Source organism: Tachyglossus aculeatus, chromosome 8 (assembly GCF_015852505.1).
Source record: "Tachyglossus aculeatus isolate mTacAcu1 chromosome 8, mTacAcu1.pri, whole genome shotgun sequence".
Taxonomy (NCBI): domain Eukaryota; kingdom Metazoa; phylum Chordata; class Mammalia; order Monotremata; family Tachyglossidae; genus Tachyglossus; species Tachyglossus aculeatus.
This window is the reverse complement of record NC_052073.1, coordinates 35,706,828-35,777,972: the sequence shown is the minus strand read 5'-3', so window position 1 is coordinate 35,777,972 and position 71,145 is coordinate 35,706,828. Positions and strand designations below refer to the sequence as shown.

General features: G+C 49.4%; 3 protein-coding genes across 4 annotated transcripts in view; all 3 read right to left on the bottom strand.

Annotated features, from left to right (window-relative positions):
* TCF15 (transcription factor 15) overlaps positions 1-576 on the bottom strand; it is an 11,936-nt gene extending 11,360 nt beyond the window's left edge. The window contains exon 1 of the mRNA XM_038750476.1: positions 77-576. Within this exon, the coding sequence (XP_038606404.1) occupies positions 77-574 (498 nt within the window). The 5' untranslated portion in view covers positions 575-576. The remainder of the gene's footprint in view (positions 1-76) is intronic.
* Positions 577-14,627: 14,051 nt separating this feature from the next.
* On the bottom strand, positions 14,628-34,271 carry SRXN1 (sulfiredoxin 1). Of its 2 annotated transcripts, XR_005452147.1 has the most exons (3): positions 33,664-34,271; positions 29,614-29,875; positions 14,628-14,661 (listed from the first exon to the last, which is right to left on the bottom strand). XR_005452147.1 is itself a non-coding variant. In XM_038750570.1 (2 exons), exons 1-2 carry the CDS (start codon positions 33,898-33,900, stop codon positions 29,672-29,674), a joined length of 441 nt encoding a protein of 146 aa, XP_038606498.1. In that variant the 5' UTR covers positions 33,901-34,271; the 3' UTR covers positions 29,568-29,671. The 2 variants fall into 2 exon arrangements, 1 of the variants encoding a protein (XP_038606498.1); XM_038750570.1 differs by lacking the exon at positions 14,628-14,661 and having other exon boundaries at positions 29,568-29,875.
* Positions 34,272-38,047: 3,776 nt separating this feature from the next.
* SLC52A3 (solute carrier family 52 member 3) lies at positions 38,048-42,481 on the bottom strand. Its single transcript, XM_038750459.1, has 4 exons — positions 42,329-42,481; positions 40,864-41,886; positions 40,210-40,333; positions 38,048-38,273 (listed from the first exon to the last, which is right to left on the bottom strand). Exons 2-4 carry the CDS (start codon positions 41,841-41,843, stop codon positions 38,067-38,069), a joined length of 1,311 nt encoding a protein of 436 aa, XP_038606387.1. The 5' UTR covers positions 41,844-41,886; positions 42,329-42,481; the 3' UTR covers positions 38,048-38,066.
* Between the last annotated feature and the right edge of the window lie 28,664 nt (positions 42,482-71,145).

Sequence of the window (71,145 nt, the reverse complement as noted above, 5' to 3'; positions counted from 1 at the left end):
GGGACCTCAGAGAGGGAGAGACGGAATGTGTGTGTGTGTGTGTGTTTAGGGTTTGGGGGGGCCGGGGGTGTCTCACGGCTCTGCGCTGGTCGCTGAGGCAGAAGGTGCAGATGGCGCGGGGCCCGCGGAGGGCGCGCCCGCAGGGGGGCGCCGGTCCCGGCCCGGCCCCGGGGCGGTCCTGGCGGGCGCCGTGGAGGAGGAGGACGTTGGCGAGGTGGGCGATGTAGCCGGCGGCCAGGCGCAGCGTCTCCACCTTGGACAGGCGGCGGTCCTCGGGCTCGGTGGGGATGAGCATGCGCAGGGCCGAGAACGCCGTGTTGACGCTCTGGGTCCGGTCCCGCTCGCGCGCGTTGGCCGCCTGCCGCTGCTGATGCTGCTGCTGCGGGGGGAACGGCGGCGGCGGAGGAGGAGGAGGAGGAGGCTGAGGAAGCTGAGGGGGCGGCGGCGGCGGCCTCCCCTCCGACCCGTCGCTCTCGCTGCGGGGGTCCCCGTCGTCGTCGGCGTCGCTGGGCGGGCTGAGGGCGCGGCGGAAGGCCACGTGCGCCGACGCCGGCCGCAGCACGGCGAACGCCATGTGGGCGCCACCGCCCGCGCCCGCCGCGCTCTGAAGGAGCCGCCGCCCCGCACGCCCCTTTTATAGGCCGCGCCTCCCCGAAGGGAGGGGCGGGGCCCGGACTGACCAATGGCGGCGCGGCGGGCGCCCCGATCCGGCCAATGGGAGGGCGCCGCTCCGCCTCGCGCCGCCGGGCGCTAGCAAAGCTCGGAGCGCGGATTCTAGAACGCGGAGCAGGGCTGGGCCTAAAGCCCGGACTGACCAATGGCGGCGCGGCGGGCGCCCCGATCCGGCCAATGGGAGGGCGACGCTCCGCCTCGCGCCGCCGGGCGCTGGCACAGCCCGGAGCGCGGATTCAGGACCGCGGAGCAGGGCTGGGCGCAAAGCCCGGAGCGACCAATGGCGGCGCGGCGGGCGCCCCGATCCGGCCAATGGGAGGGCGCCGCTCCGCCTCGCGCCGCCGGGCGCTGGCAAAGCCCGGAGCCCGGATCGCGGATCGCGGAGCGCGAGGCAGGGCTGGGCGCAAAGCCCGGAGCGCGGCACCCGCAGCCCGTCCGCCTCCTCTCCTTTCCTCTCATTCATTCAATCGTATTTATTAATAGAACAGTGCTTTACATATAGTAAGTGCTTAATAATCAATCAATCAATAATAATCATCATCATCATCATCAATCGTATTTATTGAGCGCCTACTATGTGCAGAGCACTGTACTAAGCGCTTGGGAAGTACAAATTGGCAACATATAGACACAGTCCCTACCCAATAATAATAATAATAATAATAATGGCATTTATTAAGCACTTACTATGTGCAAAGCACTGTTCTAAGCGCTGAGCACTGTTCTAAGCGCCTAATACATGTCATCATCATTATTATTATTAATAATAAATACGATTGAATAATAATAATAATAATAATGGCATTTATTAAGCGCTTACTATATGCAAAGCCCTGTTCTAAGCGCTGGGGGGGAAACAAGGTGATCAGGTTGTCCCGCGTGGGGCTCACAGTCCTCATCCCCATTTTACAGATGAGGGAACTGAGGCTCCGAAAAGTGAAGCGACTTGCCCAAGGTCACACAGCAGACATGTGGCGGAGTCGGGATTCGAACCCATGACTTCTGACTTCAAAGCCCATGCTCTTTCCACTGAGCCACGCTGTATTAGGGGCTTAGCACAGTGCCCAGCGCTTAGAACAGTGCTTTGCATATAGTAAGCGCTTAATTATCAATCAATCAATCAATCAATCGTATTTATTGAGCGCTTACTGTGTGCAGGGCACTGGACTAAGCGCTTGGGAAGTCCAAGTCGGCAACATCTAGAGACGGTCCCTACCCAGCAGTGGGCTCACAGTCTAAAAGGGGGAGACGGAGAACAAAACCAAACATACTAACAAAATAAAATAAATAGAATAGATAGGTACAAGTAAAATAAATAAATCAATAAATAGAGTATTAAATATGGACAAACATATATACCCGCAGCCCATCCGCCTCCTCTCCTTTCCTCTCATTCATTCAATCGTATTTATTAATAATAATAATAATAATAATGGCATGTATTAAGCCCTTAGAACAGTGCTTTGCATATAGTAAGTGCTTAATAAATGCCATTACTATTATTATGTGCAAAGCAATCAATCAACCGTATTTATTGAGCGCTTACTGTGTGCAGAGCACTGGACTAAGCGCTTGGGAAGTCCAAGTTGGCAACATCTAGAGACGGGCCCTACCCAACAGTGGGCTCACAGTCTAAAAGGGGGAGACAGAGAACAAAACCAAACAGACTAACAAAATAAAATAAATAGAATAGATGTGTACAAGTAAAATAAATAAATCAATAAATAGAGTAATAAATATGTACAGACATATATACATATATACCCGCAGCCCATCCGCCTCCTCTCCTTTCCTCCCATTCATTCAATCGTATTTATTATTAATAATAATAATAATAATGGCATGTATTAAGCCCTTAGAACAGTGCTTTGCATATAGTAAGTACTTAATAAATGCCATTACTATTATTATGTGCAAAGCAATCAATCAACCGTATTTATTGAGCGCTTACTGTGTGCAGAGCACTGGACTAAGCGCTTGGGAAGTCCAAGTTGGCAACATCTAGAGACGGGCCCTACCCAACAGTGGGCTCACAGTCTAAAAGGGGAAGACAGAGAACAAAACCAGACTAACAAAATAAAATAAATAGAATAGATGTGTACAAGTAAAATAAATAAATCAATAAATAGAGTAATAAATATGTACAGACATATATACATATATACCCGCAGCCCATCCGCCTCCTCTCCTTTCCTCTCATTCATTCAATCGTATTTATTATTAATAATAATAATAATAATAATAATGATGATGGCATGTATTAGGTGCTTAGAACAGTGCCCAGCGCTTAGAACAGTGCTTTGCATATAGTAAGCGCTTAATAATCAATCAATCAATTGTATTTATTGAGCGCTTACTGTGTGCAGAGCACTGGACTAAGCGCTTGGGAAGTACAAGTTGGCAACATAGAGAGACGGTCCCTACCCAACTGTGGGCTCAGGGCTCCCAGTCTTCATCCCCATTTGACAGAGGAGGGAACTGAGGCCCAGAGAATAATAATAATAATAATGACATTTATTAAGCGCTTACTATGTGCCAAGCACTGTTCTAAGCTCTGGGGGAGATATACAAGGTGATCAGGTTGTCCCCCGTGGGGCTCACAGCCTTCATCCCCATTTTCCAGATGAGGGAACTGAGGCCCAGAGAAGTGAAGTGACTTGCCCAAAGTCACACAGCAGACATGTGGCGGAGGCGGGATTAGAACCCACGACCTCCGACTCCCAAGCCTGGGCTCTATCCGCTGAGCCACGTTTCTTTATTCACGTGTCTTTTTGCTTATCTTTCTTTTTCATTTCTGTTTCTTTTTACTGTATTTTTCTTTTTATCTTTTTAATTTCTGTCTTTTTACTTCATTTTTCCTTTTAATTCTTTCTTTTTAATTTGTTTCATTTTACTTTATATTGCTTTTCAATTTTTTCTCTTTATTTTATTTTTCTTTTTATGTTTATTTTTACTCTATTTTTCTTTTTATCTTTTTAATTTCTGCTTCTTTACACTGTATTTTTCTGTTTAATTTACTTTTCTTGTTAATTTAGGTTTTTTACTTTATATTGCTTTTTATTTTTTATTTTTACTTTCTTTTTTCTTTCTAATTTGTTTCTTTTAACTCTAGTTTTCTTTTTGTTTTTAATTTATCTTTCTGTTTCATTTATGTTTCCTTTCACTTTATTTTTCTGTTTGTTTCTTTTCACTTTTCTTATTAATTTAGCTTTCTTTTTAATTTAGTTTAATTTCTACTTTATTTTTCTTAATTTTTTCTTTTTACTTCTTTCTTTTTAATTTAGCTTTCTTTTTAATTTAGTTTACTTTCTACTTTATTTTTCTTAATTTTTTCTTTTTACTTTCTTTTTAATTTAGTTTACATTCTACTTTATTTCTCTAAATTTTTTCTTTTTACTTCTTTTTAATTTAGCTTTCTTTTTAATTTAGTTTACTTTCTACTTTATTTTTCTTAATTTTTTCTTTTTACTTCTTTCTTTTTAATTTAGCTTTCTTTTAATTTAGTTTACTTTCTACTTTATTTCTATAAATTTTTTCTTTTTACTTCTTTCTTTTTAATTTAGCTTTCTTTTTAATTTAGTTTACATTCTACTTTATTTCTCTAAATTTTTTCTTTTTACTTCTTTTTAATTTAGCTTTCTTTTTAATTTAGTTTACTTTCTACTTTATTTTTTCTTAATTTTTTCTTTTTACTTCTTTCTTTTTAATTTAGCTTTCTTTTAATTTAGTTTACTTTCTACTTTATTTCTATAAATTTTTTCTTTTTACTTCTTTCTTTTTAATTTAGCTTTCTTTTTAATTTAGTTTACTTTCAACTTTATTTTTCTTATTTTTTTTACTTCATTTCCTTTTAATTTAGTTTACTTTCCACTTTTCTTAATTTTTTCTTTTTACTTCATTCCTTTTTAATTTAGTTTACTTTCTACTTTATTTTTCTTAATTTTTTCTTTTTACTTCATTTCTTAATTTTTTTCTTTTCACTCTATTTTTCTTTTCTCTTTACCTTTATTATCTTTCTTTTCACTTTATTTTGTTTGTTTCTTTTCACTTTATTTTTCTTTTTAAATGTTTTCTTTTTATTTTTCTTTTTAATTCGTTTCTTTTTATTTTATTTTTAGTTTGTTTCTTTTTACTTTATTTTTCTCCAAGTTTTTTCTTCTTAATTTGTTTCCTTTTACTTTACATTTCTTTTTAACTTTATTTTTCTTTTCCTGTCACCTTTCCTTTTAATTTATCTTTCTTTTTAATGTATTTTTCTTTTCAATTTTTTCCTTTTTAATTGATGCTTCTTTTTCCTTTTTCTTTTTCCTTTATTTTTCAAATGTATCTTTCTTTTTAATTTCCGCTTCTCTTTCATTTATTTTTCTTTTAATAACAATGATAGTAATTATGGTATTTGTGAAGCACTTAGTATGTGCCAGGCGCCGTACTAAGCGCTGGGATGGAGACGAGCAAATGTCCTTGTCCCACATTCGGGCTCACGGTCTCCATCCCCATTTGACAGAGGAGGGAACTGAGGCCCAGAGAAGTGAAGGGACTGGCCCAAGGTCACACAGCAGAGAAGGGGCAGAGGTGGGATTAGAACCCAGGACTTCCTAACTCCCAGGCCCGGGCTCCTTCCGCAAGGCCGCGTCGCTTCTCCTCCTCACCAAAGGGCTGAAAATTCAGAGTTTCCCCAGCTGTAAAATGGGTCTGAGAACCTTGGGCGAGTCACTTCACTTCTCTGTGCCTCAGTTCCCTCATCTGTCAAATGGGGATGAAGACTGGGAGCCCCCCGTGGGACAGCCTGATCGCCTTGTAACCTCCCCAGCGCTTCAAACAGTGCTTTGCACATACTAAGCGCTTAATACATGCCATCATTATTAGAGAAGCAGCGTGGCTCAGTGGAAAGAGCCCGGGCTTTGGAGTCAGGGGTCGTGGGTTCAAATCCCGCTCCGCCACTTATCCGCTGTGTGACTTTGGGCAACTCACTTCGCTTCTCTGGGCCTCAGTTCCCTCATCTGTCAAATGGGGATGAAGACTGCGAGCCCCCCGTGGGACAACCTGGTATTTGTTAAGCGCTTACTATATGCAAAGCACTGTTCTAAGCGCTGGGCGGTTACAAGGTGATCAGGTTGTCCCCCGTGGGGCTCACCATCTTCATCCCCATTTTCCAGATGAGGGAACTGAGGCCCAGAGAAGTGAAGTGGCTTGCCCAAAGTCACACAGCTGACAATTGGCGGAGCACACAGTAAGCGCTCAATAAATGTGATTCAATGAATGAATATTTCTTGAGCACCTCACTGGGTGCAAAGCACTGTACTGAACGCTTGGGAGAAAGCCCAGTGGAGTTAATGGGCCTGAGGCCTGCCCTCAAAGACTTTCCTGTCTAGCTGGAGAGGCAGGCAGCTCAATATATATACAATTCATTCATTCAATCGTATTTATTGAGCGCTTACTGTGTGCAGGGCACTGTACTAAGCGCTTGGGAAGTCCAAGTTGGCAACATCTAGAGACGGTCCCTACCCAACAGCGGGCTCACGGTCTAGAAGAGGGAGGTCCATTGGTTGCTGAATTGGACGCTCCAAGCGCTTAGTCCAGCGCCTAGAGAAGCAGCGTGGCTCAGTGGAAAAGAGCACAGGCTTTGGAGTCCGAGGTCATGGGTTCAAATCCCGGCTCTGCCAATTGTCAGCTGGGTGACTTTGGGCAAGTTACTTCACTTCTCTGGGCCTCAGTTACCCCATCTGGAAAACGGGAATGAAGACCGTGAGCCCCACATGGGACAACCTGATCACCTTGTAACCTCCCCAGCGCTTCGAACAGTGCTTTACACATAGTAAGCGCTTAATAAATGCCAGTATTATTATTAATAATAATAATAAATAAGATTGATTGAATGACTATATTGTTTATTATTCTAGGACAATCTATGAAATCCGTGCGTAACTCCGAGGAGCCTTGTGGGGAGGTTAAGGGGGGAGATGAATCCAAGAAGGCTACCTAGGAGAGGCACCATCTTGCTCGTCCTCTAGACTGTCAGCTCCCTGTGGGCAGGGAGTCCGTCCTGTTGTTCTAGTGGACGCTCCCAAGCGCTTAGGACAGTGCTTTGCACACAATAAGCGCTGGATAAGTGTTCCTTTTCCCTTCTCCCTCCCTTCTCTTTCTTCCCTCTTCCTCCCCCTTCCCTTCTCTTTCTTCCCTTCGATCCCTCCCTTTTACTCTCCCTCTTTCTCCTTCTCTCCTTCCTCTTTCCTTTCTCCTTTCAGTCTCCCTCCTTTCCCCCTTCTCTCTTTTTTCTCCCTTCTCTCCTATCTTTCTCCGCTCCTCTTTCCTTTCTCCCTTTCCCTCTTCCCTCTCTCCCCTCCTTTTCCCTCTCCCTCCCTTCTCTTTCTTCCCTTCCCCTCTCCTTCCCCTTTTTCCCCTCCTCTTTCTTCTTTTCCCCTTTTCCCCCCTTTCCCTCCCCTTTCCCTTTCTCCCCATCTCTCCCTCTTTCTTCTCTCCCTTTCTCCCCATCTCTCTCCTTTTCTCTCTTCCTTTCTCCTCGCTCTTCTCTCCCTTTTTCTTTCTGTCTTCTCCCCTTCTCTCCCTTTCTCCCCCTTTCCACCCTTTTCTCCACTTCCCTCCCTCCCCTGCTCTCCCTCTTCTTCCCATCATTTTCTCCACTTCTCTCCCTCCCCTGCTCTCCCTCCTCTTCTTCCCATCATTTTCTCCACTTCTCTCCCTCCCCTGCTCTCCCTCCTCTCTTCTTCCCATCATTTTCTCCACTTCTCTCCCTCCCCTGCTCTCCCTCCTCTCTTCTTCCCATCATTTTCTCCACTCCTCTCCCTCCCCTGCTCTCCCTCCCCTCTTCTTCCCATCATTTTCTCCACTTCTCTCCCTCCCTTGCTCTCCCTCCTCTCTTCGTCCCACCATTTTCTCCACTTCTCTCCCTCCCCTGCTCTCCCTCCTCTCTTCTTCCCATCATTTTCTCCACTTCTCTCCCTCCCCTGCTCTCCCTCCTCTTCTTCCCATCATTTTCTCTACTTCTCTCCCTCCCCTGCTCTCCCTCCTCTGCCCATCATTTTCACCACTTCTCTCCCTCCCCTGCTCTCCCTCCTCTTCCCATCATTTTCTCCACTTCTCTCCCTCCCCTGCTCTCCCTCCTCTCTTCTTTCCATCATTTTCTCCACTTCTCTCCCTCCACTGCTCTCCCTCCTCTTCTTCCCATCATTTTCTCCACTTCTCTCCCTCCCCTGCTCTCCCTCCCCTCTTCTTCCCATCATTTTCTCCACTTCTTTCCCTCCCCTGCTCTCCCTCCTCTCTTGTTTCCATCATTTTTTCCACTTCTCTCCCTCCTCTCTTCTTCCCATCATTTTCTCCACTTCTCTCCCTCCTTTTTCTCCCCTTCTTTCCATCCCTTTCTCCCCTTGTCTCTCCCCCTTTCTCCAATTCTTCTTTCCCTCCTTTTCTACTCTTCTCTCCCTCCCTCTCTTCCTTCCTGCCCTCCTCCCTTTCCCCATGTCTCTGTCTCTCTTTCTTCTGGTCCTGGTTTCCTCCTCCTGATCCCCTGAGAAGGGCCAGGGGGAAGACCCTCTCCACCCTCCTCCCCTAAAACCCCCAAACCTCCAGACCCCCCACCTCCCATCGCCCCCTCTATAACTAGACACCCAGCAGGAGCTAAACCTCTTTCCTCTCTCGACCCTCTTCTGCAGGGGTGGCCAAAGATAAATCCTTAACCAGAAGAGATCCCCCCCCCACCGCCCCAATCAATCAACCCATCAATACTATTTACTGAGCTCACAGCACTGGACTAAGCACTTGGGAGAGTCCAGTAGAAGAACAAACAGACCCATTCTCTGCCCACAACGGGCTGAGAGTCTAGAGGGGGAGACAGACATGAAGAGAAAGAAATATACAGAATTTGTACCGATTTATTACTCTATTTGGCTTGTACATATTTAATATTCTATTTATTTTGTTAATGATGTGCGTACAAGCGCTTAGTACAGTGCTCTGCACCCAGTAAGTGCTCAATAAATACGATTGAATGAATATAGCTTTAATTCTATTTGTTCCGACGAATTTGACACCTGTCTACGTTTTGTTTTGTCATTCATTCACTCAATCGTGTTTATTGAGCACTCACTGTGTGCAGAGCACTGTACTAAGTGCGTTTGTCGTCTGTCTCCCCCTTCTAGACTGTGAGGCCGTCGTCGGGTAGGGACCGTCTCTATCTGCTGCCGACTTGGACTTCCCAAGCGCTTAGTCCAGTGCTCTGCACACAGTAAGCGCTCAATAAATACAGTTGAATGAATGAATATCTTTGATCAATCGTTTATATTGAGGGCTTCCTGTGGGCAGAGCAGTGTACTGAGCGCTTGGGAGAGTCCAATAAAATGATAGAACACATTCCGTGGCTCAGTTGAAATAGCCTGGGCTTTGGAGTCAGAGGTCGTGGGTTCAAATCCCAGCTCTGTCACTCGTCAGCTGTGTGACTTTGGGCAAGTCACTTCACTTCTCTGGGCCTCAGTTCCCTCATCTGGAAAATGGGGATGAAGACTGGGAGCCCCCCGGGGGACAACCTGATCACCGTGTATCTGCCCCAGCGTTTAGAACAGTGCTTGGCACATAGTAAGCGCTTAACAAATGCCAACATTATTAAGCGCTGGGGAGGGCACCGCACCACAGAAGTAGTAGCCGCCCAGAAAGAAGACGCGATCTTACCCACTAAGGCCGCAGTGCTCCTCTAAATTCATTCATTCATTCAATCGTATTTATTGAGCGCTTACTGTGTGCAGAGCACTGGACTAATTCATTCATTCATTCAATCGTATTTATTGAGCGCTTGCCGTGTGCAGAGCGCTGTACTAAGCGCTTGGGAAGTCCAAGTTGGCAACATCTAGGGCCGGTCCCTACCCAACAACGGGCTCACAATCTAGAAGGGGGAGATGGATGACAAAACCAAACATGTGGACGGGTGTCAAGTCGTCAGAATAAATAGAAATAAAGCTAGATCGATCAATCGTATTTATTGAGCGCTTACTATGTGTAGAGCACTGTACTAAGCGCTTGGGAAGTACAAATTGGCAACATATAGAGACAGTCCCTACCCAACAGTGGGCTCACAGTCTAAAACACGTATATATGTTTGTATGTATTTATTACTCTATTTTATTTGTACATATTTATTCTATTTATTTTATTTTGTTACTATGTTTTGTTTTGTTGTCTGTCTCCCCCTTCTAATCAATCAATCGTATTTACTGAGCGCTTACTGTGTGCAGAGCACTGTACTAAGCGCTTGGGAAGTACAAGTTGACTTCACTGACAAGTTCTAGACTGTGAGCCCACTGTTGGGTAGGGACTGTCTCCAGATGTTGCCAACTTGGACCTCCCCAAGCGCCCAGTACAGTGCTCTGCACACAGCAAGCGCTCAATAAACACGACAATGAATGAATGAATCTACCTGCCATAAGAGAAGCAGCGTGGCTCAGTGAAAAAGAGCCCGGGCTTTGGGGTCAGAGGTCGTGGGTTCAAATCCCAACTCCGCCAATTGTCAGCTGTGTGACTTTGGGCAAGTCACTTCAATCAATCAATCAATCGTATTTATTGAGGGCTTACCGTGTGCAGAGCACTGTACTAAGTGCTTGGGAAGTACAAGTTCTCATCCATTCATTCATTCAATCCTATTTATTGAGCTCTTCCCGTGTGCAGAGCACTGTACTAAGAGCTTGGGAAGCCCAAGTTGGCAACATAAAGAGACCGTCCCTACCCAATAACGGGCTCACAGTCTAGAAGGGGGAGACGGACGACAAAACCAAACATGTGGACGGGTGTCAAGTCGCCAGAATAAATAGAAATAAAGCTAGATTCATTCATTCAATCGTATTTATTGAGCGCTTCCTGTGTGCAGAGCACTGTACTAAGCGCTTGGAAAGTCCAAGTTGGCAACATCTAGAGACGGTCCCTACCCAACAACGGGCTCGCAGTCTAGAAGGGGGAGACGGACGACAAAACCAAACATGTGGAGGGGTGTCAAGTCGTCAGAATAAATAGAAATAAAGCTAGATTCATTCAGTCATTCATTCAATCGTATTTATTGAGCGCTTCCCGTGTGCAGAGCGCTGTACTAAGCGCTTGGGAAGTCCAAGTTGGCAACGTCTAGAGACGGTCCCTACCCAACAACGGGCTCACAGTCTAGAAGGGGGAGACGGACGACAAAACCAAACATGTGGACGGGTGTCAAGTCGTCAGAATAAATAGAAATAAAGCTAGATGCACATCATTAACAAAACAAATAGAATAGTAAATATGGACAAGTTAAATAAATAGAGCAATAAATCTGCACAAACATCTATCCAGGTGCTGTGGGGAGGGGAAGGAGGTAGGGCGGAGGGGATGGGGAGAAAGGAGGAGAGGGAAAAGGGGGCTCAGTCTGGGTTCGAAATCTCCGCAAGGAAGGAAGAAAGTGGGGTCCGGGTTGTCGGGGGGAGTGGGAGCCCCCTTCTAGACTGTGAGCCCGTTGTTGGGTAGGGACCGTCTCTCTATGTTGCCGACTTGGACTTCCCGAGCGCTTAGTACAGTGCTGTGCACACAGAAAGCGCTCAAAAAATACGATTGATTGAATGACTGAATAATAGCGTTGCAGCCTGTCTACTTGCACACAGTAAGCGCTCAATAAATTCTTTCAATCGTATTTATTCATTCATTCATTCATTCAATTGTATTTATTGAGCGCTTCCTGTGTGCAGAGCCCTGGACTAAGCGCTTGGGAAGTCCAAGTTTATTCATTCAATCGTATTGATTGAGCGCTTACTGTGTGCTGAGCACTGGACTAAGCGCTTGGGAAGTCAAAGTTGGCAACATGTAGAGACAGTCCCTACCCAACAGTGGGCTCACAGTCTAGAAAGGGGAGACAGACAACAAGACAAAACATATTAATAAAATAAAATAAATGGAATAAATACATACAAATTTATTGAGCGCTTACTGAGGGCAGAGCACTGGACTAAGCGCTTGGGAAGGACAAGTTGGCAACATAGAGAGACGGTCCCTACCCAACAGCGGGCTCACAGGCTAGAAGGGGGAGACAGACAACAAAACAAAACATATTAATAAAATAAAATAAATAGAATAAGTATGTACAAATTTATGGAGTGCTTACTGTGTGCAGAGCACTGGACTAAGCGCTTGGGAAGGACAAGTTGGCAACATATAGAGCCAGTCCCTACCCAACAGTGGGCTCACAGTCTAGAAGGGGGAGACAGAGAACAAAACATATTAACTAAATAAAATAAATAGAATAAATATGGACAAATAAAATAAATAAATAGAGTAATAAATCCGTACAAAGATATATAGATATATCCAGGTGCTGTGGGGAGGGGAAGGAGGTAAGGCGGGGGGGATGGGGAGGGGGAGGAAGAGGAGAGGAAGGAGGGGGCTCAGTCTGGGGGAGGGGGCCGGCTTGGACTTCCCGAGCGCTTAGTACAGTGCCGTGCACACAGTAAGCACTCAATAAATTCATTCAATCGTATTTATTGAGCGCTTACTGTGTGCAGAGCACTGGACTAAGCGCTTGGGAAGTACAAGTCGGCAACATAGAGAGACGGTCCCTACCCAGCAGCGGGCTCACAGTCGAGAAGGGGGAGACAGATGGCAAAACAAAACATATTAACTAAATAAAATAAATAGAACATGTACAAATTTATTGAGCACTTACTGTATGCACAGCACTGTACTAAGCACTTGGGAAGTCCAAGTTGGCAACATCTAGAGACGGTCCCTACCCAACAGTGGGCTCACAGTCTAGAAGTGGGAGACAGACAACAAAACAAACCAGATTAATAAAATAAAATAAATAGAATAAATATGTACAAATTTATTGAGCACTTACTGTGTGCAGAGCACTGGACTAAGCGCTTGGGAAGTACAAGTTGGCAACATGGAGAGATGGTCCCTACCCAACAGCGGGCTCACAGTCTAGAAGGGGGAGACAGACAACAAAACAAAACATATTAATAAAATAAAATAAATAGAATAAATACGTACAAATTTATTGAGCACTTACTGTGTGCAGAGCACTGGACTAAGCGCTTGGGAAGTACAAGTTGGCAACATGGAGAGATGGTCCCTACCCAACAGCGGGCTCACGGTCTAGAAGGGGGAGACAGAGAACAAAATAAAACATACTGACAAAATAAAATAAATAGAATAAATATGTACAAATTTATTGAGTGCTTACTCTTTCAATCGTATTTATTGAGCGCTTACTCATTCAATCGTATTTATTGAGCACTTATTCAATCGTATTTATAGAGCGCTTACTCATTCAATCGTGTTTATTGAGCGCTTACTCATTCAATCGTATTTGTATTGAGCACTTACTCATTCAATCGTATTTATTGAGTGCTTATTCAATCGTATTTATCGAGCGCTTACTCATTCAATCGTATTTATCGAGTACTTACTCATTCAATCGTACTTAGTGAGCACTTATTCAATCATATTTATTGAGCGCTTACTCATTCAATCGCACTTATTGAGCGCTTACTCATTCAATCATATTTATTGAGCGCTTACTCATTCAATCGCATTTATTGAGCGCTTACTCATTCAATCATATTTATTGAGTTAATTACTCATTCAATCGTAATTATCGAGCGCCTACTCATTCAATCATATTTAGAGAAGCAGCGTGGCTCAGTGGAAAAGAGCCCGGGCTCTGGAGTCAGAGGTCATGGGTTCAAATCCCGGCTCCGCCAATTGTCAGCTGTGTGACTTTGGGCGAGTCACTTCACTTCCCTGGGCCTCAGTTCCCTCATCTGTAAAATGGGGATGAAGGCTGTGAGCCCCACGTGGGACAACCTAATCACCTTGCATCCGCCCCGGCGCTTAGAACAGTGCTTTGCACATAGTAAGCGCTTAATAAATGCCATCATTATTATTATTATTATTGAGCCCTTACTCAATCGTACTTATTGAGCGCTTACTCATTCAATCGTATTTATCGAGCGCCTACTCATTCAATTGTATTTATCGAGCGCTTACTGATTCAATCATATTTATTGAGAAATTACTCATTCAATCATGTTTATTGAGCGCTTACCGTGTGCAGAGCACTGGACTAAGCGCTTGGGAAGTCCAAGTCGGCAATAAATACGGCTGAATGAATGAGCGATACGGTGGGGGTCTTCAGGGGGAGGGAGGCCAGGTGGCGGGGAGACCCTGGTCCGCCCCCTCTCCAACATTCATTCATTCAATCGTATTTATTGAGCGCTTACTGTGTGCAGAGCACTGGACTAATTCATTTATTCATTGAATCGTATTTATTGAGCGCTTACCGTGTGCAGAGCACTGGACTAAGCGCTTGGGAAGTCCAAGTCGGCAACATCTAGAGACGGTTCCTACCCAACTGTGGGCTTACAGTCTAGAAGGGGGAGATGATTTCAGTTAAATGGAAATATCATCACCCAACTAAATCTTTGTTACAATTATACACCTCCCTTAATGGGTAGATGAACCTTCGGCTGTTTGGGGTGCGAGGTGACACATGAACGTCGGTAAATAAACAGGGGACCAGATGGGGGTCTTCGGGGGTCCCAGGCCCGGCCGTGGGACAGATGGGATGCGGGCCCCTGCCCCTCCTCGCCCGCCGGGGGGTCTCGGCTCCGGCCCAGCTTGGAAAACATTCCTCACGGCACAAATGGATTCAAGATTTGGCATCCCGGCGTCTTCCCGTCACCTCCAACGTCCCCCTTCGCCCCCCGTCGGGGTCCGGCCTTGCTTGGCCCTCGACCGCGCGGCCTAGCTGGGAGGAGAGCCTGGGCGTCGGGAGGATCTGGATTCTGAGCGTGGCGTCGGAGGTCGCGGGTTCAAATCCCAGCTCGGCCACTGGTCAGCTGGGTGGCTTTCATTCATTCAATCGTATTTATCGAGCGCTTACTGTGTGCAGAGCGCTGGACTGAGCGCTTGGGAAGTCCAAGTTGGCAACATCGAGAGACGGTCCCTACCCAGCAGCGGGCTCACGGTCTAGAAGGGGGAGGCAGACGACAAAACCAAACGCATTAACAAAATAAAATAAGTAGAATAGATAGGTACAAATAGAGTAATAAATCATCATCATCATCAATCGTATTTATTGAGCGCTTACGGTGCGCAGAGCACTGGACTAAGCGCTTGGGAAGTCCAAGTTGGCAACATCTAGGGACGGTCCCTACCCGACAGTGGGCTCAAAGTCTAAAAGGGGGAGACAGAGAACAAAACCAAACCTACTAACAAAATAAAATAAATAGGATAGATAGGTACAAGTAAAATAAATAATCAATAAATAGAGTAATAAATACATACAAACATATATACAGGTGGTGTGGGGAGGGTTCTCTCATCTGCAAAATGGGGATTAATCCATCAATCAATCGATCGTGTTTATTGAGCGCTTGCTGTGTGCGCTCTGGACCTATTCTATTCTATTTATTTTATTTTGTTAATATGTTTGGTTTTGTTCCCTGTCTACCCCTTCTATTCATTCGATCGTGTGCTTTGGGCGAGTCGCTTCCCTTCTCTGGGCCTCGGTTCCCTCATCTGCAAAATGGGGATTAATCCATCAATCAATCGATAGTGTTTATTGAGCGCTTACTGTGTGCGCTCTGGACCTATTCTATTCTATTTATTTTATTTTGTTAACATGTTTGGTTTTGTTCTCTGTCTCCCCCTTCTATTCATTCGATCGTGTGCTTTGGGCGAGCCGCTTCCCTTCTCTGGGCCTCGGTTCCCTCATCTGCAAAATGGGGATTAATCCATCAATCAATCGATCGTGTTTATTGAGCGCTTGCTGTGTGCGCTCTGGACCTATTCTATTCCATTTATTTTATTTTGTTAATATGTTTGGTTTTGTTCCCTGTCTCCCCCTTCTATTCATTCGATCGTGTGCTTTGGGCGAGCCGCTTCACTTCTCTGGGCCTCGGTTCCCTCATCTGCAAAATGGGGATTAATCCATCAATCAATCGATCGTGTTTATTGAGCGCTTGCTGTGTGTGCTCTGGACCTATTCTATTCCATTTATTTTATTTTGTTAATATGTTTGGTTTTGTTCCCTGTCTCCCCCTTCTATTCATTCGATCGTGTGCTTTGGGCGAGCCGCTTCACTTCTCTGGGCCTCAGTTCCCTCATCTGCAAAATGGGGATTAATCCATCAATCAATCGATCGTGTTTATTGAGCGCTTGCTGTGTGCGCTCTGGACCTATTCTATTCTATTTATTTTATTTTGTTAATATGTTTGGTTTTGTTCCCTGTCTCCCCCTTCTATTCATTCGATCGTATGCTTTGGGCGAGCCACTTCCCTTCTCTGGGCCTCGGTTCCCTCATCTGCAAAATGGGGATTAATCCATCAATCAATCGATCGTGTTTATTGAGCGCTTACTGTGTGCAGGGCGCTGGACTAAGCGCTTGGGAAGTCCAAGTTGGCAACATCTAGAGACGGTCCCTACCCAGCATTCATTCAATCGTATTTATTGAGCGCTTACTGTGCGCAGGGCACTGTACTAAGCGCTTGGGAAGTCCAAATTGGCAACATACAGAGACGGTCCCTGCCCAACAGTGGGCTCACAGTCTAAAAGGACTGTCCTCCCGGGAGACAGACTTGCCAATGGATCCCGGTGTCCTGGATAATAATAATGGCATTTTTTAAGCGCTTACTATGTGCCCAGCACTGGTCTAAGCGCTGGGGAGGTTACAAGGTGATCAGGTTGTCCCACGGGGGGCTCACAGTCCCCATCCCCATTCTCCAGATGAGGGAACTGAGGCCCAGAGAAGTCGAGCGACTTGCCCGAAGTCACCCAGCTGACAAGTGGCGGTAAAGGGGGAGACGGAGAACAAAACCAAACAGACTAACAAAATAAAATAAATAGGATAGATATGGACAAGTAAAATAAATCAATAAATAGAGTAATAAATATGTATAAACATATATACATATATACAGGTGCTGTGGGGAAGGGAAGGAGGTAAGATGAGGGGGATGGAGAGGGGGATGAAGACTGTGAGCCCCCCGTGGGACAACCTCATCACCTTGTATCCCCCCCAGCGCTTAGAACAGTGCTGGGCACATAGTAAGCGCTTAACAAAAACCATCATTATTATCCCGGCCCCACTGCTGGGTGACCTCGGGCCGGTCGCTTCGCCTCTCTGGGCCTCCGGTCCTCCATCTGGAAAATGGGGGATGAGTGGATAATAATACCGGCATTTGTGAAGCGCTTACTACGTGCAAAGCACCGTTCTAAGCGCTGGGGAGGATACAAGGTGATCAGGTGGTCCCACGGGGGGCTCACGGTCTTCATCCCCATTTTACGGATGAAGGAACTGAGGTACGGAGAATAATAATAATGATAGCATTTGTTAAGCGCTTACTATGTGCAAAGCACGGTTCTAAGCGCTGAAGCACTGTTCTAAGCGCTGGGAAGTTTAGTGGGATGCCCAAAGTCAGCGTGGCTCAGTGGAAAGAGCCCGGGCTTTGGAGTCGGAGGTCACGGGTTCGAATCCCGGCTCCGCCAACTGTCAGCTGGGTGACTTTGGGCGAGTCACTTCACTTCTTTGGGCCTCAGTTCCCTCATCTGTAAAATAGGGATGAAAACCATGAGCCCCCCGTGGGACAACTTGATCACCTTGTAACCTCCCCAGCGCTTAGAACAGTGCTTTGCACATAGTAAGCGCTTAATAAAATGCCATCATTATTACAAGGCGATCAGGTTGTCCCACGGGGGGCTCACAGTCTTAATCCCCATTTTACAGATGAGGTAACCGAGGCCCAGAGAAGCGAAGTGACTTGCCCAAAGTCACAGAGCTGACAATTGGCAGAGCCGGGATTCGAACCCATGAACTCTGACTCCAAAGCCTGGGCTCTTTCCAGCGCTCAGAACAGTGCTTCGCACATAGTAAGCCCTTAATAAATGCCATTATTATTATTACTACATTACTATTAATAATGGCATTTATTAAGCGCTTACTATGTGCAAAGCACCGTTCTAAGCGCTGGGGAGGTTACAAGGTGATCAGGCTGCCCCACGGGGGGCTCACTGTCTTAATCCCCATTTTACAGATGAGAGAACTGAGGCCCAGAGACGTGAAGTGACTTGCCCAAAGTCCATTACTAATTACTAATATTAGTCTAATATTAGTCTATATAATTACTATACAATTATATCATCATCAATCGCATTTATTGAGCGCTTACTATGTGCAGAGCACCGTACTAAGCGCTTGGGAAGTACAAATTGGCAACATATAGAGCCAGTCCCTACCCAACAGTGGGCTCACAGTCTAAATTATTATATAATAACTATATAATTACTAATATAGTCTAATATAGTCTATTACTATTACTAATTATAATTACTATTATCATTACTACGTTGCCCGGGCCACAGTGGGCTCACAGTCTAAATTATTATATAATAACTATATAATTACTAATATAGTCTAATATAGTCTATTACTATTACTAATTATAATTACTATTATCATTACTACGTTGCCCGGGCCACAGTGGGCTCACAGTCTAAATTATTATATAATAACTATATAATTACTAATATAGTCTAATATAGTCTATTACTATTACTAATTATAATTACTATTATCATTACTACATTGCCCGGGCCGTAGCGAGCGCTTCAAAAATACCACGATTATTAGGGTTATAAACTCCATAAAAAAAAGATGAGCGGGTGGTGGGAGTCCAAGAGGGTTTCCGGGGTGGAGGCCTCAGTTTCCCCTCCTCCGTGGGAACAGGGGGTGGGCTGGGAGCGGGGAGGTCACCGAGGTCACCGTGGACAAGTTGTCCCAGACGGGCAGGTGGGAGACATTATACGCTTGTCAGAGTTGTGGACCCCCTTCCTTCCCCTCTCCTTTCCTCGACCTCCCCCTGCCCCTGGTTTTGGAGAGGAGTCGGACCCCCCTACAAGCCCCCCAACAAATCCCCCCATAATAATAATAATAATTATTATTATTATTAATTATTATTAATAATAATAATGCCCCCGCCATCCCCCCATCTTACCTCCTTCCCTTCCCCACAGCACCTGTATATATGTATATATGATTGTACATATTTATTACTCTATTTATTTATTTATCTTACTTGTACATTTCTATCCTATTTATTTTATTTTGTTGGTATGTTTGGTTCTGTTCTCTGTCTCCCCCTTTTAGACTGTGAGCCCACTGTTGGGTAGGGACTGTCTCTATGTGTTGCCAATTTGTACTTCCCAAGCGCTTAGTACAGTGCTCTGCACATAGTAAGCGCTCAATAAATACGATTGATTGATTGATTAATAATAATAATAATATGTGTTAAGCACTTACTCTGTCACAGGCACTGTACTAAGCGCCGGGCTGGAACCGAGCCAATCGGATCTCTGCCCTGTCCCCCACAGCTTGTCCGCTGAGTGACCTTGGGCCAGTCACTTCACCTCTCTGAGCCTCAGTTCCCTCATCTGTAAAATGGGGATTAAGTCTGTGAGCCCCCCGGGGGGCGACATGGTTACCTTGTATATACCCCAGCGCTTAGAACAGTGCTTGGCACATAGTAAGCGCTTAATAAATGCCGTTATTATTATTATTATTATTATAGTTGCCATCCCCACTGGACAGATGAGGGAACTGAGGCTCAGAGAGGTGAAGTGACTGGCCCAAGGTCACTCAGCGGACAAGGGGCGGGGCCGCGATTAGGACCTGCATATTAGAATCTGTATGTTTGTACGGCTTTATTACTCTTATTTTACTTGTACATTCATTCATTCATTCAATCGTATTTATTGAGCGCTTCCCGTGTGCAGAGCACTGGACTAGGCGCTTAGGAAGTCCAAGTTGGCAACATCTAGAGACGGTCCCTACCCAACAACAGGCTCACACACCTGTATATATTTGTACATATTTATTATTCTATTTATTTTACTTGTATATATCTATTCTACTTATTTTATTTTGTTAATATGTTTGGTTTTGTCGTCCGTCTCCCCCTTCTAGACTGTGAGCCAACTGTTGGGTAGGGCCCGTCTCTAGATGTTGCCAACTTGGACTTCCCAAGCGCTTAGTACAGTGCCCTGCACACAGTAAGCGCTCAATAAATATGATTGATTGATTGATAGAATAGCACATATTTACTATTCTATTTATTTTACTTGCACATATTTACTATTCTATTTATTTTGTTAATGATGTACATCTAGCTTTATTTCTATTTACTCAGATGACCTGACACCTGTCCATATGTTTTGTTTTGTGGGCCCCAAGTGGGACAACCTGATCACCTTGTAACCTCCCCAGCGCTTGGAACAGTGCTTTGCACATAGTAAGCGCTTAATAAATGCCATTATCATCATCATCATCAAGGTTTTTTCTGTTTATTCTGATGACTTGATACCCGTCCACATGTTTTGTTTAGTCGTCCGTCTCCCCCTTCTAGACTGTGAGCCCACTGTTGGGTAGGGGCCGTCTATATATGTTGCCAACTTGGACTTCCCAAGCGCTTAGTACAGCGCTCTGCACACAGTAAGCGCTCAGTAAATATGACTGACTGAATGAATGAATGAATGTAGCTTTATTTCTATTTATTCTGATGACTTGACACCCGTCCACATGTTTTGTTCTGTCGTCTGTCTCCCCCTTCTAGACTGTGAGCCCGTTGTTGGGTAAGGACCGCCTTATATGTTGCCAACTTGGACTTCCCAAGCGCTTAGCACAGCGCTCTGCACACAGTAAGTGCTCAATAAATACGACTGAATGAATGAATGAATGAATCTAGCTTTATTTCCATTTATTCTGATGATTTGACACCCGTCCACATGTTTTGTTTTGTCGTCCGTCTCCCCCTTCTAGACTGCGAGCCCACAGTTGGGTAGCGACCGTCTCTATATGTTGCCAACTTGGACTTCCCAAGCGCTTAGCACAGTGTTCTGCACACAGTAAGCGCTCAATAAATACGATTGAATCAATGAGTGAATGAATCTAGCTTTATTTCTATTTATTCTGATGACTTGACACCCGTCCACATGTTTTGTTTTGTCGTCTGTCTCTCCCTTCTAGCCTGTGAGCCCGCTGTTGGGTCGGGACCGTCTCTAGATGCTGCCAACTTGGACTTCCCAAGCGCTTAGTACAGTGTTCTGCACACAGTAAGCGCTCAATAAATACGATTGAATCAATGAGTGAATGAATCTAGCTTTATTTCTATTTATTCTGATGACTTGACACCCGTCCACATGTTTTGTTTTGTCGTCCGTCTCCCCCTTCTAGCCTGTGAGCCCGCTGTTGGGTCGGGACCGTCCCTAGATGCTGCCAACTTGGACTTCCCAAGCGCTTAGCACAGCGCTCTGCACACAGTAAGCGCTCAATAAATACAATTGAATGAATGAATCTAGCTTTATTTCTATTTATTCTGATGACTTGACACCCGTCCACGTTTTGTTTTGTCGTCTGTCACCCCCTTAACATCTGTCAACGTCTGTCAACCCCATAACATATTTATTACTCTATTTATTTATTTATTTATTTTGCTTGTCCATATCTATCCTATTTATTTTATTTTGTTAGTATGTTTGGTTTTGTTCTCTGTCTCCCCCTTTTAGACTGTGAGCCCGCTGTTGGGTAGGGACTGTCTCTATATGTTGCCAATTTGTACTTCCCAAGCGCTTAGTACAGTGCTCTGCACATAGTAAGCGCTCAATAAATACGATTGATGATGATGATTGAATGAATGAATGAATATATACGATTGAATGAATGAGTGAATACGCAGAGAAACAGCTCCGCCTGCTGGCAGTTCCCAGCACTGCCTCAGCCCAGTGCGACTAGTGCTATTTATTGGGCGCCTCCGGTGTGTAGGGCGCTGTACTGAGCGCCTGGGAGAGTCCTAAAAAGAGCAACAGAACAGAGTGGGTAGACCCGGTCCCTGCCCACCGTGAGTTGACAGTCTAGAGGGGGAGACGGATATTAACATAAATCAATCCTTCGGTGGTATTTATTGAGCGATTCCTATGTGTACAGGCCTGTACTGAGCACTCGGACAGTCAGAGCAATACAATCAATCAATCAATCAATCAATCAATCGTATTTATTGAGCGCCTACTATGTGCAGAGCACTGTACTAAGCGCTTGGGAAGACAGTGGAGTTGGAAGACCCGATCCCTGCCCCCAGTGAGCTGACAAGTGGCGGAGGTAGGATTAGAACCCACTGTTGGGTAGGGACTGTCTCTCTATGTTGCCAATTTGTACTTCCCAAGCGCTTAGTACAGTGCTCTGCACATAGTAAGCGCTCAATAAATACGATTGATGATGACGATGATGATGATTAGAACCCAGGGCCTTCTGATTCGTTCATTCATTCAATCGTATTTATTGAGCGCTTACTGTGTGCAGAGCACTGTACTAAGCGCTTGGGAAGTCCAAGTTGGCAACATAGAGAGACGGTCCCTACCCAACAGTGGGCTCACAGTCGAGAAGGGGGAGACAGAGAAGGAAACGCCTGGGCTCTCCCCACCCCGCCACGTGAGGGGCTTTTCTCGCCCAATTTACGGGAGGAAAAACTGAGGATAACAATAATAATAATAATGATGGCATTTATTAAGCGCTTACTATGTGCAAAGCACTGTTCTAAGCGCTGAGGTTACAAGAATAATAATAATAATAATGGCATTTATTAAGCGCTTACTATGTGCAAAGCACTGTTCTAAGCGCTGAGGAGGTTACTATAGTAATAATAATGATGTTGGCATTTATTAAGCGCTTACTATGTGCAAAGCACTGTTCTAAGCGCTGAGGTTACAATAATAATAATGATGGCATTTATTAAGCGCTTACTATGTGCAAAGCACTGTTCTAAGCGCTGAGGAGGTTACAATAATAATAATAATGATGTTGGCATTTATTAAGCGTTTACTATGTGCAAAGCACTGTTCTAAGCGCTGAGGTTACAATAATAATAATAATGGCATTTATTAAGCGCTTACTATGTGCAAAGCACTGTTCTAAGCGCTGAGGAGGTTACAATAATAATAATAATGATGATGGCATTTATTAAGCGCTTACTGTGTGCAAAGCACTGTTCTAAGCACTGAGGTTACAATAATAATAATAATGGCATTTATTAAGCGCTTACTATGTGCAAAGCACTGTTCTAAGCGCTGAGGAGGTTACAAGATGATCAGGTTTTCCCCCGGGGGGGCTCACAGTCTTCATCCCCATTTTCCAGATGAGGTCACTGAGGCCCGGAGAAGTGAAGTGACTTGCCCAAAGTCACACAGCTGGCAATTGGCGGAGTGGGGATTTGAACCCGTGACCTCCGACTCCAAAGCCCGGGCTCTTTCCATTGAGCCACGCTGCTTCTCCTCATCAGAAGCTTTGCACAGTGCTTTGCACATAGTAAGCGCTTAATAAATGTGTGGCTCAGCAGAAAAGAGCACGGGCTTTGGAGTCAGAGGTCATGGGTTCAAATCCCCACTCCGCCAATTGCCAGCTGCGTGACTTTGGGCAAGTCACTTCACTTCTCTGGGCCTCAGTTCCCTCATCTGGAAAATGGGGATGAAGACTGTGAGCCCCCCGTGGGACAACCTGATCACCTTGTTAACCTCCCCAGTGCTTAGAAAAGTGCTTTGCACATAGTAAGCGCTTCATAAATGCCATTATTATAGAGAAGCAGCGTGGCTCAGCGGAAAGAGCCCGGGCTTTGGAGTCAGAGGGCACAGGTTCAAATCCCGGCCCCGCCAATTGTCAGCTGTGTGACTTTGGGCAAGTCACTTCACTTCTCTGGGCCTCAGTTACCTCATCTGTCAAATGGGAATGAAGATTGTGAAACCACCCGATCACCTTGTAACCTCCCCAGCGCTTAGAACAGTGCTGTGCACATAGTAAGCGCTTAATAAATGCCATTATTATTATTATTGTTATTATTATGCCCAGGGGGTGGGGGCATCCATGCGGAGAAGGCCGGGGGCGTCTATGAGGAGAAAGCCGGCGGCCGAGGGCATCCATGAGGAGAAGCCTGGGGGCCGGGGACAACCATGAGGAAAAGCCCCATGGCGGGGGCATCCCTGAGGAGAAGCCCGAGGGCAGGGGGCATCCCTGAGGAGAAGCCCGAGGGCAGTGGGGAATCCCTGAGGAGAAGCCCGAGGGCAGGGGGCATCCCTGAGGAGAAGCCCGAGGGCAGGGGGCATCCCAGAGGAGAAGCCCGAGGGCAGGGGGCATCCCAGAGGAGAAGCCCGAGGGCAGTGGGGCATCCATGAGGAGAAGCCCGAGGGCAGTGGGGAATCCCTGAGGAGAAGCCCGAGGGTAAGAGGCATCCCTGAGGAGAAGCCCGAGGGTAAGAGGCATCCCTGAGGAGAAGCTTGAAGGCAAGGGGCATCCCTGAGGAGAAGCCCGAGGGCAGGGGGCATCCATGAGGAGAAGCCCGAGGGCAGGGGGCATCCATGAGGAGAAGCCCGAGGGCAGGGGGCATCCATGAGGAGAAACCCGAGGGCAGGGGGCATCCATGAGGAGAAACCCGAGGGCAAGGGGCATCCCCGAGGAGAAGCCCGAGGGCCGGGGGTTATCCCTGAGGAGAAGCCCGAGGGAAGGGGCATCCCTGAGGAGAAGCCTGAGGGCAGAGGGCATCCATGAGGAGAAACCTAGTGGGCAGGGGGTGTTCCTGAGGAGAAGCCCGAGGGCAGGGGGCATCCATGAGGAGAAGCCTGAGGACAGGGGACATCCATGAAGAGAAGCCTGAAGGCAAGAGGCATCCCTGAGGAGAAGCCCGAGGGCAGGGGGCATCCCTGAGGAGAAGCCTGAGGGAAGGGGCATCCCTGAGGAGAAGCCTGAGGGCAGAGGGCATCCATGAGGAGAAACCTAGTGGGCAGGGGGTGTTCCTGAGGAGAAGCCCGAGGGCAGGGGGCATCCCTGAGGAGAAGCCCGAGGGCAGGGGGCATCCATGAGGAGAAGCCCGAGGGCAGGGGGCATCCATGAGGAGAAGCCGAGGGCAGGGGGAATCCATGAGAAGCCCGAGGGCAGGGGGCATCCCTGAGGAGAAGCTTGAAGGCAAGGGGCATCCATGAGGAGAAGCCTGAGGGCAGGGGGCATCCCTGAGGAGAAGCCCGAGGGCAGGGGGCATCCATGAGGAGAAGCTTGAAGGCAAGGGGCAACCCTGAGGAGAAGCCCAAGGGCAGGGGGCATCCCTGAGGAGAAGCTTGAAGGCAAGGGACATCCATGAGGAGAAGCCTGAGGGCAGAGGGCATCCATGAGGAGAAACCTAGTGGGCAGGGGGTGTTCCTGAGGAGAAGCCCGAGGGCAGGGGGCATCCCTGAGGAGAAGCCTGAGGACAGGGGACATCCATGAAGAGAAGCCTGAAGGCAAGAAGCATCCCTGAGGAGAAGCCCGAGGGCAGGGGGCATCCATGAGGAGAAATCTGGTGGTCTGGGGGCGTCCCTGAGGAGAAGCCCGAGGGCAGGGGGCATCCATGAGGAGAAATCTGGTGGTCTGGGGGCGTCCCTGAGGAGAAGCCCGAGGGCAGGGGGCATCCCTGAGGTGAAGCCCGAGGGCAGGGGCCATCCATGAGGAGAAGCTTGAAGGCAAGGGGCAACCCTGAGGAGAAGCCCGAGGGCAGGGGGCAACCCGGTGGAGAAGCCCGAGGGCAGGGGGCATCCCTGAGGAGAAGTCCAAGGGCAAGGGGCATCCATGAGGAGAAGCCTGAGGGCAGGGGCCATCCATGAGGAGAAGCCCGAGGGCAAGGGGCATCCATGAGGAGAAGCCCGAGGGCAGGGGGCATCCATGAGGATAAGCCTGCGGGCAGTGGGGAATCCATGAGGAGAAGCCTGCGGGCAGTGGGGAATCCATGAGGAGAAGCCCTAGGGCAGGGGGCATCCCTGAGGAGAAGCCCGAGGGCAGGGGGCATCCCTGAGGAGAAGCCCGAGGGCAGGGGGCATCCCTGAGGAGAAGCTTAAAGTCAAGGGGCATCCATGAGGAGAAGCCCGAGGGCAGGGGGCATCCATGCGGAGAAGCCCGAGGGCAAGAGGCATGCCAGAAGGGAACTGAGACAGGGGGCCTCCTCTGACCCCAGTTCTTGCTCAATTTTTATTATTATTATTATTTAATGGTATTTTAAAAATATACCTTCTTTTTTAAACCAAAAATAGTGTACTAAGCGCTGGGGGAGATAATAATAATGACGATATTTGTTAAGTGCTTACTATGTTTAAAGCACCATTCTAAGCGCTGGGGAGGTTCCAAGGTGATCAGGTTGTCCCACAGGGGGCTCATAGTCTTCATCCCCATTTTATGGATGAGGGAACTGAGGTCCAGAGAATAATAATAGTAATAATAATGATGGTATTTATTAAGCGCTTACTATGTGCAAAGCACTGATCTAAGCGCTGGGGAGGTTACAAGGTGATCAGGTTGTCCCACGGGGGGCTCACAGTCTTCATCCCCTCTTTACGGATGACAGATCTGAGGTCCAGAGAATAATAATAATAATGATGGTATTTATTAAGCACTTACTATGTGCAAAGCACTGTTTTAAGTGCTGGGATAGATACAAGGTGATCAGGTTGTCCCACGTGGGGCTCTAATAAGCGCTTACTATGCACTGTTCTAAGCGCCGGGATAGATACAAGGTGATCAGGTACATATTTATTACTCTATTTATTTATTTATTTTACTTGTACATATCTATTCTATTTATTTTATTTTGTTAGTATGTTTGGTTTTGTTCTCTGTCTCCCCCTTCTAGACTGTGAGCCCACTGTTGGGTAGGGACTGTCCCTATATGTTGCCAACTTGTACTTCCCAAGCGCTTAGTCCAGTGCTCTGCACACAGGAAGCGCTCAATAAATACGATTGATTGATTGATCAATCAGGTTGTCCCGCGTGGGGCTCTAATAAGCACTCTCTATGCACTGTCCTAAGCGCCGGGATAGATACAAGGTGATCAGGTTGTCCCACGTGGGGCTCTGATAAGCGCTTACTATGCACTGTTTTTAAGCGCCGGGATAGATACAAGGTGATCAGGTACATATTTATTACTCTATTTATTTATTTTACTTGTACATAACTATTCTATTTATTTTATTAGTATGTTTGGTTTTGTTCTCCGTCTCCCCCTTTTAGACTGTGAGCCCGCTGTTGGGTAGGGGCCGTCTCTAGATGTTGCCAACTTGGACTTCCCAAGCGCTTAGTCCAGTGCTCTGCACACAGGAAGCGCTCAATAAATACGATTGATTGATTGATCGATCAGGTTGTCCCCTGTGGGGCTCTAATAAGCGCTTACTACGCACTGTTCTAAGCGCCGGGATTGATACAAGGTGATCAGGTTGTCCCACGTGGGGCTGTAATAAGCGCTTACTATGCACTGTTCTAAGCGCCGGGATAGATACAAGGTGATCAGGTTGTCCCACGTGTTTCGGGACACGCTATTGAGCACAGTAAGCGCTCAATAAATACGATTGATTGATTGATTGATCAGGTTGTCCCACGTGGGGCTCTAATAAGCGCTTACTATGCACTGTTTTAAGCGCTGGGATAGATACAAGGTGATCAGGTTGTCCCACGTGTTTCGGGACACGCTATTGAGCACAGTAAGCGCTCAATAAATATGACTGATTGATTGATTGATCAGGTTGTCCCACGTGGGGCTCTAATAAGCGCTTACTACGCACTTTTCTAAGCGCCGGGATTGATACAAGGTGATCAGGTTGTCCCACGTGGGGCTGTAATAAGCGCTTACTATGCACTGTTCTAAGCGCCGGGATAGATACAAGGTGATCAGGTTGTCCCACGTGTTTCGGGACACGCTATTGAGCACAGTAAGCGCTCAATAAATACGATTGATTGATTGATCGATCAGGTTGTCCCACGTGGGGCTCTAATAAGCGCTTACTATGCACTGTTTTAAGCGCTGGGATAGATACAAGGTGATCAGGTTGTCCCACGTGGGGCTGTAATAAGCGCTTACTATGCACTGTTCTAAGCGCCGGGATAGATACAAGGTGATCAGGTTGTCCCACGTGTTTCGGGACACGCTATTGAGCACAGTAAGCGCTCAATAAATACGATTGATTGATTGATCGATCAGGTTGTCCCACGTGGGGCTCTAATAAGCGCTTACTATGCACTGTTTTAAGCGCTGGGATAGATACAAGGTGATCAGGTTGTCCCACGTGTTTCGGGACACGCTATTGAGCACAGTAAGCGCTCAATAAATATGACTGATTGATTGATTGATCAGGTTGTCCCACGTGGGGCTCTAATAAGCGCTTACTACGCACTTTTCTAAGCGCCGGGATTGATACAAGGTGATCAGGTTGTCCCACGTGGGGCTGTAATAAGCGCTTACTATGCACTGTTCTAAGCGCCGGGATAGATACAAGGTGATCAGGTTGTCCCACGTGTTTCGGGACACGCTATTGAGCACAGTAAGCGCTCAATAAATATGACTGATTGATTGATTGATCAGGTTGTCCCACGTGGGGCTCTAATAAGCGCTTACTACGCACTTTTCTAAGCGCCGGGATTGATACAAGGTGATCAGGTTGTCCCACGTGGGGCTGTAATAAGCGCTTACTATGCACTGTTCTAAGCGCCGGGATAGATACAAGGTGATCAGGTTGTCCCACGTGTTTCGGGACACGCTATTGAGCACAGTAAGCGCTCAATAAATACGATTGATTGATTGATCGATCAGGGTGTCCCACGTGGGGCTCTAATAAGCGCTTACCACGCACTGTTCTAAGCGCCGGGATTGATACAAGGTGATCAGGTTGTCCCACGTGGGGCTGTAATAAGCGCTTACTATGCACTGTTCTAAGCGCCGGGATAGATACAAGGTGATCAGGTTGTCCCACGTGTTTCGGGACACGCTATTGAGCACAGTAAGCGCTCAATAAATACGATTGATTGATTGATCGATCAGGTTGTCCCACGTGGGGCTCTAATAAGCGCTTACTATGCACTGTTTTAAGCGCTGGGATAGATACAAGGTGATCAGGTTGTCCCACGTGTTTCGGGACACGCTATTGAGCACAGTAAGCGCTCAATAAATATGATTGATTGATTGATCGATCAGGTTGTCCTACGTGGGGCTCTAATAAGCGCTTACTACGCACTGTTCTAAGCGCCGGGATTGATACAAGGTGATCAGGTTGTCCCACGTGGGGCTCTAATAAGCGCTTACTATGCACTGTTCTAAGCGCCGGGATTGATACAAGGTGATCAGGTTGTCCCACGTGGGGCTGTAATAAGCGCTTACTATGCACTGTTCTAAGCGCCGGGATAGATACAAGGTGATCAGGTTGTCCCACGTGTTTCGGGACACGCTATTGAGCACAGTAAGCGCTCAATAAATACGATTGATTGATTGATTGATCAGGTTGTCCCACGTGGGGCTCTAATAAGCGCTTACTACGCACTGTTTTAAGCGCTGGGATAGATACAAGGTGATCAGGTTGTCCCACGTGTTTCGGGACACGCTATTGAGCACAGTAAGCGCTCAATAAATACGATTGATTGATTGATTGATCACGTTGTCCCACGTGGGGCTCTAATAAGCACTTACTATGCACTGTTCTAAGCGCCGGGATTGATACAAGGTGATCAGGTTGTCCCACGTGGGGCTGTAATAAGCGCTTACTATGCACTGTTCTAAGCGCCGGGATAGATACAAGGTGATCAGGTTGTCCCACGTGGGGCTGTAATAAGCGCTCACTATGCACTGTTCTAAGCGCCGGGATTGATACAAGGTGATCAGGTTGTCCCACGTGTTTCGGGACACGCTATTGAGCACAGTAAGTGCTCAATAAATACGACTGATTGATTGATTGATCAGGTTGTCCCACGTGGGGCTCTAATAAGCGCTTACTATGCACTGTTCTAAGCGCCGGGATTGATACGAGGTGATCAGGTTGTCCCACGTGGGGCTCTAACAAACGCCATCATTTATTATTATTATTTGTTATTATTATTATTACCCGCCGGGCAGCCCCGCTTGTCCCCCATCGGACGGTCCGGCGGAGGCCGGGGAAGGGGCTACTTGAGGTCAGGGGCGGAGGAGCCGAGGTAGAGGCGCAGGTCGGCGGCGGTGGAGCGGACGATTTTGGCCGGGAGGGTCTCCTTGTTGAGCTCCACGAAGGCCGCGTGCCGGTGGCAGCCCCCGAAACAGTAATAGTAGTCCCCGCCCTGCGACCCCTCGATCCACAGGACGTCGATCGGGGGCACCCGCTCCGGTGCGGCCTGGGGAAGAAGGCAAGCGGACCATCAAACCGTCTATCAAGACCACTTCCTATTTTGGTAAACGGTATTTGTGAAGCGCTTACTGAGCGTCGGGCACCGCGGCGCGGCTCAATGGAAAGAACGCGGGCTTTGGAGTCCGAGGTCGTGGGTTCGAATCCCGGCCTCGCCAGCTGTCATGTGGGTGACTTTGGGCCGGTCGCTTCCCTTCTCTGGGCCTCGGCGACCTTAGAAAAGCAGCGTGGCTCAGTGGACAGAGCACGGCTTTGGAGTCAGAGGGCGTGGATTCGAATCCCGGACCCACCAGTCATCGGCTGGGTGACTTTGGGCCGGTCGCTTCACTTCTCTGGGCCTCGGCGACCTTAGGGAAGCAGCGTGGCTCAGTGGGCAGAGCACGGCTTTGGAGTCAGAGGTCGTGGGTTCGAATCCCGGCCCCGCCAGCTGTCGGCTGGGTGACTTTGGGCCAGTCGCTTCACTTCTCTGGGCCTCGGTGACCTTAGGGAAGCAGCATGGCTCAGTGGACAGAGCACGGCTTTGGAGTCAGAGGTCGTGGATTCAAATCCCGGCCCCACCAGCTGTCGGCTGGGTGACTTTGGGCCAGTCGCTTCACTTCTCTGGGCCTCGGTGACCTTAGGGAAGCAGCATGGCTCAGTGGACAGAGCACGGCTTTGGAGTCAGAGGCCGTGGGTTCGAACCCCGGCCCTGCCAGTTGTCGGCTGGGTGACTTTGGGCCGGTCGCTTCACTTCTCTGGGCCTTGGCGACCTTAGAGAAGCAGCGTGGCTCAGTGGGCAGAGCACGGCTTTGGAGTCAGAGGTCGTGGATTCGAACCCCGGCCCCGCCAGTTGTCAGCTGGGTGACTTTGGGCCAGTCGCTTCCCTTCTCTGGGCCTCGGCGACCTTAGGGAAGCAGCGTGGCTCAGTGGACAGAGCACGGCTTTGGAGTCAGAGGTCGTGGATTCAAATCCCGGCCCCGCCAATTGTCAGCTGGGTGACTTTGGGAGAGTCACTTGACTTCTCTGGGCCTCAGTTACCTCATCTGGAAAATGGGGATTAAAACTGTGAGCCCCCGGTGGGACAACCTGATCACCTTGTAACCACCCCAGCGCTTAGAACGGTGCTCGGCACATAGTAAGCGCTTAACAAATACCATTATTATTATCTGGAAAATGGGGATGAAGACTGTGAGCCCCCCATGGGACAACCTGATCACTTTGTAACCTCCCCGGCGCTTGGAACAGTGCTTTGCACATAGTAAGCGCTTAATAAGTGCCATCATTATTATTATTACTAAGCGCTGGGATATTCATTCATTCATTCAATCGTATTTATTGAGCGCTTACTGTGTGCAGAGCACTGGACTTGGGGGTAGACAGAAGCAGCGTGGCTGAAGGGAAAGATCCCGGGCTTGGGAGTCAGAGGTCGTTGGTTCTTATCCCGGCTCCACCACTTGTCAGCTGGGTGACTTTGGGCAAGTCACTTCACTTCATTCATTCATTCAATCGTATTTATTGAGCGCTTACTCTGTGCAGAGCACTGGACTAAGCGCTCGGGAAGCCCAAGTCGGCAACATCTAGAGACGCTCCCTACCCGACAACGGGCTCACGGTCTAGAAGGGGGAGACGGACGACAAAACCAAACACGTGGTCGGGTGTCAAGTCGTCAGGATAAACAGAAGTAAAGCTCGATGCACATCGCCGACAAAATAAATAGAACAGGAAATATGGACAACTAAAATAAATAGAGTAATAAATAAAATCAGCTACCTCTTCTGTAAAATGGGGATGAAGACTGTGAACCCCAAGGGGGACAACCGGATTACCTTGTTTCTATCCCAGTGCTTAGAACAGTGCTTGGCACATAGTAAGCGCTTAACAAATACCCAAATTATTTATTATTATTTATTATTATCAGGCAGGACCCAGTCTTAATGCAGAAGCAGCGTGGCTGGGTGGCAAGGGCCTGGGGGTCGGAGATCATGGGTTCAAATCCCAGTCTGCTGTGTGACTTTAAGCAAGTCACTTCCCTTCTCTGGGAACTCAGTGACCTCATCTGGAAAATGGGGATGAAGCCTGGGAGCCTCACGCCGGACAGGGCCTGTATCCAACCTGTTGAGTTTGCATCTCCCCCAGCGCTTAGTACAGTGCCTGGCAAAGAGTAAGCACTTGGCAAGTACCATATTCATTCAATCGTATTTATTGAGCGCTTACTGCGTGCAGAGCACTGTACTAAGCGCTTGGGAAGTCCAAGTTGGCAACATAAAGAGACGGTCCCTACCCAACAGCGGGCTCACAGTCTAGAAGGGGGAGACAGACAACAAAACATGTGGACGGGTGTCAAGTCATCAGAATAAATAGAAGTAAAGCTAGATGGACATCATTAACAAAATTAATAGAACATATCACCATTCACGCAGTAAGCATCTTACCTCCTTCCCTTCCCCACAGCACCTGTATAAATGTATATATGTTTGTACATATTTATTACTCTATTTATTTTACTTGTACATATCTACTCTATTTTATTTTGTTAGTATGTTTGGTTTTGTTCTCTGTCTCCCCATTTTAGACTGTGAGCCCACTGTTGGGTAGGGACTGTCTCTAGATGTTGCCAACTTGTACGTCCCAAGCGCTTAGTACAGTGCTCTGCACACAGTAAGCGCTCAATAAATACGATTGATGATGATGATCTGTATATATGTTTGTACATATTTATTACTCTATTTTACTTGTACATATTTATTCTATTTATTTTACTTTGTTAATATGTTTTTTTTGTTGTCTGTCTCCCCCTTCTAGACTGTGAGCCCGCTGTTGGGTCAGGACCGTCTCTAGATGCTGCCAACTTGGACTTCCCAAGCGCTTAGTACAGTGTTCTGCACACAGTAGGCGCTCAATAAATACTTTTGAATTGAAAATGCTGTTGGATTGGACTCTCCCAAGCACTTAGTACATACAGTGCTTTGCACACAGTAAGCGCTCAGTAAATACGACGGAATGAAGATCCCATAATTATTATTATTATTACTGTACTGAGCATTTGGGAGAGTCCAATAGTTAGACACGTTTGCTGCCCTCAAGGGGCAGCTAGTCCACTGGGTGCACAGCACTGTGCTAAGCGCTTGGGAGAGTCCAATAGAATGGGTAGACATCATCCCTGCCCTGGAGGAGTTGGCAGTGTCTATTGTGTGAAGAGCGCTTGGGAGAGTCCAATAGAGTGGGTAGACATCATCCCTGCCCTGGAGGAGTTGGTAGTGTCTACTGTGTGCAGAGCACTGTGCTGAGCACTTGGGAGGAGCTGGCAGTGTCTGCTGTGTGCAGAGCACTGTGCTGAGCGCTTGGGAGAGTCCAATAGAGTGGGTAGACATCATCCCTGCCCTGGAGGAGCTGGTAGTATTTACTGTGTGCAGAGAGCTTGGGAGAGTCCAATAGAGTGGGTAGACGTCATCCCTGCCCTGGAGGAGCTGGCAGTGTCTACTGTGTGCACAGCACTGTGCTGAGCGCTTGGGAGGAGTTGGCAGTGTCTACTGTGTGTAGAGCACTGTGCTGAGCGCTTGGGAGAGTCCAATAGAATGGGCAGACATCATCCCTGCGCTGGAGGAGCTGGCAGTATTTATTGTGTGCTGAGCACTTGGGAGAGTCCAATAGAGTGGGTAGACATCATCCCTGCCCTGGAGGAGCTGGCAGTGTCTACTGTGTGCACAGCACTGTGCTGAGCGCTTGGGAGAGTCCAGTAAAGCCTCCCCCTGCCCGCCACACCCTTCCAGTTGGAAGGATGGGGGGGGTTGGTCTCACCTGGATGGTCTTGACGAGGCTCTTCACCTTGGCGGGGTCCAGCACGGAGGGCAGGGGCCGGATGAGGACGCTTAGCGGAATGTTGTGCACAGCAGTGATGCTCCCGGAGTGGATGCTGGGGGGCTCCGGATCCTCCAGGGGGCGCTGCGGGGCTCCACCGCCCTCCACTGCGCCTGCGCCGATACCTTCCCCAGCACCGTTGGCCTCCACTGCGCCTGCGCCCTCCCGCAGCCCCATCCTGCCCCCTAATGGCCACGGGCCGCCGCCGCCGCAGGGACTTTAACCACCCGCTGGGACTGTACCATTCGTCGCGAAGGGGAGGACGCCATCCACAAAGAAACCTCCCCCGGTGCCCCGAAGATGGATCCGTCCTCCAAATAGCCTCTAAATCCAGATTAAAAAGGTTTAGAGTCATCTGGGTTTTGGGGGTCCCCTTTCGGGCGGCAGGGTTGGGGGATTTCTCTGCTGTCTTTTTTGCCTCCCCCCCCCCGGGAGAGGCGGGGTGGGCGCGCCCGGCTGGTGGGAGGGGGCCGAGTCAGCGTGAGTCAGCAGTACCACCCGCCCCCGCCCCCCGGGGAGGAGAGGATGACTCAGCGGCGCCTCCCGCCCCGCCCTCCGGGGAGGGAAGCATTCATTCACTCGTATTGATTGATTCATTCAATCAATCGTATTGATTGAGCGCTTACTGTGTGCAGAGCATTCATTCACGTCATTCAATCGTATTGATTGAGCGCTTACTGTGTGCAGAGCATTCATTCACTCATATTGATTGAGCGCTCATTGTGTGCAGAGCATTCATTCATTCATTCAATCGTATTGACTGAGCGCTTACTGTGTGCAGAGCATTCATTCACTTCATTCAATCGTATTGACTGAGCACTTACTGTGTGCAGAGCATTCATTCACTTCATTCAATCATATCGATTGAGCGCTTACTGTGTGCAGAGCATTCATTCATTCATATTGATTGAGCACTTATTGTGTGCAGAGCATTCATTCATTCAATCGTATTGCTTGAGTGCTTACTGTGTGCAGAGCACTCATTCATTCAATCGTATTGATTGAGCGCTTACTGTGTGGGGAGCATTCATTCATTTTTTCAATCGTATTGATTGAGCACTTACTGTGTGCAGAGCATTCATTCATTCATTCAATCGTATTGATTGAGCGCTTACGGTGTGCAGAGCATTCATTCATTCATTCAATCGTATTGACTGAGTGCTTACTGTGTGCAGAGCATTCATTCATTCAATCATATTGATTGTTTACTGTGTACAGAGCATTCATTCATTCAATCGAATTGATTGAGCGCTTACTGTGTGCAGAGCATTCGGGAAGCGCTCAGTAAATATGACCGATGGATTTGACAGGCCGTCAGCTCATTGTGGGCAGGGAACGTGCCCACCGACTGGGCTGTAGCGGACTCCCCCAGGCGCTTAGTACAGAGCTCTGCACACGAGAGGCGCTCAGTAAATACCATCAGGGGACTGAAGTGATGGCAGTAAGGACCGGTTTCCAGACCAATGGTCCAGTTCCAGGCCACGCCCACAGGACACTCCCATTGGTCCAGATTAAGGCCACGCCCACAACTGACCGCATCCCCATGCCCATTGGTCCATATTCAGGCCACGCCCACACACGACGATCATTGGTCCAGATTCAGGCCACACCCACACACCATGCTCATTGGTCCAGATCCAGGCCATGCCCACAGCCGACCAATCAATCAATCATATTTATTGAGCGCTTACTGTGTGCAGAGCACTGTACTAAGCACTTGGGAAGTCCAAGTTGGCAACATATAGAGATAGTACGTACCCAACAGTGGGCTCACAGTCTAGAAGGGGGAGACAGAGAACAAAACCAAACATATTAACAAAATAAAATGAATAGAATAGATATGTACAAGTAAAATAGAGTAATAAATCTGTACAAACATATATACATATATACAGGTGCTGTGGGGAAGGGAAGGAGGTAAGACGGTGGGGATGGGGAGGGGAACGGGGGGGAGAGGAAGGAGGGGGCTGAGTGTGGGAAGGCCTCCTGGAGGAGGTGAGCTCTCAGCAGGGCCTTGAAGGGAGGAAGAGAGCTAGCTTGGCGGATGGGTAGAGGGAGGGCATTCCAGGCCAGGGGGATGACGTGGGCAGGGGGTCGACGGCGAGACGGGCAAGAACGAGGCATGGTGAGGAGATTAGCGGCGGAGGAGCAGAGGGTGCGGGTGGGGTGGAGAAGGAGAGAAAGGAGGTGAGGTAGGAGGGGGCGAGATGATGGACAGCCTTGAAGCCCAGGGTGAGGAGTTTCTGCCTGATGCGCAGATTGATTGGTAGCCACTGGAGATTCTTGAGGAGAGGAGTATCATGCCCAGAGCGTTTCTGGACAAAGACAATCCGGGCAGCGGCATGAAGTATGACCATATCCCCATGCCCATTGGTCCAGAATAAGGCCACGCCCTCACACCACACTTTGGTTCAGATCCAGGCCACGCCCACAATCAACCGCATCCCCATGCCCATTGGTCCGGATTCAGGCGACGCCCACACGCCACGCTCATTGGCCCAGATCAAGGCCACGCCCACAGCCGACCATATCCCTACGCCCATTGGTCCGGATTCAGACCACGCCCTCACACCACACTCATTGGTTCAGATCCAGGCCACGCCCTCACACCACACTCATTGGTTCAGATCCAGGCCACGCCCACAACTAACCACGTTCCCCACGCCCATTGGTCCGGATGCAGGCCACGCTCTCACACCACACTTTGGTTCAGATCCAGGCCACGCCCACAATCAACCGCATCCCCACGCCCATTGGTCCGGATTCAGGCCACGCCCACACACCACGCTCATTGGTCCAGATCCAGGCCACGCCCACAATTGACCACAACCCCACACCAGTTGGTCCAGATTCAGGCCACGCCCCCACACAACGCTCACTGGTCCGCACTCAGGCCACGCCCACCATCGACTGCATCCCCACACCCATTGGTCCAGATCCAGGACACACCCACACACCACGCTCATTGGTCCACATTCAGGCCACGCCCACAGTCGACCATATCCCCATGCCCATTGGCCCAGATTAGGCCACGCCCAAACGAAACGCTCATTGGTCCATATTCAGGCCACGCCCACATTCGACCATATCCCCGTGTCCATTGGTCCAGATCCAGGCCACGCCCACACACCACGCTCGTTGGTCGATACAGGCCACGCCCAACAGAGGCACACCCATTGGTCCAGATCCAAGCCACGCCCACAGTCGACCACCATTCCAGATCCAGGCCATGCCCATACATCACGCTCATTGGTCCAGATCCAATATATGTATATATGTGTACATGTTTGTACGTATTTATTACTCTATTTACTTATTTTACTTAGTACAGTGCTCTGCACACAGTAAGTGCTCAATAAATACGACTGAATGAGTAAGCACTCAATAAATTTGTACATATTCTATTTATTTTATTTTGTTAATATTTTAATGTTGTATAGATGTATATGTATATATGTATATGCATATGTATATATGTACATGTTTGTACGTATTTATTACTCTATTTATTTTACTTGTACATACTCTATTTGTTTCATTTTGTTCATATGTTTTGTTTTGTTCTCTGTCTCCCCCTTCTAGACTGTGAGCTCACTGTTGGGTAGGGACCGTCTCTCTATGTTGCCAGCTTGGACTTCCCAAGCTCTTAGTCCAGTGCTCTGCACAGAGTGAGCACTCAATAAATACGATTGAATGAATGAATGACTGGCCCAGATCCAAGCCACACCCAACACAACACAATCATTGGTCCAGATCCAAGCCACGCCCACACCCGACCACGCCCACACTCACATGTCCAGATCAAGGCACGCCCACATCTGCCCCCGCCCATGCACCACACCCACTGATCCAGATCCAAGCCACGCCCATTTCCGACCACGCCCACACACCACCCCCATTGGCTCGGATCCGAGCCACGCCCACTTCCGACCACGCACCGCACCCATTGGTCCAGATCCAAGCCACGCCCACACACCACACCAATCGGACCACACACCACACCCACATACCAAGGCCCCCCCCCACAACCTGATCACCTTGTAACCTCCCCAGCACTTAGAACAGTGCTTTGCACATAGTAAGCGCTTAACAAATACCGTCATCATCATCATCATACCACACCCATTGGTCCGGCTCCAAGCCCCGCCCACAAACCTCACGCATTGGTCCAGATCCAGACCACGCCCACCACTAGCCCCGCCCCCAGTCGGCAACGATCCAAGACCCACCCCCAATCACGTTCCAGCTCCAAGCCCCGCCCACCGCAGGCCCCGCCCACATCCGGGCCCTTCCCAAGGCCCCCCCCCGTCCCCAGTCCCGTTGAGGCCCCGCCCCTTCCGGCCTCAGCACTGGGAGCGGCACCAGTCTGCCGACCGGAAGTAGCCGAGCACGTTGACGAGCGGGAACATGATCAGGGCGCCCAGGGCGGAGCCGAGCTGCACCACCGCGCCGCACCACACGAGGGCGCCGTGGCTGTGGCTGCGCAGGATGGCGCCCGTCATCACCTTCACGTAGCTCAGCGCGCCCACGAACAGGACCCACGACGCCACCTGCCGGCCCAAACGGAGCCCGCCTCAGCCCGCTCCCCGCCCGCCGCGTTGTGGGGGGGGGCATGGGAGGCCCGGAGGCTCATGGGAAATGAGCGGCTCTGCCCCGGCGTGGGGGATCATGGGAAAGGGGGGGGGCCTGGTTCCGGCGCGGGGGGGTCATGGGAAAAGAGGGGTCTTGTCCCGCTGCAGAGGATCGTGGGAAAAGAGGGGCTTTGTCCCGCTGCAGAGGATCGTGGGAAAGAAGGGGCCTTGTCCCGCTGCAGAGGATCATGGGAAAAGAGGGGCTTTGTCCCGCTGCAGAGGATCATGGGAAATGAGGGGCTTTGTCCCGCTGCAGAGGATCATGGGAAAAGAGGGGCCTTGTCCCGCCGCAGAGGATCATGGGAAAAGAGGGGATTTGTCCCACTGCAGAGGATTATGGGAAAAGAGGGTCCTTGTCCCGCTGCAGAGGATCATGGGAAATGAGGGGATTTGTCCCGCTGCAGAGGATCATGGGAAAAGAGGGGCCTTATCCCGCCGCAGAGGATCATGGGAAAAGAAAGAGGGGCTTTGTCCCACCGCAGAGGATCATGGAAAGAAGGGGCCTTGTCCCGCTGCAGAGGATCATGGGAAAAGAGGGGCCTTGTCCCGCCGCAGAGGATCATGGGAAAAGAAAGAGGGGCTTTGTCCCGCTGCAGAGGATCATGGGAAAAGAGGGGCCTTGTCCCGCTGCAGAGGATCATGGGAAAAGAGGGGCTTTGTCCCGCTGCAGAGGATCATGGGAAAAGAGGGGCCTTGTCCCGCTGCAGAGGATCATGGGAAAGGAGGGGCCTTGTCCCGCTGCAGGGGATCACCTGTATATATGTATATGTTTGTACGTATTTATTACTCTATTTTATTTGTACATATTTATTCTATTTATTTTATTTTGTTAATATGTTTTGTTTCGTTCTCTGTCTCCCCCTTCTAGACTGTGAGCCCGCTGTTGGGTAGGGACTGTCTCTATATGTTGCCAACTTGGACTTCCCAAGCGCTTAGTACAGCGCTCTGCACACAGTAAGCGCTCAATAAATAAGATTGAATGAATGAATGAATGAATGGGAAAAGAGGGGCCTTGTCCTGGCGAAGGGGGGGTCTTGTCCTGGTGCAGTGGATCATGGGAATAGAGGGGTTTTGTCCCGGTGCAGAGGATCATGGGAAAAGACCAGTCTTGTCCCGGTGCAAGGGATCATGGGAAAATGGGGGGGGGGGCGGTCCATGGCTTGGCGTGGTGGGTCACGGTCAAAGAGGGGCCTTGTTCTAGTGCGGGGGGTCATGGGAAAAGAGGGGTCTTGTCCCAGTGCAGGGGATCATGGGAAAACAGGGGCCTTGTCCTGGTGCAGGGGATCATGGGAAAAGAGGGGTCTTGTCTCAGTGCAGGGGATCATGGGAAAAGTGTGGGGGGGGGTCTTGGCCTGGCGTGGTGGGTCACGGCCAAGGTGGGGCCTTGTTCCGGTGAGGAGCATTATGGGAAAAGAGGGGCCTTGTCCCAATGTGGGGGGTCATGGGAAAAGAGGGGCCTTGTCCTGGTGCAGGGGATCATGGGAAAACAGGGGTCTTGTCCTGGTGCAGGAGATCATGGGAAAGGAGTGTCCTTGTCCTGGCGCTGGGGGTCATGGGAAAAGAGGGGCCTTGTCCTGGTGCAGGGGGATTTGTCCTGTGTGGGGGGTCATGTGAAAAGAGGGTCCTTGTCTTGGCCCAGGGGATCACTGGGAAAGAGGGTCTCTGTCCTGGTCCAGCGGATCATGGGAAAAGAGTGTTCTTGTCCCGGCCCGGAGGATCATGGGAAAAGAGGGCGAGTTCCAGAGGCAGGGATGGGGAGGCTGACAGGGGGGTGAGAGGAAGCCGGGAGATTTTCAGCCCCCTCAGGAGGGGAGGTGGGGGTCTCGGGCCGAGGGTGGGGGGAGGGGGTACTCACGATGATGACTTCTCCCCACTTTGAGCCTTGCAGCAGCGGACAAGGGCTCATGACGGCCATGGCCATGTTGTACGCGGCAAAGGTTGTCCCCGCCAAGGTGATGAACCCCAGCTTCACCAAGGACCTGGGGGAGACCCGGGGTTGGGGGGGGAGGAGAAATCATGAGGAGGGGATCTCTCGGGGGACCCTCCCCTGATTACCAGGTGGGCTCACTGATTCCTACAGACCGGGCAGAGCTCTAGTCCGGAGGATCTATCCCACTCTGCCAAGTATCCACCCCAGCGCTTAGTACAGTGCCTGGTGCATAGTAAGCGCTTAACAAATACCATTATTATTATTACTATTATTAACTTTGTTCTATTTAGAGAACGCTGTTTAGAGAAGCAGTGTAGCCTACTGGCTAGAGCCCGGGCCTGAGAGTCAGAAGGTCCTCGGTTCTAATCCCGGCTCCGCCATTTGTCTGCCGTGTGACCACGGGCAAGTCCCTTCGCTTCTCTAGGCCTCAGTTCCCTCCTCTGGAAAATGGGGATGGAGACCGTAAGCCCCACGTGGGGCAGGGACTGTGTCCAACCCGATTTACTCGTATCCACCCCAGTGCTCGGTACAGTGCCCGGCACACAGTAGGCGCTTCCCACGTAACCCACGTGGGCGTACCTGCTGGGGAGAAACATGGCGACGAGGCAGGCCAGGGGGTTGGCGATGGAACTGAGGGAGGCGGCGAGGTGATAGGCCAGGGCGCCGTAGGCCATGCAGGAGTACGTCTGTACCGACGGCAGGACCCCGTTGGTCAGCGAATTCACCAGGGCCACGAGGGTGTAGACGAAGGCCAGCTGAGGCGGCGAGTGGGCGGCCGTCTTGTCCTCCCCGTCCTCCAGGCCCCCGGGGGCCCCGCCCGGCCCCCGGCCCCCGGGGCCGTCCAGCTCCCGGAAGGCGCTGAGGGTCACCTGCCCGGCCAGGAGGTCCTGGGTCGAAGACCCCCGGGCCTCGGCCCGGCGGGCCAACAGGAGGAAGGCGGCCAGGCAGACGCCCATCATGGCCGCCAACAGGACGAAGAAGACGGCGGGGGAGAAGCCGGCCGGGAGGAAGCGGGCCTCGGGGCCGGCGGTGGCGTTGCCGCTGGCGTTGCCCCCGACGCAGACGACCAGCCCCGAGCCCTGAGCCAGGGCGGCCAGGGCCGGCAAGGTGCCGCTCAGCCCCTCGCCCGCGAAGTAGGACGTGAGATAGCCGGGCCGGAAGCGGGCCATGAAGGGGAGGAAGGTGACGGACGAGGTGCAGTCCACCAGGGCCAGGAGGAAGGTCAGGGCCAGGAAAGCGGTACTGTGGCGGGCCCGGCCGACGGCGGAGGTCTCCCGCCAGAGGAAGGCCAGGAGCAGGCAGGAGACGCAGCCGAGGGCCAGCAGGGCGATGATGAGCGCGGCCTCGGGCAGGCCCGCCGGGCGGAGGAGGCGGTGGGCCAGGGCCACGGCCAGGGGGCCGACGTTGGCCAGCTGGGTGACCACCGTGAGGTAAGAGGGGAGGGCCCAGCCCTCGGGCAGCTCCGGGACTAGCAGGGGCAGCTCCACCCAAAGCCCGTTGATGGCCAACCAGGACCCCGACCCGAAGGCGCACACCAGCAGGTGGGTCAGCAGGGACATGGCCGACGCCACCGCGCTGCTCCTCTCCGCCTCTGGGGGGCGCCTTGAGGAGGGGAGGGAAAGGGGGAGAGACACCGTTTGCTGAGACACCCCCCCCCGTCCGCGCTTCTCCTCTCGGCCGATGGGGGGCGCCCTGAAGGGGGGGAGAGCCACGTTTCTCTGAGACCACCCCCCTTGAGTTTCTCTCGGCCACCAGGGGGCGCCACATTTCTCTGAGACCCCACCCCCAGCACTTCTCCTCTCGGCCACCGGGGGCGCCACGTTTCTCTGACCTCCCCTCTCCTGTACTTCTCCTCTCGGCCACCAGGGGACGCCACGTTTCTCAGACCTCCCCTCCCCGGCGCTTCTCCTCTATGCCACCAGGGGGCAGCACGCTTCTCTGCGAACCCCCCCGCGCTTCTCCTCTTGGCCACCAGGGGGCGCCATGCTTCTCTGAGATCTCCCTCTCCTGTGCTTCTCCTCTTAGCCACCAGGGGGCACCGCACCTCTCTGAATCCTCTCAGCCACCAGGGAGAACCACGTTTCTCTGAGACCCCCCGACTCCTTGCGCTTCTCCTCTCGGCTGCCGGGGGGCGTCCTGAGGGAGGGAAGGGGGAGAGAGCCACACTTCTCTGAGACCCCCCCTGCGCTTCTCCTCTAAGCCACCAGGGGGTGCCACGCTTCTCTGACTCCTCTCGGCCACCAGGGGGCGCCACGTTTCTCTGAGACCCCCGCCCCCAGCACTTCTACTCTCGGCCACCAGGGGGCGCCACGTTTCTCTGACCTCCCCTCTCCTGCGCTTCTCCTCTCGGCCACCAGGGGGCGCCAAGTTTTCTCTGAGACACTCCCCCTCCCCTGTGCTTCTACTCTAAGCCACCAGGGGACACCACGTTTCTCTGAGACCTCCCCTCCCCTGCACTTCTCCTCTATGCCACCAGGGTGCAGCACGCTTCTCTGCGACCCCCCCCCCCCCCGTGCTTCTCCTCTTGGCCACCAAAGGGCGCCACACTTCTCTGAGATCTCCCTCTCCTGTACTTCTCCTCTAAGCCACCAGGGGGCACCGCGCCTCTCTGACTCCTCTCGACCACCAGGGGGAACCACGTTTCTCTGAGACCCCCCCACTCGTTGCGCTTCTCCTCTCGGCCGCTGGGGGGCGTCCTGGGGGAGGGAAGGGGGAGAGAGCCATGCTTCTCTGAGACCCCCCTCCCCTGCGCTTCTCCTCTAAGCCACCAGGGGGTGCCACGCTTCTCTGACTACTCTCGGCCACCAGGGGGCGCCACGCTTCCTCTGAGATTCCCCCTCCCCTGAGCTTCTCCTCTATGCCACCAGGGGGCGCCAAATTTCTCTGAGACTCCCCCTCCTTGCTCTCCCCTCGGCCACCAGGGGGCACCACGTTTCTCTGACACCCCTCCACCTTATGCTTCTCCTCTCGGCCGCCGAGGGGCATCCTGAGGGAGGGAAGGGGAGAGAGTCACGCTTCTCTGAGACCCCCACCTACGCTTCTACTCTCGGCCACCAGGGGGTGCCATGTTTCTCTAACACCCCCCTCCTTGCGCTTCTCCTCTCGGCCACCAGGGAGCCCCATGCTTCTCTGGAGACCCTCCTTCCCTTGCGCTTCTCCCCTCGTCCACCAGGGGGCGCCACGTTTCCTCTGGGAACCCCCATCCCCTGCGCTTCTCCTATCGGCCACCAGGGGGCACCACACTTCTCTCAGAAACACACACCCCCCCGGCCCCCTGCACTTCTCCTCTATGCCACCAGGGGGAACCACGTTTCTCTGAGACCACCCCACCTTGAGCTTCTCTCTCTCTTTTAGACTGTGAGCCCACTGTTGGGTAGGGACTGTCTCTATATGTTGCCAACTTGTACTTCCGAAGCGCTTAGTACAGTGCTCTGCACACAGTAAGCGCTCAATAAATACGACTGATTGATTGATTCTCTCGGCCACCAGGGGGTGCCATGTTTCCTCTGGGAACCCCCCTCCCCTGCGGTTCTCCTATCGGTCACCAGAGGGCGCCACGCTTCTCTCAGACCCCCCCCCGCCCCCCTGCACTTCTCCTCTACGCCACCAGGGGACGCCACGTTTCTCTGACACCCCCCTCCTTGCGCTTCTCCTCTCGGCCACTAGGGAACCCCATGCTCCTCTGAGACACCCCCTCCCTTGCGGTTCTCCTCTCGGCCACCAGGGGGCGCTACGTTTCCCTGAGGACCCCCCCTCCTTGCGCTTCTCCTCTCGGCCACCAGGGGGCGCCCTGGGGGCCCGGAAGGCAGTAGGACCCGGGTTCAAATCCCACCTCCTACACGTACCTGCTGTGTGGCCTGGGGCAGGTCACTTCACTTCTCTGGGCCTCTGTTCCCTCATCTGTAAAACAGGGGTTTAAACCGTGATCCCCACGCGGGACAGGGACCGCGTCCAACCCGACAATCTCATCTCTACCCCAGCGCTTAGTACAGCGCCCTGGCACATAGTGAGCACTTAGCAACTACTGTAGCTCGCACGTCCTCCTGGCAACAATCACTTGTTGACTTGCGGTGTCTACGTGTTCGTTCAATTGCATTGGTATCTTTCATTCATTCAGCTGTATTTACTGAGCGCTTACTGTGTGCAGAGTAGTGTATTAAGCTCTTGGAAAGTACAATTCGGCAACAGATAGAGACAATCCCTACCCAACGACAGGAGTGACTAGCAACTGTACGTTCTGGGCTGGGACTGTCCCTTTTATTGTTGTATTGGACTTTCCCGAGCGTGTAGTCCAGTGCTCTGCACACGGTAAGCGCTCAATAAATACGACTGAAGGAATGAACCGTAAGGTCCGGGTTCGTGTCTGTGATGGTTTTCCTGTCGGGGATGATTTCGGTCCAGGTCTGCTTGTGGTCTGAACCGGTTTTTAGTCAGGGACTTTGTTGGGTTTGAGCTGGCTTCTGGCCTAGGCCGGTTGGCGGAGTGGGTAGAGCCTGGGCGTCAAGAGTCATGGGTTCTAATCCCGGCTCCGCCGCTCGTCTGCTGTGTGACCTTGGGCCGGTCGCTTCGCTTCTCTGGGCCTCAGTTCCCTCCTCCGTAAAATGGGGATGGAGACGGTGAGCCCCACGTGGGACAGGGACCGCGGCCAACCCGACTGGCTGGGATCCACCCCTGCACTTAGTACAGGGCCTGCCACATAGTTAACACTTAAATATCATTTTTATTAATTATTTTCTTGATGATGATGATGATGGTATTTGTTAAGTGCTTACTATGTGCCAGGCACTGTTCTAAGCGCTGAACAGTCCGAGCTGGTTCCTGGGCCTGGGTTACTATGTGCCAAGCACGGTTCTAAGCACTGGGGGGGATACAAGGTAATCAGGTTGTCCCACTTGGGCCTCACAGTCTTAATCCCCATTTGACAGATGAGGTAACTGAGGCACAGAGAAGTTAAGTGACTTGCCCAAAGTCACCCAGCAGACAAGCGGCGGAGCCGGCATTAGAACCCACGTCCTCTGACTCCCAAGTCTGGGCTCTTGCCAATAAACCACGCTGCTTGTCATATATACTCTACATATAGAGAGAGGCAGCGTGGCTCAGTGGAAAGAGCCCGGGCTTTGGAGTCAGAGGTCATGGGTTCGAATCCCAGCTCCACCACGTGTCTGCTGTGTGATCTTGGGCAAGTCACTTAACTTCTCGGAGCCTCAGTTACCTCATCTGTAAAATGGGAATGATAACTGTGAGCCCCATGCGGAACAACCTGATCACCTTGTATCCCCCCCAGCGCTTAGAACAGTGCTTTGCACATAGTAAGCGCTTAACAAATGCCATTATTATTATTATTATTATTATATACCGGGAGGTCAGCCTAGCCCGGGGTGGGGCATCACAGTTGGGGCAAAAAAACCAAAAACACCACATGCATCTGGGGAAGACGCTCCATTCATTCATTCTTTAATTCCGTCGTATTTATTGAGCACTTACTGTGTGCAGAGCACTCTTCTAAGCCCCCGTTTTCCCTCTCCTCCTCCCCATCCCCCCGCCCTACCTCCTTCCCCTCCCCACAGCACCTGTATACATGTTTGTACAGTTTTATTACTCTATTTTACTTGTGCATATTTACTATTCTATTTATTTTGTTAATGATGTGCATTTTGCTTTAATTCTTTTTGTTCTGACGACTTGACACCCGTCCACATGTTTTGTTTTGTCATCTGTCTCCCCCTTCTAGCCTGTGAGCCCGTTGTCGGGTAGGGCCCGTCTCTATATGTTGCCGACTTGTACTTCCCAAGCGCTTAGTACAGTGCTCTGCACACAGTAAGCGCTCAATAAATACGATTGAATGAATGAATGAATGGTCTGGGCTGGATTTCAGGCTGGGCCCGTTCCTGGCCTGGGCCCATTTCTGGTCTGGGCCGGTTTTTAGTCGGGGCATTTTCTCCGTCCGGGCCGGTTTCTGGGCCTTGGGTCTGTTTCTGTTCTGGACCAGTTTTTAGTCTGGGACATCTTCTCGGTCTGGCCCGGTTTTTGTTCCGGGACATCTTCTTAGTCATCATCAACATCAATCGTATTTATTGAGCGCTTACTATGTGCAGAGCACTGTACTAAGAAGTCCAGGCCGGTTTCTGGACCTTGGGTCTGTTTCTGGTCCGGGCCAGATTTCGGTCAAGGCCCATTTTCAATCTGGGCCGGATTTTATTAATGATGTGTATATATCTATAATTCCATTTATCTATTTTGACGGTACTGACGCCTGTCTATTTGTTTTGTGTTGCTTTCTGTCTCCCCCTTCTAGACCGTGAGCCCATTGTTGGGTAGGGATTGTCTCTATCTGTTGCGGAATTGTACTTCCCAAGTGCTCAGTCCAGTGCTCCGCACACAGTAAGCGCTCAATAAATACGATCGAATGAATGAAATGAATGAATTTCAGCCTGGGCCGGTTTCTGATCTGAGTTGGTTTTTAGTCAGGGACAATTTCTCGGTCTGGGCCGGTTTCTTGGTCCGGGCCGGTTTCTGGGCCTCGGGTCAGTTTCCGGTCTGGGCCGGTTTCCTCCCAGTTCTGGCCGGTTTTCGGTGTGGGCCACTTGGTTGCCTACTGGGCCCGGGGCGGATTCTGGTCTGGGCCGGTTTCTGGGTGGGTTTCGGGGCCCGGGCCTGTGTCTGGATCTGGGTGGGGGCCGCCCGGCCTCCCACCCACCCGAATCAAGATAAAGGTGTTATGTGTTCGGCGCTTACTAGATGCCAAGCACTGTACCATGCTCTGCACCCAAACTTCTGGAAAACTGGTTTCTTCCCAACCCAAACCTTCACCTAAGCCAGTCGGGTCTGGCGGCTACCCAAAGACCCCCACACTAAGACACCCCCCCATCCCGGGAGCTCAACTGTAAGACCCCCCTCTGCACACTGACACCTCCCCCATCTGGCAGGGCCCTTACCCCAGCTCCCCCAGAACTCCTGGCTCTCCAGAAACCTCAGCTCCCCTCCAGCTCCCCTGAATTCCCAGCTTCCCCAGAAATCCTAGCTCCCCAGCTCTCCAGCTCCCTGAACCTCGCAAATCCCCAGCTCTCCAGAAGTCCCAGCTCCCCAGAAGCCCCAGCTCCCCCAAATCCCCAGCTCTCCAGAGCTCCTAACTCCCCCAGCTCCCCAGGACCCCCAGCTTCTCCAGAAGTCCTAGCCCTCCAGAAACCGCAGCTTTCCAAGAAGTCTGAACCCCGCAGAACCTCCAGCTCCCCAGAAGCCCTAGCCCCCCAAGAAACCCCAACTTCCCCAGAAGTCCTTGCCCCCCAGGACCTCCAGTTCCCCCAGAAGTCCTAGCCCCCAGAAACCCCATCTTTCCCAGAAGTCCTACCCCCACGAAACCCCAGTTTTCTCAGAAGTCTGAGCCCCCCAGAACCTCCAGCTCCCCAGAAGCCCTAGCCTCCCAGAAACCCCAACTTCCCCAAAAGTCCTTGCCCCCCAGAAGTCCTAGCTCCCCCAGAATCCCCAGCTCTCCAGAACTCCTGGCTCCCCGAGCTTCCCAGAACCTCCAGTTCCCCCAGAAACCCCAGCTTCCCCAGAAGTCCTACCCCCACGAAACCCATTTTCTCAGAAGTCTGAGCCCCCCAGAACCTCCAGCTCCCCAGAAGCCCTAGCCCCCCAGAAACCCCAACTTCCCCAGAAGTCCTTGCCCCCCAAGACCCCCAGCTCCTCAGATGTCCTAGCTCCCCGAGAATCCCCAGCTCTCCAGAACTCCTAGCTCCCCCAACTCCCCAGAACCTCCAGTTCCCCTAGAAGTCCCACCCCCCAGAAACCCCAGGTTCCCCAGAATTCCTACCCCCACGAAACCCCAGTTTTCTCAGAAGTCTTAGCCCCCCAGAACCTCCAGTTCCCCCAGACGTCCTAGCTCCCAGAAACTCCAGCTTCCTCAGAAGTCCTAGCCCCCCGGAAACCCCAACTTCCCCAGAAGTCTGAGCCCCCCAGAACCTCTGGCTCCCCAGAAGCCTTAGCCCTCCCAGAAACCCCAACTTCCCCAGAAGTCCTTGCCCCCCAGAACCTCCGGCTGCCCAGATGTCCTAGCTCCCCCAGAATCCCCAGCTCTCCAGAACTCCTAGCTCCCCCAAAACTCCAGTTCCCCCAGAAGTCCTAGCCCCCAGAAACCCCAGCTTCCCCAGAAGTCCTACCCCCCAGAAACCCCAGCTTCCCCAGAAGTCCTACTCCCACAAAACCCCAGTTCCCCCAGAAACCCTACCCCCCAGAAACCCCATCTTCCCCAGAAGTCCTACACCCACAAAACCTCAATTTCCTCAGAAATCTTAGCCCCCCCAGAATCTCCAGTTCCCCCAGAAGTCCTACCTCCTGAAGTCCTAGCCCCACGAAACCCCAGTTTTCACACAAGTCTTAGCCCGCCAAGGACCTCCAGTTCCCCCCCAGAAGTCCTAGCTCCCAGAAACCCCACTTCCCCAGAAGTCCTTGCCCCCCAGAACCTCCAGCTCCCCAGAAGCCCTAGCCTCCCAGAAACCCCAACTTCCCCAGTAGTCCTTGTCCCCCAGAACCTCCAGCTCCCCAGATGTCCTAGCTCCCCCAGAATCCCCAGCTCTCCAGAACTCCTGGCTCCCCCAGCTCCCCAGAACCTCCAGTTCCCCCAGAAGTCCTAGCCCCCAGAAACCCCAGCTTCCCCAGAAGTCCTACCCCCACGAAACCCGTTTTCTCAGAAGTCTGAGCCCCCCAGAACCTCCAGCTCCCCAGAAGCCCTAGCCCCCCAGAAACCCCAACTTCCCCAGAAGTCCTTGCCCCCCAAGACCCCCAGCTCCCCAGATGTCCTAGCTCCCCCAGAATCCCCAGCTCTCCAGAACTCCTAGCTCCCCCAACTCCCCAGAACCTCCAGTTCCCCTAGAAGTCCCACCCCCCAGAAACCCCAGGTTCCCCAGAATTCCTACCCCCACGAAACCCCAGTTTTCTCAGAAGTCTTAGCCCCCCAGAACCTCCAGTTCCCCCAGAAGTCCTAGCTCCCAGAAACCCCAGCTTCCTCAGAAGTCCTAGCCCCCCGGAAACCCCAACTTCCCCAGAAGTCTGAGCCCCCCAGAACCTCTGGCTCCCCAGAAGTCTTAGCCTCCCCAGAAACCCCAACTTCCCCAGAAGTCCTTGCCCCCCAGAACCCCCAGCTCCCCAGATGTCCTAGCTCCCCTAGAATCCCCAGCTTTCCAGACCTCCTAGCTCCCCCAAAACTCCAGTTCCCCCAGAAGTCCTAGCCCCCAGAAACCCCATCTTCCCCAGAAGTCCTACCCCCACGAAACCCCAATTTCCTCAGAAATCTTAGCCCCCCTCCAGAACCTCCAGTTCCCCCAGAAGTCCTACTTCCCAAAGTCCTAGCCCCACGAAACCCCAGTTTTCTCAGAAGTCTTAGCCCCCCAGAACCTTCAGTTCCCCCAGAAGTCCTAGCCCCCAAACCCCATCTTCCCCAGAAGTCCCACCACCACGAAACCCATATTCTCAGAATTCTGAGCCCCCCAGAACCTCCAGCTCCCCAGAAGCCCAAGCCCCCCCAGAAACCCCAACTTCCCCAGAAGTCCTTGCCCTCCAGGACCCCCAGCTCCCCAGATGTCCTAGCTCCCGCAGAATCCCCAGCTCTCCAGAACTCCTAGCTCCCCCAGCTCCTCAGAACCTCCAGTTCCCCCAGAAGTCCTACCCCCCAGAAGTCCTACCCCCACGAAACCCCAGCTTCCCCAGAAGTCCTAGCCCCACGAAACCCCAGTTTTCGCAGAAGTCTTAGCCCGCCAAGGACCTCCAGTTCCCCCCCAAAAGTCCTAGCTCCCAGAAACCCCACTTCCCCAGAAGTCCTTGCCCCCCAGAACCTCCAGCTCCCCAGAAGCCCTAGCCCCCCAGAAACCCCAACTTCCCCAGAAGTCCTTGCCCCCCCAAACCTCCAGCTCCCCAGACGTCCTAACTCCCCCAGAATCCCCAGATCTCCAGAACTCCTAGCTCCCCCAGCTCCCCAGATGTCCTACCCCGCAGAAACCCCTGCTTCCCCAGAAGTCCTACCCCCACGAAACCCCAGTTTTCTCAGAAGTCTGAGCCCCCCAGAACCTCCAGTTCCCTCAGAAGTCCTAGCCCCCAGAAACCCCATCTTCTCCAGAAGTCCTACCGCCACGAATCCCAATTTCTCAGAAGTTCTTGCCCCCCAGAACCTCCAGCTCCCCAGAAGCCCTAGTCCCCCCAGAAACCCCAACTTCCCCAGAAGTCCTTGCCCTCCAGGACCCCCAGCTCCCCAGATGTCCTAGCTCCCCAAGAATCCCCAGCTTTCCAGAACTCCTAGCTCCCCCAGCTCCCCAGAACCTCCAGTTCCCCCAGAAGTCCTACTCCCCAGAAACCCCAGCTTCCCCAGAAGTCCTACCCCCACGAAACCCCTGTTTTCTCAGAAGTTTTAGCCCCCAGAAACCCCAGACCCCCAAAACCCCCAGAACCCCCAGCCCCCCTCCATTTTCCCCCTCTGCACCCCCCTTGACTCGGGAGGGACAAGACAGCTTCCAGCCTGATCATCTTGGAACCTCAGGGCTTAGCACAGGGCTTTGCGCCCAGGAAGTGCTTAACAAATACCAGAATAACAATGATCATTATTATCATATTATTATAATTAGGGTCACCACCATTTGTATCATTACTATTAGCTTTAGGGTCAGGGACCCTGTCCAACATGATTACTTTGTTTCATCCCCCAGCGTTTAGCATAGTGCCTGGAACATACAAAGTGCCTAACAGATAACTTAATAGTAAGAATAATAAAAATAATTAGGGTTACCACAATTACTATTATGAGTATTATTCGGGAGAGGGGCTGTGTCCAACTTGATCATCTTGGCTCTTCCCTAGCGCTCAGCACAGTGCTTGGCACATAATTGGCGCTTAGCAGACAGTACCATCCCGACACTGATTGTTATTTGTTATTATTTTTATCATTTTCCGTCACCCCCTCTAGACTGTCAGCTCCTTGTAGGCAGGGAATGTGCCTGTTGATTATTGTACTGGACTCTCCCAGGTGCTCAATCCAGTGCTCTGCACACAGTGAGCGCTCAATAAATACGACTGACTGGCTCAGTTCAGTGCTCTGCAGACAGTAAGCGCTCAATAAGTACCTCAATTCCCTGATCTGTAAAATGGGGATGAAGACTATGAGCTCCATGTGGGACGGGACAGTGTCCACCCTGAGATGACCCTGTATCTCCTCCGGTGCTTAGAACAGTGCTTGGCACATAACAAGCACTTAACAAATAGCACAATAATAACAATAATAATAATAATAATAAATAAAACAGACTGACTGGCTTAGTCCAGTGCTCTGCACACAGTAAGCACTCAATAAGCACTTAATGAATAGCACAATTATTATTATTATTATTATTAATAACTACAACTGACTTAGTCCAATGCTCTGCACATAGTAAGTGCTCAGTAAATACAACTGACCGACTGGCTTAGTCCATATTCTGCACACAGTAAGCGCTCAATAAGCGCTTAACAAATAGCAAAGTTATTATTATTATTAATAACTACAAGTGTTTGACTGGCTTAGTCCAGTGCTCCGCACACAGTAAGAGCCCAATAAATACAATCGACTGGCTGGTTACTGAATGGCTCAGTCCAGTGCTCTGCACACAGTAAGCGCTCAATAAATACAATCGACTGGCTGGGTCAGTTCTGTGCTTTGCACACAGTAAGCGCTCAATAAATACAACTGACTGACAGATTCTGAATGGTTTAGTCCAGTGCTCTGCACACAGTCAGCGCTCAATAAATACAATCGACTGACTGGTTACTGAATGGCTCAGTCCAGTGCTCTGCACACAGTCAGCGCTCAATAAATACAATCGACTGACTGGTTACTGAATGGCTCAGTCCAGTGCTCTGCACACAGTAAGCGCTCAATAAATACAATCGACTGGCTGGGTCGGTCCTGTGCTCTGCACACAGTAAGCACTCAATAAATACAATCCCCTGACCAACTGACTGGCAGAGACCACCACGTGGCCCAGTTGAAAGAGCACGGGCTTCGGAGTCAGAGGTCGTGGGTTCAAATCCCGGCTCTGCCACTTGTCAGCTGGGTGACTTTGGGCACGTCGCTTCACTTCTCTGAAGTTACCTCATCTGTTAAATGGGGATGAAGATTGTGAGCCCCACCTGGGACAACCTGATCACCTTGTATCCTCCCCAGTGCTTAGAACAGTGCTTTGCAAATAGTAACCAATCAATCATATTTATTGAGCGCTTACTGTGTGCAGAGCACCGTACTAAGCGCTTGGGAAGTACAAGTTGGCAATATATAGAGACAGTCCCTACCCAACAGTGGGCTCACAGTCGAAAATAGTAAGCGCTTAACAAATACCCAAATTATTATTATTATTATTAAGAAGGATGAATACCAGCAGTGCCCACCTCCCCCCAGGACCACCACCGTCTGAATGACCGACTGACTCCCCTTCCTTCCTCTCCCCCTCGTCCCCCTCTCCATCCCCCCCATCTTACCTCCTTCCCTTCCCCACAGCACCTGTATATATGCATATATGTTTGTACATATTTATTACTCTACTTATTTTACTTGTACATATCTATTCTATTTATTTTATTTTGTTAGTATGTTTGGTTTTGTTCTCTGTCTCCCCCTTTTAGACTGTCAGCCCACTGTTGGGTAGGGACTGTCTCTAGATGTTGCCAATTTGTACTTCCCAGTCCAGTGCTCTGCACATAGTAAGCGCTCAATAAATACGATTGATGATGATGACTGACTGAATGACTATCCCAGCCCTTTTCCAATGCCCAAGAGAGGGCTTTCTGTCTCCCCCGAGTCCACCGCCCCCCTGCCCCGACGAAGCCCACTTTCCCAGCCCAGGTCCTCACCTGCAGAGGGGTTTCAGATTCCCAGTGTGCCCCCTCCTCGGCCCGCTCGGGTCGTGTCCACACTGGTCTCGCCACGAGCGGGTCAGCGGGCAGCCGGGCCCGCAGGAGTCAACCCGGTGGGCACCGTCCGCGCTCCGCTGGGCTGGGGGCAGTGGCTGGGCCGGGCTGTGGCCTCTGCCCTGGGGTCCTGGAGCCCCGGGTGGGTATGGAGGGGCAAAGCTGGAGGGCCCAGGACGGCCTGATCTCTCCTCTTCCTGTTCCTGGGAAAGATACACAGACCAGAGGAGGAGGAGGAGGAGGACAGGAGAAAGAGGAGGAGATAGGGGGAAGAAAGGAGGAGGAGGAGAAAGAGGAGGAGGAGGAGGAGGGAAAGGAGGAGGAGAATAATAATAATAATAATAGTATTTGTTAAGCAAGCACTTACTATGTGCCAGGCACTGTATTAAGCACTGGGATGGATACAAGAAAATCAGGTCGGATCCAGCCCCTGGCCCACAGGGGGGTCCCAGCCTTCATCCTCATTTTACAGAGGAGGGAACCGAGGAACAGGGAAGGGAAGGGAAGCGACTTGCCCAAGATCACACAGCAGACAAGTGGTGGAGCAGGAATTACAGCCCATGACCTTCTGACTCCCAGGCTCTAGAAGGGAGAGGAGGAGAAGGAGCTTGTCACGGGCAGGGAATGTGTCTGTTTATTCTGTTGGACTCTCCCAGGCACTTAGTGCAGTGCTCTGCATATGGGTAAGTGCTCAATGAATAGGACTGAATGAATGAAGGAATGAGAAGGAAGAGGAGGAGGAAGAGAAGGAGGAAGAGGAGGAGGAGGAGGAAGAGAGAGGAGAAGGAAGAAGAGGAGGAGGAAGAGAAGGAGGAAGAGAGAAGGAAGAGGAGGAAGAGAGAGGAGAAGGAAGAAGAGGAGGAGGAAGAGAAGGAGGAAGAGAGAAGGAAGAGGAGGAAGAGAGAGGAGAAGGAAGAAGAGGAGGAGGAAGAGAGAAGGAAGAGGAGGAGGAGAGAGGAGGAAGAGGAGGAGGAAGAGAAGAAGGAGGAGGAAGAGGAGGAGAGGAGAAGGAGAGGAAGGAGGGGAGGAGGAAGAGGAGGAAAGGGGGGAGGAGAAGGAAGAGGAGAGAAGAGGAAGAGTAGGAAGCAGGGAGAGGAGAAGACAGGAGAAGGGAAGGGGGCGGGGGAGGAGCAGCAGTCCCCTTTCTTTCCCTCCCTCCCTGTGCGAAGTAGGGGAAAGGACACAGCCTTCCTGATAAAGCCTCCAGCACCTCCCTTCTTCCTGAACTCTGGGAAAATCCCCCTCCGCCTCCCATTCCCCCCCCTACCCCCACCCAGCCACAACCCCAGTCTGAGAGAACCTTGGCCCCGAGATCTAACCCCGGCTCTGCCACCTGCCTGCCAGGTGACCTTGGGTCAGTCACTTCACTTCACCAGGCCTCGGTTTCCCCCGCTGCAGAAGGGAGATTAGATCCCGGTTTTCCTTCCTCCTACTTGGGGCGTAGGTCAGGGACCAGATCAGACCCGATTATCCTGTATCTGTTACCTGGCGAGGTTTGGCACTTAGTAAGCGCTCAATAAATACCACGGATATTATTATTCCCACCTGCTCCTGGCTCCAGGCAGGGCTCAAAGGGGATTGCAGGCTTCCTGGTCGGCTGACTCCATTGGCCAATAGCTGGGGACCGGACCCTCCCCCAAATCCTCTCCCCCTACCCCCAAACCAGAGTTTAGGGGGCACTGGGTGAGACCCCCACCCCTAACCCACTTCTGACCCACTGCAGCCCGGCCAGCGGAAAGAGCCCGCGCCTGGGAATCCAAAAACCTGGGTTCTAATAATAATAACTGCGGTCTTTGTTAAGCGCTTACTATGTGCCAGGTACTGTACTAAGCGCTGGAGTAGATACGAGCTAATCGGGTTGGACACAGTCCCTGTCCCACATCGCGCTCACGGTCTCCATCCCCGTTTTACAAATGAGGGACCTGAAGCCCAGAGAAGTAAAGCGACTTGCCCAAGGTCACACAGCAGACAAGCTTGGCGGAGCCGGGATTAGAACCTGCGACTTTCTGCACCCCGGGCCCGCTAGGAGAAGCAGCATGGCTCGGTGGAAAGAGCCCGGGCTTTGGAGTCACGGGTCATGGGTTCAAATCCCGGCTCCGCCAATTGTCAGCTGGGTGACTTCGGGCAAGTCACTTCACTTCTCTGTGCCTCAGTGCCCTCATCTGTAAAATGGGGATTAAGACTGTGCGCCCCACGAGGGGCAACCTGATCACCTTGTAACCTCCCCGGCGCTTAGAACAGTGCTTTGCACATAGTAAGCTCTTAATAAATGTCATTATTATTATTATTAGAGGCCGCGCCGCTTCTTTGAGAAGAGTGAAGTGACTCGCCCAAGGTCACCCAGCAGACAAGTGGCGAAGCCGGGATTAGAACCCGTGACCTTCTGATTCCCAGGCCTGGACTCTACCCACAAATAAATAATAATGATGATGGTATTGGTGAAGCGCTTACTCTGTACCAAGCACTCTTTTAAGCGCTGGGGTAGATACGAGGTGATCGGGTTGTCTCACGTGGGGCTCACAGTCTTAATCCCCATTTTACAGATGAGGTCACTGAGGCACAGAGAAGTGAAGTGACTGATCCAAGGTCACACAGCTGACAGGTGGCGGAGCCGGGATTGGAACCCATGTCATATCAGGCCCAGGCTCTTTCCACTAAGCCACACTGCTTCTCCATGCTGCTTCTCATAATCCCGGCTCCACCACTTATCTGATGTGAGACCTTGGGTCAGTCACTTCACTTCTCTCAGAGAAGCAGCACGGCCAGGAGAAAAAGAGCCCGGGCCCGGGAGTCCGTGGACCTGGGTTCATTCATTCGAATCGTATTTATTCATTCAGTCGTATTTATGGAGCGCTTACTGCGTGCAGAACACTGTACTAAGCGCTTGGGAGAGTCCGGTAGAACAGTAAACAGACACATTCTCTGCCCACAACGAGCTGACAGTCTAGAGAAGCAGCGTGGCTCAGTGGAAAGAGCACGGGCTTTGGAGTCAGAGGTCATGGGTTCAAATCCTGGCTCCGCCACTTGTCAGCTGTATGACTTCGGGCAAGTCACTTAACTTCTCTGGGCCTCAGTTACCTCATCTGTAAAATGGGGATAAAGACTGTGAGCCCCCACTGGGGCAACCTGATTACCTTGTACCCTCCCCAGCTCTTAGAACAGTGCTTTGCACATAGTAAGCACTTAATAAATGCTATCATTATTATTATTAGAGGGGAGACAGACATTAAATGCCTAGAACAGTGTTTTGCACATAGTAAGCTTAACAAATACCATTAAAAAAATCGAAATGAATTACAGATATGGACATAAATGCTCTTCCCCTAGCCTGTGAGCTCACTGTGGGCAGGGAATGTGTCTGTTTATTGCTGTCCTCTCCCAAGCGGTTAGTACAGTGCTCTGCACACAGTTAGCGCCCACTCAATCCTGTCGGCCCCACCTTCACAACATGGCTCAAATCGGCCCTTTCCTCTCCATCCAAGCTGCTCCCACGCTAATCCAAACACTCATCCTCTCCCATCTGGATGACCACATCGGCCTCCTTGCTGGCCTCCTGTTCTCCCCACTCCGGTCTGGACCGCATCGCTTTTCTCCAAAAGCCACATCTCCCCACTGAAGACCTTCCAGTGGTTGCCCGTCCACCTCCACATCAAACAAAAGCGTATCACTATCGGCTTTAAAGCCGTCCATCCCCTGGCCCCCTCCTACCTCCCCTTGATGATCGTCTAGTACAGCCCGCACATTTGGCTTCTCTAACACCAACCTTTTCCCTGGGCTTCGATGTGAGCTGAGTGGCCGCCACCCCCGACCCCCATCCTGCCTCCGACCCGGAAGGCCCTCCCGCCTCACAACCCACAGACCCGTCCCTTTCCCCCCACTTCAAAGCCTTATTGATAGCCACCTCATCAATCATCAATCGTACTTATTGAGCGCTTACTATGTGCAGAGCACTGTACTAAGTGCTTGCACCTCCTCCTCCCAGACACCTTCCCTGACTAAACCTCCCCTTTCCTCATCTCCCACTCCCTTCTGCGTCACCCTGGCTTGCTCCCTTTCATTCAATCGTATTTACTGAGCACTTACTGTGTGCAGAGCACTGCACTAAGAGCTTGGGAACTACAGGTTGGCAACATACAGAGACGGTCCCTATTCATTCAATCGTCCTTATTGAACGATTACTGTGTGCACAGCACTGTACTAAGCGCTTGGGAAGTCCAAGTTGGCAACATATAGAGACGGTCCCTACCCAACAACGGGCTCACAGTCTAGAAGCGGGAGACAGACAACAAAACAAAACATGTAGACAAGACAGCTCCCTTTGCTCTTCCCCCCTTCTGGCCCCACACCACTTAGGTTCATATCTGTTATTTATTAATTTCTATTCACGTCCGTCTCCCCCTCTAGACTGTGAGCTCAATGTAGACAAGGAATGTGCCCGTTTATTGTTGTACTGTCCTCTCCCAAGCGCTCAGTACAGCGCTCTGCACATGGTATATTCATTTCTCTTCATGTCTGTCTCCCGCTCTAGACTGTCAGCTCCTTGTGGGCAGAGAATGTGTCCGTTTATTACTGTACTGTCCCCTCCCAAGCTCTGCATGCGGTATATTCATTTATCTTCATGTCTGTCTCCCCCTCTAGACTGTCAGCTCCTTGTGGGCAGGGAATGTGTCTGTTTATTACTGTACTGTCCCCTCCCAAGCTCTGCATTTGGTATATTCATTTATCTTCATGTCTGTCTCCCCCTCTAGACTGTCAGCTCCTTGTGGGCAGGGAATGTGTCTGTTTATTACTGTACTGTCCCCTCCCAAGCTCTGCATGTGGTATATTCATTTATCTTCATGTCTGTCTCCCCCTCTAGACTGTCAGCTCCTTGTGGGCAGGGAATGTGTCCATTTATTACTGTATCGACCTCTCCCAAGCGCTCAGTACAGTGCTCTGAACGCAGTATATCCATTTCTCTTCACGTCTGTCTCCCCCTCTAGACTATCATCATCATCATCATCAATCGTATTTATTGAGCGCTTACTATGTGCAGAGCACTGTACTAAGCGCTTGGGAAGTACAAACTGGCAACATATAGAGACAGTCCCTACCCGACAGTGGGCTCACAGTCTAAAAGGGGGAGACAGAGAACAAAACCAAACATACTAACAAAATAAAATAAATAGAATAGATATGTACAAATAAAATAGAGTAAAAAAATACGTACAAACATATATACAGCTCCTTGTGGGCTGGGGATGTGTCCGTTTACCGCTGCACTGGCTCTCCCAAGCGCTTAGTCCAGTGCTCTGCACACAGGAAGCGCTCAGTAAATACGATTGAATGAATGAATGCATGCATGAATGAATGATTAAAGGAGCTGGAGAAAGACGGGGAGGAATGGGAAAGGCGTCCGGCCAGTTCCCGCCGAGGCCGCCAGGCTCCGGGCCGCTGTCCTCTGCGGGGAAACCAAGTCACGCAGGAAGTCCTACTTATTGAGCGCTTACTGTGAGAAGCAGCATGGCTTAGTGGATGGAGCACGGGTCTGGGTCGTGGGTTCTCATCCTGGATCCGCCGCTTGTCTGCCGTGTGACCTTGGGCGAGTCACTTCACTTCTCTTGGGCTTCAGTGGTCTCATCTGTAAAATGGGGATGGAGACTGTGAGCCCCACGGGGGAAAGCCTGCTGACCTTGTATCTCCCCCAGCGCTTAGAGCAGTGCTTGTTACATAGTCAGCCGGAGCCCCCCCCTTCTAGACTGTGAGCCCACTGTTGGGTAGGGACCGTCTCTATATGTTGTCGACTTGTACTTCCCAAGCGCTTAGTCCAGTGCTCTGCACACAGTAAGCGCTCAATAAATACGATTGAATGAATGAATGAATGAGCCCGTTGTTGGGTAGGGCCCGTCTCTATATGTTGCCGACTTGTACTTCCCAAGCGCTTAGTCCAGTGCTCTGCACACAGTAAGCGCTCAATAAGCACTCAATAAGCCCCCTCCTTCCTCTCCCCCTCCTCCCCCCTCCATCCCCCCACCTTACCTCCTTCCCCTCCCCACAGCACCTGTATATATGTATATATACATATATATTCATCATCATCAATCGTATTTATTGAGCGCTTACTATGTGCAGAGCACTGTACTAAGCGCTTGGGAAGTACAAGTACAAGTATATAATATATATATATAATGAATATATATATTCATTCATTCAGTCAGTCAGTCATATTTATTGAGCGCCTACTGTGTGCAGAGCACTGTACTAAGCGCTTGGAAAATACAATTCGGCAACAAAGACAAGCCCTACCCAACAACGGGCTCACAATCTAGAAAGAGGGAGGAACAATAATAATAATAATTATGCATTGTGGCTCAGTGGAAAGAGCCCGGGCGTTGGAGTCAGAGGTCATGGGTTCAAATCCCGACTCCGCCAATTGTCAGCTGGGTGACTTTGGGCAAGTCACTTCACTTCTCTGAGCCCCAGTTACCTCATCTGTAAAATGGGGATGAAGACTGTGAGCCCCCTGTGGGACAACCTGATCACTTTGTAAACTCCCCAGCGCTTAGAACAGTGCTTTGGCACATAGTAAGCGCTTAATAAATGCCATTATTATTATTATTATATGTTTGTATGTATTTATTACTCTATTTGTACATATTTATTCTGTGTGCAGAGCACTGGACTAAGCGCTTGGGAAGTACAAGTTGGCAACAGAGAGAGACGGTCCCTTACCCAACAGTGGGCTCACAGTATATAAGGGGGAGACAGACAAGACAAAACATATTAACAAAATAAAATAAATAGAATAAATATGTACAAATAAAATAAATAAACAGAGTAATAAATCCGTACGAACATATATACATATGTACAGGTGCTGTGGGGAGGGGAAGGAGGTAAGGCGGGGGGGGGGGGGGGATGGGGAGGAGGAGGAGGGGGAGAGGAAGGAGGGGGCTCAGTCTGGAATTATTATTATTATTGTTGTTGTTGTCGCATTTACCTCAGTACTTAAAACAATGCCTGGCACATAGTAAGTGCTTAATACTAGAATTGTTATTGTTATTATTATTATTATTATTATTATTATTATTATTAACCTCAGCACTTAGAACATGCCTGGCACATAGTAAGCGCTTAACAAATACCAAAATTATTATTATTATTGCTGGTATTTACCTCAGCACTTAGAACAGTGATGATGATGATGGTATTTGTTAAGCGCTTACTATGTGCAAAGCACTGTTCTAAGCACTGGGGAGGTTACAAGGCGATCAGGTTGTCCCACGGGGGGCTCACAGTCTTCGTCCCCATTTTACAGATGAGGGAACTGTGGCCCAGAGAATGAATATATATATATATATAATGGCATTTGTTAAGCGCTTACTATGTGCAAAGCACTGTTCTAAGCACTGGGGGGATACAATGTAATCAAGTTGTCCCATGTGGGGCTCACAGTCTTAATCCCCATTTTTACAGATGAGGAAACTGAGGCCCAGAGAAGTGAAGTGACTTGCCCAAAGTCACACAGCTGACAAGTGGCGGAGTTGAGATCTGAACCCACGACCTCTGACTCCAAAGCCCGGACTCTTTTCACTGATCCATGCTGCTTCTATAGTGCCTGGCACATAGTATGCACTTAATAAATTCCATAATAATAACTATAATTGTTATTTTTTACCTCAGCACGTAGAATAGTGCCAGGCACATAGTAAGCACTTAATAAATACCATAATAATTATTATTATTGTTATTTACCTCAGCATGTAGAATAGTGCCTAGCACATAGTAAGCACTTAGCAAAGCACCAGAATTATTATTATTATTGTTGTTGTGGTTGCATTTACCTCAGTACTTAAAACAGTGCCTGGCACATAGTAAGCGCTTAAAAAATACTAGAATTATTATTATTAGTATTATTTACCTCAGCCCTTAGAACATGCCTCCCACATAGTAAGCGCTTAACAAATACTAGAAATATTATTATTATTATTGTTGTTGTTATTTACCTCAGCACTTAGAACAGTGCCTCACACATAGTAAGCACTTAACAAATACCAGAATTATTTTATATTATTATTTCTGTTCTTATGTACCTCAGCACTTAGAACAGTGCCTGGCACAGAGTGCTTAAATACCACAATTATAATAATAATTATTATTATTATTATTATTTACCTCACTACTTAGAACCATGCCTGGAACATAGTGAATGCTTAACAAATACCAGAATTATTATTATTATTATTTACCTCAGGACTTAGATCCGTGCCTAGCACATACTAAGTGCTTAACAAATACCAGAATTATTATTAATTTTTTTATTTACCTTAGCATTTAGAACAATGCCTCACACATAGTAAGTGCTTAAAAAATGCCAGAAAAATTAGTATTATTTTTATTGTTATTTACCTCAGCCCTTAATGCCTGGCCCATAGTAAGTGCTTAACAAATACCAGAATTATTATTATTGTTACTGTTATTATTTACCTCAGCACTTAGAACAGTGTCTAGCCCATAGTAAGCGCTTAATAAATACCAGAATTATTATTATTATTATTATGATTGTCATTATTTACCTCAGCACTTAGTGCTGGCACATAGTAAGCACTTAACAAATGCCACAATTATTATTATTATTATTGTTATTTACCTCAGCACTTAGAACAGTGTCTGGCACATAGTAAGCACTTAAAAAATACCACAATTATTATTATTGTTTTCATTATTTACCTCAGCACTTAGAACAGTACCTGGGACATAGTAAGCGCTTAACAAATGCCAGATTTATTATTATTACTATTGTAATCATTATTTACTTCAGCATTTAATGCCTGGCCCATAGTAAGTGCTTAACAAATACCAGAATTATTATTATTATTATTGCTATTTACCTCAGCACTTAGTGCCTGGCACATAGTAAGTGCTTAACAAACACCAGAATTATTATTATTATTATTACTATTAACCCTCAGCACTTAGAACATCCATTCATTCATTCATTCAATCATATTTATTGAGTGCTGTGCGCAGAGCGCTGTACTAAGCGCTTGGGAAGTACAAGGTGACAGTGGCCTGGCACATAGTAAGCACCTAATAAATACCATAATAATAATGATTATTGTTATTTTTCACCTCAGCACTTAGAACAGTGCCAAATAGTAAGCGCTTAACAAATACCACAATTACTCTTATTACTATTTACCTCTGCACTTAGACAAGTACCTTGCACATAGTAAGCGCTTAACAAATATCACAATTATTATCACTATTATTATTATTTACCTCAGCACTTAGAACAGTGCCTGGCACATAGCGCTTAACAAAAACCACATTTTATTATTATTATTTACCTCAGTACTTAAGACCGTTCCTGGCACATAGTAAGTGCCTAACAAATACCACATTTTATTATTATTATTATTATTATTATTATTATTATTGTTATTATTATTTACCTCAGTACTTAGAACTTTGCCTGGCACAAAGTAAGCGCCTAATACCACATTTTTTATTATTATCATTATTATTATTATTATTATTATTATTATTATTATTATTTACCTCAGCACTTAGAACAGTGCCAGGCACATAGCACTTAAAAATACCACATTTAATTATTATTATTTACCTCAGTACTTAGGACCGTTCCTGGCACATAGTAAGCGCTTAACAAATACCACATTTTATTATTATTATTATTGTTATTATTATTTACCTCAGTACTTAGAACTTTGCCTGGCACATAGTAAGCGCCTAACAAATACCACATTTTATTATTATTATTATTATTATTATTATTATTATTTACCTCAGTATTTAGAACTTTGCCTGGCACATTGTAAGCGCTTAATACCACATTTCATTATTATTATTATTATTATTATTATTATTATTATTATTGTTATTTACCTCAGCACTTAGAACAGTGCTAGGCACATAGCACTTAACAAATACCACCTTTTATTATTATCATTTACCTCAGTACTTAGGACTGTTCCTGGCACATAGTAAGCGCTTAACAAATGCCACATTTTATCATTATTAATATTATTATTATTATTTACCTCAACACAGTGTCTGGCACATAGTAAGTGCTTAACAAATACCACATTTTATTATTATTATTATTATCATCGTTATCATTATTATTTACCTCAGTACATAGATCTTTGCCTGGCACATTGTAAGCGCTTAACAAATACCACATTTCATTATTATTATTATTATTATTATTGTTATTTACCTCAGCATAGAACAGTTTTTGGCACATAGCACTTAACAAATACCACATTTTATTATTATTATTTACCTCAGTACTTAGGACCGTTCCTGGCACATAGTAAGCGCGTAACAAATACATTTTATTATTATTAATATTATTATTGTTATTATTTACCTCAACACAGTGTCTGGCACATAGTAAGCGCTAAACAAATACCACATTTTATTATTATTATTATTTACCTCAGTACTTAGCACTTTGCCTGGCACATAGTAAGCGCTTAACAAATACCACATTTCATTATTATTATTATTATTATTATTATTATTTACCTCAGTACTTAGAACAGTGCTTGGCACATAGCGCTTAACAAATACCACGTTTTATCATTATTATCTACCTCAGTGCTTAGGACCGTTCCTGGCACACAGTAAGCGCTTAACAAATACCACATTTTATCATTATTAATATTATTATTATTATTTATCTCAACACAATGTCTGGCACATAGTAAGCGCTTAACAAATACCACATTTTATTATTATTATTATTTACCTCAGTATTTAGCATTTTGCCTGGCACATAGTAAGCGCTTAACAAATACCACATTTTATTATTATTTACCTCAGTACTTAGCACTTTGCCTGGCACATAGTAAGCGCTTAATAAATGCCACATTTTATCATTATTAATATTATTATTATTATTTACCTCAACACAGTGCCTGGCACATAGTAAGCGCTTAATAAATGCCACATTTTATCATTATTAATATTATTATTGTTATTTACCTCAACACAGTGTCTGGCACATAGTAAGCGCTTAACAAATACCACATTTTATTATTATTATTATTTACCTCAGTATTTAGCATTTTGCCTGGCACATAGTAAGCGCTTAACAAATACTACATTTTATTATTATTTACCTCAGTACTTAGCACTTTGCCTGGCACATAGTAAGCGCTTAACAAATACCACATTTTATCATTATTAATATTATTATTGTTATTTACCTCAACACAGTGTCTGGCACATAGTAAGCGCTTAACAAATACCACATTTTATTATTATTATTATTATTTACCTCAGTATTTAGCATTTTGCCTGGCCCATAGTAAGCGCTTAACAAATACCACATTATATTATTATTTACCTCAGTACTTAGCACTTTGCCTGGCACATAGTAAGCGCTTAACAAATACCATATTTTATTATTATTAATATTATTACTATTATATACCTCAACACAGTGTCTGGCACATAGTAAGCGCTTAACAAATACCACATTTTATTATTATTATTTACCTCAGTACTCGGCACTTTGCCTGGCACATAGTAATCGCTTAATACCACATTTTATTATTATTATTTTATTATTATTATTTACCTCAGCACTTAGAACCGTGCCTGGCACATAGCGCTTGACAAATACCACATTTTATTATTATTATTATTTACCTCAGTACTTAGGACCGTTCCTGGTACATAGTAAGCGCTTAACAAATACCCTATTTTATCATTATTAATATTATTATTTACCTCAACTCAGTCTCTGGCGCATAGTAAGCGCTTAACAAATACCACATTTTATTATTATTATTATTACTATTATTATTTACCTCAGTACTTAGGACCTTTCCTGGCCCATAGTAAGCGCTTAACAAATACATTTTATTACTATTAATATTATTATTATTATTATTATTATTATCATTAACCTCAACACAGAGTCTGGTACATAGTAAGAGCTTAACAAATACATTTTATTATTATTATCATTTATTATTATTTATTATTATTTTTAATAATAATATTTAATAATAATAATAATGTTATTATTATTATCATTTACCTCAGTACTTAGAACTTTGCCTGGCACATAGGAAGCGCTTAACAAACACCAAAGCTCATTGGGGTCAGGGAGTGTGTTTGTTTATTGCTCTGATGGACTTCCCCGAGCGCTTAGTACAGTGCTCCGCACACGGTAAGCGCTCAATAAATAGTCCTGCCTGCCTGAGGAGGAGGGTGGGGCGGGGCCTGTTCATTCCTGAATGGCGACGCCCCTCTGTTGCCTAGCAACCCTAGCCGCGCGGCGTTCGAACGTTGCCCGGCGACCAATGAGATTGCCCGGAGCGAACCACCGCCCCTAGACGACGGGGGTGGTGTGAGTGCTTTAAAAGGGTTCCCCGCGCGCCCCCCGGGCCAGAGCAAAGTGGACGGTCCCAGGTCGGGGCGGTTGCGGAGTTGGACTCTTCCACGCGCTGAGGAAAGGTGGGGGTGGACGGGCGTGGCCGGAAGCGCCCACTCACTGGGGGCCGGGGGAGATCCCCCCCTCCTCACGGAGCGGGTGGTAGCGTCCGCGGCCTGGTTTACCGCCTTGGAACCTCTCGGTTGGTGGGGAAGAATTCATTCATTCATTCATTCATTCATTCATTCATTCATTCATTCATTCAGTCAGTCAGTCAGTCAGTCAGTCATATTTATTGAGCGCCTACTGTGTGCTGAGCACTGTACTAAGCGCTTGGAAAGTACAATTCGGCAACAAAGACAAGCCCTACCCAACAGCGGGCTCACAATCTTGAAAGGGGGAGGAACAATAATAATAATAATAATAATAATAATTATTATTATTATTATTATGCATTGTGGCTCAGTGGAAAGAGCCCGGGCATTGGAGTCAGAGGTCATGGGTTCAAATCCCGGCTCCGCCAATTGTCAGCTGTGTGACGTTGGGCAAGTCACTTAACTTCTCTGCGCCTCAGTTCCCTCATCTGGAAAATAGGGATGAAGACTGGGAGCCCCCTGTGGGACAACCTGATCACTTTGTAAACTCCCCAGCGCTTAGAACAGTGCTTTGGCACATAGTAAGCGCTTAATAAATGCCATTGTTATTATTATTATATTATTATTATTATTCTGTCTCCCCCTTTTAGACTGTGAGCCCACTGTTGGGTAGGGACTGTCTCTATATGTTGCCAATTTGTACTTCCCAAGCGCTTAGTACAGTGCTCTGCACATAGTAAGCGCTCAATAAATACGATTGATGATGATGATGATGATGATTATTACAAGTCACTTCTCTGAGCCTCAGTTACCTCATCCGTAAAGTGGGAATTACGACTGTGAGCCCCACGTGGGACAACCTGATCACCTTGTATCCCCCCCAGCGCTTAGAACAGTGCTTTGCACATAGTAAGTGCTTAACAGATGCCGTCATCATCATTATCATTGTGGCTCAGTGGAAAGAGCCCCGGGCTTTGGAGTCAGAGGTCATGGGTTCAAATCCCTGCTCCGCCAACTGTCAGCTGTGTGACATTGGGCAAGTCACTTAACTTCTCTGGGCCTCAGTTACCTCATCTGGAAAATGGGGATTAAGACTGTGAGCCCCACGCGGGACAACCTGAACACCTTGTAACCTCTCCAGTGCTTAGAACAGTGCTTTGCACATAGTAAGCCCTTAATAAATGCCATTATCATTATTATTATTATTATCCTGTATCCTGTATCTCCCCCCCCTTCTTAAGCCTTATGGAATAACCGCCTCCTCCTCCGAGAGGCCTTCCCTGACTGCGCCCCCCCTTTCCTCTTTTCCTGCCCCCTTCTGCGTCGTCCCACTCGCTCCCTTTGCGCTTCCCTCCTGTCCAGCCCCTCAGCACTTAAGAATTGCTCTGTTTTATTTTATTTATTTATATTGATGTCTGTCTACCCCCCCCCCCACCCCGGACTGTGAGCTTCTTGTGGGCAGGGATTGTCACTATTGATAATGATGATGATGATGATGGCATTTGTTAAGCGCTTGCTATGTGCGAAGCACTGTTCTAAGTGCTGGGGGAGATACAAGGTGATCAGGTTGTCCCACGGGGGGTTCACAGTCTGAATCCCCACTTTCCAGATGAGGGAACTGAGGCCCGGAGAAGTGAAGTGACTCGCCCAAAGTCACACAGCTAAGTGGCAGAGTCGGGATTAGAACCCATTCATTCGTTCAATCGTATTTATTGAGCGCTTGCTGTGTGCAGAGCACTGTACTAAACCCATGACCTCTGGCTCCCAATCCCAGGCTCTTTCCACTGATCCGTGCAGTATTGTCCTTTCCCAAGCTCTTAGTCCAGCGCTCTGGACATAGGAAGTGTTCAATAAATATGATTGAATGAATTAATGAATGAAAGAAAGGGGGAGAGGGAGGAGGAGGGCCTATCCACTAGCCCATGCTGTTCTTCAGTGGCTCAATGGAAACGGGCTTTGGAGTCAGGGGTCATGGGTTCGAATCCCGGCTCTGCCAATTGTCAGCTGTGTGACTTTGGGCAAGTCACTTAACTTTTCTGTGCCTCAGTTCCCTCAGCTGTAAAATCATCATCATCATCAATCGTATTTATTGAGCGCTTACTATGTGCAGAGCACTGGACTAAGCGCTTGGGAAGTACAAATTGGCAACATATAGAGACAGTCCCTACCCAACAGTGGGCTCACAGGCTAGAAGGTCAGAAGGTCATGGGTTCTAATTCCGACTCCACCGCTTGTCTGAACAAAACCAAACATACTAACAAAATAAAATAAATAGAATAGATATGTACAAGTAAAATAAATAAATAGAGTAATAAATCTGTACAAACATATATACATATATACAGGTGCTGTGGGGAAGGGAAGGAGGTAAGATGGGGGGATGGAGAGGGGGACGAGGGGGAGAGGAAGGAAGGGGCTGAGTGTGGGAAGGCCTCCTGGAGGAGGTGAGCTCTCAGCAGGGCCTTGAAGGGAGGAAGAGAGCTAGCTTGGCGGAGGGGCAGAGGGATTGGGGGCATTCCGGGCCCGGGGGAGGACGTGGGCCGGGGGTCGATGGCGGGACAGGCGAGAAAATGGGGATTAAGACTGTGAGCCCCCCGTGGGACAATCTGATCTCCTTGTAACTTTCCCAGCGCTTAGAACAGTGCTTTGCACGTAGTAAGCACTTAATAAATGCCATTATTATTATTAGTATTATTGAAGAGAAAACAGAAGGGGCTTTCATCCTACCAGTGCCTCTCTAATCAGCTCTCTCCCTCCTACCCATCTGCTCTCTTCTTCCACTAGACCCCAGCTCGTACTCTTTGGGCCACAAAAATATCATTTAAAAAAGAGGACGACGACGACCCGGACCCTCCCATCTGAGGGGGAAATTCCGCCAGATTTTTCATTTTCACCTGGGGTTTAGCTGGGTATCCTCCCTCTCCCCAGGGGGTGGATTCAGTGCTGACTCAAGGGATGGAGAAATTCCCACTGAGTCACCCACATAACTTCCCAGCATGCTCTGGGGGCCTTAATCCCCACCCCAACCCCCTCCCATTTCCCCCCATCTACAATTAATCAATCAATCAATCAATCAATCAATCACAGCAGCATGGCCTTGTGGCTAGAATGCAGTCCTGGGGGCCATTCATTCATTGGTTCAATCATATTGAGCGCTTACTGTGTGCAGAGCACTATACTAAGCGCTTGGGACGTACAATTTGGCAACATATAGAGACGGTCCCTACCCAACAGTGGGCTCACAGGCTAGAAGGTCAGAAGGTCTTGGGTTCTAATCCCGACTCCACCGCTTGTCTGCCTCGTGACCTTGGGTGTGTCACTTCACTCGTCGTTTGCGGGGGGATTAAGACTGTGATCCCCACTTGGGACTCGATCGTCCGACTCGATTTGCTCGTCTCCACCCCAGCGCTTAGTACAGTGTCTGGCACGTAGCAAGCGCTTAACAAATAGTACCCCAAAATTTAGTTGAGCGCTTTTTGTGTGCAGAGCACTGTACCGAGCATTTGGGAGAGGCCTGTATAACAGATTAGTAGACACGTTCCCCTCCCACAACGAGCTTACAGCAGCGTGGCTCAGTGGAAAGAGCACGGGCTTTGGAGTCGGGGTCATGGGTTCGAATCCCAGCTCGGCCAATTGTCAGCTAGGTGACTTTGGGTAAGTCACTTAACTTCTCTGTGCCTCAGTTCCCTCATCTGTAAAATGGGGATTGAGACTGTGAGCCCCCCGTGGGACAACCTGATCTCCTTGTAACCTCCCCAGTGCTTAGAACAGTGCTTTGCACATAGTAAGCGCTTAATAAATGCCATTATTATTATTATTACAATCAATCAGTGGTATTTACTGAGCGCTTCTCGTGCGCAGACCACTGTACTAAGCACTTGGGAGAGTCCAGTAGAAAAGGGTTGGTGGACACGTTCCCTGCCCACAACGAGCTCACGGTCTAGAGGAATCCATTTTAATGCCCGTCTCCCCTTGAGAATCGTAAGGGCCTTGTGTCTGCTGACTTTTGGACTCCCATAGGCACTCAGTACAGTGCTCTGCACTCAGCAGACTGTCTGTTCCTTCCGGGCAGGGATCGTGTCTACCAACTCTTTCGTCGTCTTCCAGGCGCTCAGCCCATGCCCCCGTAGGCTCTGAGCAAATAGCATTCCTTCATTCGTTCAATTGTATTCATTCATTCATTCAGTCGTATTTATTCATCATCATCATCATCATCATCAGTTGTATTTATTGAGCACTTACTATGTGCAGAGCACTGTACTAAGCGCTTGGGAAGTACAAATTGGCAACATATAGAGACAGTCCCTACCCAACAGTGGGCTCACAGTCTAAAAGGGGGAGACAGAGAACAAAATCAATCAATCAATCGTATTTATTGAGCGCCTACTGTGTGCACAGCACTGTCCTAAGCACTGGGGAGCGTCCAATAAGCGGACACATTCCCTGCCCACAACAAGCTGACAGTTTAGAGGGGGAGATAGACATGAGTAGAAATCAATATACTGCGTGCAGAGCACTGGACTAAGCGCTTGGGAGCGTCCAGTATAAAAATAAAGAGGCACATTCCCTGCCCACAGTGAGCTGTCAGTCTAGAGGGGATGGGCTTTGATTGGCAGGACCCAGGCGGCCTAGCCCCGAGGCCCTGATGGTGTCACAGGGCCAGGAGTCAGAGCTCAAGTTTCAGACTCACAGCCACCTGCCCTCCTCCACCCTTCCTCCTCCTCCTCCTCCTCCACCTTCCCCCTCAACCGTCCTTCCATCTGTCAGTCCCTCCCCGTCCTAGGCGAGAGTTTGCCCGTTTGGCGGGCTGATCCCGGGATTACAATTTGAGATTTCTCCTCTCCCATCTCCGGTAGGTCCGGGCCGATCCCGGGAGTCACGACTCAAGCCTCCTCCTCCTTGGTCCCTGGTAGCTCCGGGCCGATCCAGAGATCACAACTTGAGACTTCTCTTCCTCGGTGTCCGGGAGTTCCGGATTGCCGCGGGCCTTCTCCTCTCCCGTCTCCGGTAGGTCCGGGCCGATCCCGAGATCCCGACCTGACCCTTCTCCTCTCCCGTCTCCCGCAGGTCTGGGCCCTTGCAGGGATCTCAGTTGGAGCCGTCTCCTCTCCCATCTCCGGGCTGATCCAGGAATCACAGATGGGGCCTTGTCCTCTCCCGGGATCTGGTCGCCCCATCCGTCTCTGAGGACCTGACAGAAAGTGCCACGAAGGGGGGCTACCTGAGGCCGAGGTGCAGGAGTTTGCTCTGCAAACTCTCCGGGACAAGCGACAGGTAGGAGGGATGTCGGGGGGCATGTGGGGAGGGGGGCTCCGGGCCCGGCCCGGCTCACCCGGGGTGACCACCGCGTGGGCAAACCGGTCTATCTGGTTTCCAGGTGATCCCCGCCGCCCTGGGACAAGGTGGGGGGTTGTGTGTGGGAGGGGTCCAGAGACACCCCCGACATCCTTC

Coding starts and splice junctions, on each gene's coding strand:
- SLC52A3 (XM_038750459.1), bottom strand. CDS start 41,843: ATGTCCCTGCTGACCCACCTGCTGGTGTGCGCCTTCGGGTCGGGGTCC. Junction 40,334..40,863: donor GCCATGTTTCTCCCCAGCAG/GTACGCCCACGT, acceptor GGTCTCCCCCAG/GTCCTTGGTGAAGCTGGGGT. Junction 38,274..40,209: donor AGTGGGGAGAAGTCATCATC/GTGAGTACCCCC, acceptor TTGGGCCGGCAG/GTGGCGTCGTGGGTCCTGTT.
- SRXN1 (XM_038750570.1), bottom strand. CDS start 33,900: ATGGGGCTGCGGGAGGGCGCAGGCGCAGTGGAGGCCAACGGTGCTGGG. Junction 29,876..33,663: donor GCCTCGTCAAGACCATCCAG/GTGAGACCAACC, acceptor CTTCTTCCCCAG/GCCGCACCGGAGCGGGTGCC.